Source organism: Sceloporus undulatus, chromosome 3 (genome assembly GCF_019175285.1).
Source record: "Sceloporus undulatus isolate JIND9_A2432 ecotype Alabama chromosome 3, SceUnd_v1.1, whole genome shotgun sequence".
NCBI classification, from domain to species: Eukaryota; Metazoa; Chordata; class Lepidosauria; order Squamata; family Phrynosomatidae; genus Sceloporus; species Sceloporus undulatus.
In genome coordinates, this window is record NC_056524.1 from 199,241,962 (window position 1) to 199,303,853 (window position 61,892).

Here is a 61,892-nt window from a genome sequence, read left to right on the forward strand (position 1 = left end):
TCCTGTCGTGTATCCCTCAGATCCAGACCACAGCCAAGGCTTGTAGATTCTTTTTGTACAATATTGCCAAAATCCGACCATATCTCTCCGCCTCTACTGCCAAGATCCTGGTCCATGCCCTAGTGGTCTCACGACTTGATTACTGTAATGTCCTCCTGGCTGGGCTTCCTCTTTCTCACCTCCGTCCTTTAATTTCTGTCCAGCATTCAGCTGCACGCATTATCACAGCCACCCACCGCTCTGACCACATCTCTCCTGTGTTGGCATCCCTTCACTGGCTCCCCCTCCCTTTCTGCATTCAGTATAAGCTCCTGCTGTCAACGTTTAAAGCCCTCCATGGGCTGGCCCCTCCTTACTTATCAGACCTTATTTCTCCTCAACTTCCCACTAGGGCCCTCCGTTCTGGTAGTCAAAGTCTACTGTCCCAGCCCAGGATTTCCCCTGCCCCATCTAGGATTTGCCCCTTTTCACTTGCTGCCCCTCACTCCTGGAACCTTCTTCCCCCGTGAACAAGAGCCATCACTTCTTTAACCAGCTTCAAAACGGAGTTGAAGACCATGCTGTTCAGAGAAGCATTCCCAGGCATTGCATAAATGTCACTTGCTATTTGATGTTTTGTTGTCTGTTTTATTGAATCATTTTCTGTATGTCTATGTATTTTATATGTATTATCCTACTAGAAAGGCCCCTTCCCCACCACCTTTCCCTTCTCCTTTTGTGTTGTGTCTTTTTAGATTGTAAGCCTGAGAGCAGGGAACTGTCCAATTAAAAAGATTGTATGTACAGCGCTGTGTAAATTTACAGCACTTTATAAAGGTTAATAATAATAATAATAATAATAATAATAATAATAATAATAATAGGTTAAGCACTTTTTCTCCTTTGAGGTCCAACTCTGCCAGCATCAGTAATAACACCATTAAAAGAACCTGCTTTTACAAAGATCTCTAGTGGTATCAACAAAGAAAAATATCATTTATTCTCCATCCTCAGAAATGGCAGAAATGTTAATGTTTCATGTGTGCTTCAGCAAGGTATAAGTTTCTGCCAAACCTTAGGGTAGACAGTTTTAAAACCACAAAATACTGATCTGGAAATAAAAAGAGAAATATTAGTATTCTTTTGAACAAATAAATATTTACAAATGTAAAGCTGATTTTATGAAAATAGAAAGTGTGTTTATCACACCATGCTGCTAAATTTTAGGCCTGCAGTTTGAACTGTATATAATTACTTTGTTTTAACAGACCTCTTTTGATCCTTTAACATTCACATTTAGTGCATAAATGAGTACTCTTTAGCCATAAATTCTTCAACCAATTGAAGATAATTTAGGAGCAAGACAAGATCACTGTACTATCACTGAAGAAGGTTAATCAGAATAGCCAGAATTTCTAGTCTAAATAATCATCCACTCAGAAGCCAGTGTGTATGACTTTCTGGCACATGATGCACATGTATTCTCCATGTTCCAGTGTAACAGAAATTTCAGGAAACTTAGATTTCTAGGTTTGGCAGATCAATAGGATTAGCATGAGGACCTAGTAATTGAAAATCCATAAGTTTATTTCCAGTTGTTGACAAAGGAAAACATTGAACTCAGTGGAATTCAAGTTCCAAAAGCTGAGAACCCCGAACAAGACAAAATGGCTCTTTTTATATTATTCAAGACAAAGGAGCTTCTTCAATACACCTGATTGGCTAATTACAATTTAAACATATAGAATTCTTACAATCAGAACAGAAATACATGCATACATTAAAACTGCATCATCACGCCTTACCCCTCCTTTAGGAATTCAGTGGCTTTTCCCCCTAACCTTGAATCTGAATGTCTTTATCTCAGTAGTTTATGTTATGTCTTTCTTACTGGTGCCAGCTTCCATTCAGGTCAAGATGCACTCACTATTCCTTTGCTCTAGTTTTCCTAAACTCCAAGCCTTTATTTAAAAACTATCTCTCTGGCTGACAAAGGTGACTCCATCTTTCTATAGTTTTTATATTTCAACAAGGAATTTCCACCACACCAGTGGCAGCTCGTGTCTTCAATGTCATTGGGTCAGTGAATCTGCTCCAGGCTTTAATCTGAAATGTAAAGGAGCTATCCCAGGTGCTTAAACCCACTGCACTGAAAGTTCAGAACCTTGCCCTCCATGTGCATTGAGATCTTATGACACCAGTCTCCTGACCCTTGGCTGTGCAGCTCCTCATGCTGGAATCCCCTCCCCACACAATTAAAATCTATTACTTCCTTGGTTAATTTTAAGACCAAATTGAAAACACTCTTGTTCAGGGAGGCATTCCAAATTACTGGTTGTTAATCTGCTGTTTACTCTGTCTTTATTGTATACCAGTTAGTATTATTGTAGAGATATTTTAATCATGTAATGTTGTTTTCGATTGTACACCACTTGGCAGGTTTTTTATTCGATCCTTACTATGTAAAGCACTGTTCAAACTTTACAGTGCTCTATAAATAAATGTTAATAATAACAAAAACATGAATACTTACTTATTTCCATTTTTTCCATATACAATAGTGATATCATGTGCTCCTATGTGGCCACTTCTTTGCCAATCTGAGTGTTTTTCCCACTGAAATTCAACTGCTGCAATCTCTCCAGGAACAGCTACGTCAACAAATCTTGTGTAAGTATACCTCGGGTAAAAAAATCCACTGTAAAGGAAAAAACAATATAAAAGGCACACCTTTTCATGAGGCATCCCATTTTAAAATGAAAATAAAAACAATACATCTAATTTCCTGCAGTCAGATAATACAGTTCAAATCAATAATCTGTAAGAAAAAGTACTGTGGAAGAAATATAATCTGAATGGAGATAAGTGACATACATGCATAAACATCATGTTCAGCCATAGGTTCTCACTGGCTCTCTCTTCCTCTGTGAACTGCCATTTCTCACAGTTCTCACTCTCACAAATTAATTACTTATTTAAGGGAACCATCTACAACACTGAACACCTGCTTCTTTTGTTAGATATTGAACTCTAATCCAAGATAATACCTACAGTTGCCTGTCCTCTTCTGCAGCCTTGCCATCAGTGGAATAGAGCATCCAAAGATGACCCCATCCTGTTCTCCTCAGTGGTGGTGCACACACATGCCAGTGCTAATGTGGATGCATGCACATCATGCCGGCACTGGAAACAATGGGACTTGAGGTCCTGCAGATTTTGCTATTTGAAGGAGAGTCCCGAATGGAATCCCCATGGATAAGAAGAGCTGATTGTACTGATTTAATCCATTACTAGCACAAGTGTATTTTGTATACAGCACAAATGCCTTATTGTGCACTGGATAGTTAGGCACTAAACTGTACCAGCTGGGGCCCATTGACATTACACAATTTTGTGCTACATTCCACTTTAATTGCCATGGTTTCATTTCATGGAATCCTGAGATTTGCAGTGTAGGCAGGAGTATTTAGAATTCTAAACCAGAGAGCTCATCTAGTGCCTCACCTGACTATGAACCATAGGATTCCTCAAAGTGGAACTGTGGAAATGAATGTAGAATTATAGCATTATAAGTGTAAATGATCCCAGTTCTCCACAAACACCACCAACTTTGAGCTCACAGATCTCAGAATTCTAAACCAGACAGCTCCTCTAGTGCCTCACCTGACTACAAACCCTGGAATCCCTCTGGATGGAACTACAGAAATTAATGTAAGTATATTGGGAGAGAGCCAGTGTGATGTCATGGTTTGAATGTTGGACTATGACTCTGGAGGCCAGCATTCAACTCCCCACTCAGCCATGGATACCCACTGGGTGATCTTGGGCAAATCACACTCTCTCAACCTGAGAGGGAGGCAAAAGCAAACCCCTCTGAACAAATCTTGCCAAGAAAATTCTGTGATAGGTTTCTCTTAGGGTAGCCATAAGTCAGAAATGACATGAAGGCACACAACAACAACAACAACAACAACAACAACATCCTAAAAAAGGACTGTTCCTTTACAGTGTGGGATTCCCCAAGAATTCTCATCATCATAGACACTGGTCATTGGCCAGAGGGTTCTCTGAGTTTTAATAAAAAAGAAAACCTTTCTCAAACTCTGCTTTTGGGTGTCACTGTTTCACTTCCAGACTGCTAGGCATAGGATCACTCATGTTTGGTATCACAGAAAATAATAAACATTATCCCCAAGCTGTAAAGTCATGTTTTTAATCCTGAAGCTACAATTAGAAAGGCAATTAAATTTACAGTTTTCAAAGAGATTACTGGATTAATTCAATTCAACTAAAAAGAGCCATAGCATGTGGAAACAGTTTTAGATATTGATGTCTAATTGCTTTTACGCTTATAATGCTAATCTCACAAGGTGAGCAAACTCTTAAAAATAAACTCCATGCATTTGTGCAAACACATTTCATCTACTGGTACTGCAATTCTTGCTCAGTATAAAAAGTTGTTTTGTAACCAACTACTATATTTGTTACACATAAGTAAATCCATCTAAAAGAATTGGAGTTAGTCTGCAATCCTATTCAATCTTTCATGGCTTCTCCATTGGAGTCAATGGGACATTGCTGTGTGGGCATACACACAATTGCACTATAACACTGCTATAATATTATCCTATATATCTGCCATCCCCATCCCTCACTCCAAATGTCTTTACCATGCAGCAACACAGGCTTGGAAGGGTCATGCTGTCACTGCCATATGATAGTTAACATTTAGTTTGGTTCTTAACTAATTGCAACAATGATCCCTGACTGAGTAAAATATTTTGTTTGTGCGCTTGGATTAGAGTTCCATTCTTTTTTATCATAGTCTAATCTCATTGAAATAACGTGGCAGTAGAATTTTTCTTTATTAGTTGAATAAATTAGTTGAAAAAGCTATGAGAAGTACCCTTTATAGTCCTCAAAGAAAGAGCTTATATTTCATGGTGATATTAAACCTACGTGGAAATTAGATATTCCTTTCTGAGCTCGTTCGCTCCAATCAAGGCTACAGTTATATTCCCTTTTACTCTTTGAGGTCCAAACAGTTTTACAGATACACGTTGTCGCCAACCTATGAAAGCGGGGAAAAAAACCAGATTAAGTACTCTGTACTTTGTGGGAATCTGAAATAACATATTCTCAGTACAGTATATTCAGTATACTTCTCTCCCTGAATGGGCCCATTGTCATGAATGCTCATTTGCTGCTTTGACTCCAGTCCACATCACTGCCCAGAAAGTGGAAGCAGGGAAAATGGAGGATGATTTTCCATCACCTTGTTCTTATCATTGAGGTATACTTAATAGGGCACATGAATAGGGAGAAACAGAAGAATTAGGTCCAGGACTGAAATCCCTTGCTTGCATGGCATGAAAAGATTTTTAGCTTTGGAATGTGTCCAGTGATATTGACCATTGTTCCTGTCCTGAGCAGGAGACTTTTCCTCCCCTTTCTGATGTGTGTTTCAGCTATCACATGCCAAATCCATCACATCAAATGTGTAAAAAATCACTCCTTTTTTTCCTATAAACTAAAATAGGCCCATTTGAAAGTAAAATGACCACGTTTTCATTTTACTGTCTGTGTTGATTGACCTTGCATATCAGTTCTCTGGTGGACACATGGCATCATCACCATTGGCTTATTGGTAAACCACTTTTCAAGCTATGGTCAGAACAGCTCACAACATGAGAAGAGGTTACATAATAAAATATAACATTTCAATAAAATCAAGCAGTCAATCAATAATGCTAGATCAGAATATTACAATACAATCGTAAGCCCGTATGGTGTAGTTGTCTGAATGCTGGGCTAGGATTTTAAGAGATCAGGTTTCAAATCCCTGCTCAACCATGGATAACCAGAGGATGACTTTGATTAAGTCACATTCTCTCAGCCTCAAAGGAAGGTACTGTAATACCAAAACTTATCTGAATAAATATTGCCAAGAACAATCTATGAAAAAGATCACCATAAAACACAGTTGACGTGAAGGCACATATCAAGGAAAATAAAAAGATTTAAATTTTAAAAAAGTTAACACTTACAAGCAAATGGTGGGATAGCTTCGGTGATTAGATAAAACACTTGGTGTACCTCCTCAGTTTTATTTGGAAATTGATCAGCATAGTGACCCATCATAGGACAGCCTTTTGGGGGACATGGAAAGCATTTTCCCTAAACAAAACCAGTGTTGTTTATTAGTTCTTAGTTTTCATTTATATGATGTCATAGGAACTGAATCGTCTCATGTTGGATTCACTCTCTGCATAATCAGGATTGTGTTTTATTTTATTTTATGCTTTATACCTTATCCTTTAGTGTGCATATCATCACCTTCTCAGTTAATAACCTGGATCTATTTACTTTGTGAACTTGCAAAATTTGTCTGGATTGGATACTTACCGATAGAAAGGCGTCAAATGTTTTGCACTGATATCCAAGAAATCCATCAGGTATAAAAATACTGTCAGAATAATATGGTAAGCTTCGCTTATGTGAGCATCCAGCTGACTTAGAAGCTGCAATTTCTGGAACAAATGTCCAATATGTATTTTAGCTTGGATAGTAAACCAATTAAATCCATTGTTGGACTCCATTGTTGGAATCCAGTATAACCAAAATGAGCATAATCTCCTTTTCCCAATGCAGCTCTCCAGAGAAGATTTCCTGGTGACTTCAGGGGTCTGCAGGGAGGGAGGGGAGGGCAAAGAAGTTCTGTATGCCGGCACTAAAATGCCACCATGATAATGGATTTAGATTTAAATGTTTAAGTTAATTCAATAATTTGCCTGAATGTGGTATTGACAATGAAATGTGGTGTTGGTGATAATGATGAAATGTATGCTACCATGATCTTCAGTTGAAAAAGAGTCTTCCAGGTTTAACTTATCAAGATCAGTAGGATAGTCCTTACCCTTCGGTGTACAAGTTCAAAAAAGGGGTGTCTGGGAGGAAGGAGGGGGAATCAAACTCAGGCCAGTTCTCATGAAAGCTTGAAAGTAACACATTAGCAATGGCAGCTCATGACTTGCAGGAGCTACTGTGGGTTTTAGTTTGAACTTTAAAGGAGTTATTTAGGATACGAAACCTATGCGGGGGGGAGGGCTAGAGTTCAGCACCTTTTACAGCTGCTTTAAAGTCTCCCACAGTGGATTCACTGCTTCTCTAGCACAGAATCCAGTGGACGCCACCACATGTTATAATGTCATGCATTGTCATTAGTTACTCTGTGTAACAATGATCATTAAACAATACTCCAGTATCCATTAACAAAATGAGACCTCTTTTCCTGTTGACTTGAAATTATAATGGGGGCATTACTTGTTGAGGGGTGTGTCTCTGTCCTCCACAAATGGACTTGACCTGTCATTCTTTCTTTCTCTCCAAAGATTCCATACAGAATATTCCAGGAAGTTACAACATTACTTACAAGAGGATTTGTACGGTAATATTGTAGACCTGGCCGAGATTAAGAAGCAGAGCCCTCCCTCCAGTTCATCTGGTACCATCTGATACATGGAAGGAGAGATGCAGGCCCAGCTCCATTGGGCTTGGCCTAGATTAAAAAGCAGAGCCTTCCCTCCAGTCCATCTGCTTTGGTCCAGGCCTCAGTGGGAGAGAAGAATTGCTGGACCTGATTCCCTTTCCCACTACCATTCCCTTCTCCTTTTGTGTCATGTCTTTTTAGATTGTAAGCCTGAGGGCAGGAACCATCTAATTAAAAATAATAATAATTGTAAGCCACTCTAAGAGCCTTTAGGGCTGAAGGGCGGTATATAAATACTGTAAATAAATATAAATAAATAATATTAACCTTATTAGCCTTTTGGAGAAGCTGCACATCCTGTTTGATCTGAATGTAAAGGAAAACATAGATCAAAAGGTGGGGGGTGGGAGTATCAGGTTACCTACAGGATCATCTTCTTCCATATAATCTACCCTGTACACTCAGGTTTTCTGGGGGACATTTACTCCAGTTAGCCAAGACAAGGCTAGCAACTGTTACCCAGAGGATTTTTGATTCAGCTGCCCCAAATTGTGGAATGACCGACTGGAAGAGATTCGCCTGTGGTCTGGAACAGATGGGCAGGAAAAAGGAGCTCCAAATGCTGTTCCCTGCACGGCCTACTTCCAAGGCAGGACGAATATGCATGGCCCGACCACACAGCACAGCATCTGCTGGGTAATTTGTTTCATCACCTCCTCCATTGCACAAACACATGACCTGCAACCTCTGAGTACTTCCCAAGTCTGCCTAGATGCCATCTCATTGCATGGCCACCCTTTGATCAGCCACATAGTCGCATGTGCAATATACTGACAGTGCAGGGCATTGTTGCATTGATGTACAACTGATAGATAGACAAAGTACAATCATGACAGCCCCTTTTACATGCTCTTCACCCTCCTTTACCCCCTTCTGGAGAGTCTGGTTTGTGTATATTGTAATTACATACATTGGAGTTGTCACACTTTCATTTCTTTGCTTTCCCTCAGCCCCAAACTTGCGTTGGGCCTCAACCCCGCACTTGCGTTATATGCAGATGTGAAGATGCGCATTTTTTAAGCTAAGCCAGAATATGCCAGCTTCTTTTTGCTCCAGTTTTTAGGCCTGGAGTGCCGTTTTAGTCTGGTTTCCAGCTGCTTTGGAGGTGTGCATCATCTAAACTCCCTGCCTTCAAAGCAGCTGGAAACTGCTTTATTTTGCCCATCTGTTTCACCACATTCTGAGTTTAAAACAGCATTAAAGACCAATCTCTTCCAGCAGCTCTATCTAGAGGGTTTTATATTAATATATAGTTTTTAAATTATGAATTGATTGCTTTTAATATGCATGATTTTTAACTAAAGTTAATGCCCTTTTACCTGATTATGTATTTTAATTGGTGTTCATGTTTTTAACTACATTAGGTGTCTGTTGCCGTATTTTAATCTGTTGTTCCCCAACTCAGTCCTTAGGGAGAGGCGAGTAAGAAAGAAATATCACTATCAGTATCACCAGCACCACCACACCAATCATTTACAGGTCCCATTCTAACTTCAAGAAAAAGTAGCAAAACACAAACATTAAAGCATTTTCAAAAATGATAACACATCTTACAACCCAGCTAACAGAAATGGCAACAACCTTTGTATGGCCAAATATAATATATATGGAAATAAGTTCATTTTTCATAGTAATGTTTCAAGCTTTGGTCCTTAAAGTATTCTTTCTGGCTGGGAGCAAGAACACAAGTTCCCTGTAGCTCTTCCTTCTTTGGTCAAAAGAAAGTGCCATGGTGACCTTTTCTAGCCTCTCAGAGACCTTTGCTTCTTCAGTGGAAGTAAGATTTTTCATATTATCCAAATGTTAAAATAATAGGTGATATTCTGAAGGGACAAAAATTAAACTGGTAAAAAGTTTTCAGATTGAGAAACATCATTAATTATAAATACTGTGAATAATCTAATCACTCTGTTTTCCTATAGTATTTATTTTTAGCATGTATTTTATGCAGTTCCTTAATTTATCTTGGAAGATGGGTGGGGTTTTAAAGTTTTGAAATGCAGGGAATATCTTTTACACACACACATACACACACACACACACACACATTAAGACAGCAAAGATTCCAGGGCTACTTTAGAAACGAACAAGTCTCATTTATCATAAGCTTTTGTGGACAGCAGTTCTCTTCATCAGATACATCTGATAATCTTTAAGATAATTTTTAACCCTAGTTTTTTGTGGGTTTTTCGGGCTATGTGGCCATGTTCCAGAAAAGTTTCTTCAGATGCCAGCCACAGATGCTGGCGAAACATCAGGAAGAAACTTTTCTGGAACATGGCCACATAGCCGAAAAACCCACAAAAAACTAATTTTTAACCCTCTTTAAGACTGTATGCAGCTCCCAATCCCTCTCTCACACCACCAAAATTTCTCAGGCCTCCAGTCCTTCCTCAAAATAGTTTTTCTGGCAAAAATATATCACCCACAAAGTGACCCAAAATGTCACCTCTAAGTGGCATTATGCACAGAAGCCATCCTCCCCCTTCAGACCCCAAAAGCTTGTTTTCAATTAATAAAATTAGTCAAAAACAGTCTGAAAACTCTGGGAAGAATAAACTAGATGTGATTTTAAGTCATTCCTGGGTTACATTTTTAGCTGATTTTCACTTGAAAACGTTCAGCTGCAAGAGGCGGGGGGGGGGGGGGGGGGAAGCAGTGGGTTGGATTTGGTACATGAATGATTCTCCAAGGATCTTTTCACACTACACCATTATAGCACTATCATTCCATTTTAACTGCCATGGGTTTATGCTGTGGAATCTTGGGATTTACAGTTTAGGGAGGGATAGCTAGAATTTTAAACCATAATGCTCTAATACTTCAACAAACTACAAACACCAGGGTTCCTGAGTATGCAGCCAAGACAGCTCAGATTTTATAACTGTATATTGTGAAAGGGTCCCATGTAAGCAAGGATGGTAGAAAATAAACAAGCATAAGCCTCTCTAGATATGTCATTTTCTGTGAAGAAAGATGATGGAGGGTTAGGTGCTCCCCTCTTTAAACTTTGGTTGCAATCTAGTCATAGTAAGTAATGCCTGAAATAAGCTTTTCTAATCCAAATATTTTAATACAGTCAATATGTTGAACGTGTTAAAGATATGAGGTATTATTTTTACCTCTCATAACACCATCAATACCCCACTGTTTAGGTACCAGGCGTTCTTTTTGGCATCCAGGCATTATTTCACCCCCGTTTGGATAAAAATCAAGATGTCCACATGGTTCAATTATTCCACTGGCTGAAATACAGATGAAATAACGGTAAATATTCAAATCTCTACAGTCATGGTCAAGATGGCTTTCCTAGGACACTCACCAAGTTCAAAGAAGAGACGGCCTATATTGGTATGAATAACATCAACAAATTTGGCATCTGACGGATCTAATCTGACTTGAGGAGGTGTGTGATGGAATAAAGGCCCAGCTGGATCCAACCCTAAATAAACCAAAACAATTCTTCTAAATATTTACATTTTGTAATGAAATATTCAGAACACCAATTTTATGTAGAATACAAACGGCCTTGTTCATTAAGCAAAAAGAAAAATATGTGAAGAAGGACAAAATGGACAGTTTTTGGAAGTCTTTAGTCTCACAAGTGATGGATTTGTTTGTCTGTCTAGTTGTAGGTTAATTGCTTTAAAATCTGTATACTGCACGCACAATATAGACCTCTGGGAAGTTGATAACATTTTTAAAATACCACAATCTAACAGATTAAAAATCCTACCACTGTACAAACTAGCTGAATAAATAAAGCTAAAAACAAGGAAATAATATATACAGTGTGAACATAACCACTTCTGTTCTTACAGCCAGAAAACATATCTGGGGTAGCTATGTTTCCTCTTAAGAATTATAACTTAAAGTCATGTAGCAAAGTACAATAATATACAAAATCCAAAACAGTGATACCTTTATAGGACCAACCAAAGTGTATTTTGGTGGAGTTAATAAAGGTATCACTGTTTTGTGGATTTTGAATGTTATTGTACAGATGTTCTTAAACTGTCTCAAAACAATGGCTCAAAATGGCTGTTAGAAGCTCTTTAAATGCCCATGAAAATAAAAAGACATTCACCAGGCACCAGAAGGACCACAACAGAGCCACTGGGTGAGCCACTGACAGTTCAGATGGAAACTCTGGTGGCATGTGCTTTCTTAACACTAAAAAATCTTTCCCTTCAAAAATTCAGTATGCTATTTTAGTTCATTGCATAACTTGGAAAAATTATTTATGAACTGCAGCTCCCTAAATTTACCAGTCAGCATGGCCAATGGACATATTAGCTGAGTGATTCTGGAAAGTACAACCTGAAAATGTAGTTTTTCCAAACTGTTGCTCAATGGCTAGAAATGGTTAGAAAATTCTGGGTTTGGAATTCTGGAACTTGTACAAGAAAGAGCCTTAGTTCCAACCCTTGTTAGCTTAGCCCTGTGATATGTTCACCTCAGGGCTGCCATAAATTGGGAACCACTTGAATGCAGACGACACACAAACACACAGAGAGTCTCTCATCAGCAGTTTGCAGTAACTCCTATAAGATAAGCTTAAGCAGCAGGAGTTTTTCTTGTAACAATGGAATTTTTGCTTTTAAGCAGTACTTTTTTCAAGTCTATTGCTCATAATGCTTACATTCTGTCACATGGACTACAGCACCTGTTATTCTGCTTAGACCTGGTTTCCTTCTCCCAGCTTCTCCTCCAGCATGGGCTCCAAGACTATGTCCAATAATATGAACATTAGAAGGAGAATATCCACAGTTTCGCTACATGAAGGAAAAGAAAATATAGAAATATATCTTAGATCCTTAGCAAGGAAAAAATCATAGTCAAGAAACATTTTGCTGCCTGAAGCAAGTTACAAATGGTGCCTGCTCCTGAATCGGTTGGGGAGTAAGTACAGAAGCTGACTGGACACCTGGATACAATTTCAGCCCTGTTAATAGGATAGAATATTCTGCTACACCTAAACTAGCAAGCTAATTTAGAGGACATTTTATAAATTGTGCGAGATACACCTATTCAAGAGAAAGGAAAAAACAGAAGACAACAGGTAGAGGCCCTCAATACCTGCTTCCAGAAGAAGCCTTCTCACTTTGTCTAATGAATGGACCAACCCTAGATAACAGTAGCAGAAGTTGCTTTAGTTGTTTCAACCTATATATTCTTACTTGAACTCAGTGGAATTGTACAGAAGAATTCATCATAAAAAAGTAGATTTGCACCCCACTGTGGGAAGTGCCCATTAACTTGATCCACACTGACTGAATTTCTGAATCATAAAATCATAAGAGAAAGAAAATTATGAGCCTCTGGGAACTACAATGCTGTGCCCAATTTGCTATAACCTATTAAAAAAAACACCATGGAATCTCCAAACTCCATGCATGTAGCAAATAATGTTTATTTCCTCTCCCCTTTGTAAGGATCTACATACTCCAGTCCTTAGCACAAATTCTTAACATGCCATCTTTTAATAATGATTCCATATGTACTTTGAAAAACTGGAGAATCAGTTAGTGCATATGAAATTCTTTAAGTCTGAAGTTCCTTGTTTTTCTAGCTCTCAGATTGTTATCTGTAATCTTGAGTTATGGCATATATTTATAGTACTTTCGTATAGTAATCTCAGTGTTCTTGACTATTAGAGTGCTAGTCCATACCTCCTGGTGCCAGTCAGTTGTCACACATATTATCTCCTGCCATCATACACAGGAAATGACAGCAAAGAGTAAGACCCAGTGAGTTGTACTTGAAAGAGGGAAAATGCAACACACACAAAAAAAGGAATACTCCGCCCAAGTCCTAGAGTTTCCTCATCAAACATCCACTTTCTGTTCTAGAAGTGGTCCTGAGTCAGCAGTACATAATTCAGGCTTGCCTTTTCCTACCACTACTTTCTCTAGTTCCACACATCTCATGAGGCTGTAGACTATCTGAACACTCTGTACTGCATATAAAGAAATCAGTATGCAAGAATAGGCTTAATCATAATCTCCAAATTAGCCTCCATTTTTTTTGCTCACAGCAATAAATCTGTACACTAGGCCATTCATCACCTCCCACCTGGATCCTCAGATTCCTATGAAGTGCATGAATTCTATTCTTCTCGCAGTTGTACCTTACACTTGGTATACCATCTGATCTTGCAGGTTTCACTTAGGGTGTGAAATATGTTTCAATCACACTATAATATTCCTTAAGCATCTTTAAGTTATAATTCTTAAGAGGAAACTAATTTAAAATATCTAGCCCTCTATATTTAAGTGATTTGGTGTGGTGGTGTTGGGGAGAACATGCTTACCTCAAGGTACTCCAGTAAATAAGCCAGCTCAGCTCCAACAATACGGATATTTTGCACTGCTTGTGTATACAGGTTAGCAGCACCAGCTTTCCAGTTTACAACAATACAGTTTATATCTTCCTTTTGAAGGATAAACTGGAGGGTTAATTAAATATCAAATGAAATAAACAACAGAAAAATGATTTACATTATTGTTTTCCACAATAATCACTCAATGACAATGGATTGCCTATTTGTAGTACTGCCATAATTTATTACTTCTCAAGTGCATAGAGACATAAGGCCCAGCTTTCACATTTATGAGTTTATAACACAAAGCTAGTAAAGTGAAATTACAGTCGGACAATAGCATCTATGGCAGGTGCTTACTACACAACTTCATGTCTCTTCTGTTGCTGCTTTGCATTTCAGTTGGTGAAGTGAACATTTTCTTGGATATTTCACCCCATCAATGGAAAGGTGCACTCTGCCAACAAATGAGATGCAAAGAAGAAACAGGAGAGACACAACATCGTATGATAAGTACCTGCCAAAGACACAATTATCCTACTGTAATGGATTTCTATGACTCTTGTGTGATAAACAGGAAAGAGAAAGGGAAAGGGGGGGGGTAATAGTGGCATGTGAAGGACAAATAGACAAAATATACATTAAAAAAGGGAGAGAAACCAGTACAGATCCATTAATATATCATGTGAAATAAAAGATGCAGAATGATGTTAACTAAAGAAATGCAAAAACAAGGATAGCCATACTGGAGTTTATTGCAACTGGGGCTTTTCCCCATGGTTGGGGGGTAGGAGTAAGGAGTAAAAGGTTTTTACAGGAGTAGGAGTAGGAGTAACATTAAGAAAAAAAAATCTTACTCCAGAGTAGGATAAGGAGCAACCTCAAAATCACCACTGCTCCCCTGCCTTGGTTTATTGTGGCACCAAAACTCTCTGACAGAGAAGGCTAAAGTCTCACAAAACTATAGTCCCCAGAATTCCCTAGCATTGAACAGTTAAAGCAGTCTCAAACTGGATTATTCCTGCAATGTTATTTGGACCTTAAGCACTTTTAATCACACATATAAACACCATAAAATATCTATATATTTACCCTGCACATATCTACTATCTGTTCATAGTCGTCGCCAACAAAATAGCCATGTATAATGAAACGTGTTATCCGGTTTGTTCTGAAATTTGAAACTCTAATCGTTGATGGATTTACTGCAGATATTACCTAGATTAAGGAAGAAAAAATACATGTGTTAATAATATTTCTTGCTGTTTTGACTTATTTGGAAATAAGCTATGTGGGACCTGGATTTATGTCTACTTGAGTGTGTGCAGGGTCTTCTCTAGTCCAAAGGAGAAAAATGATATTATTTGGTGGAGCCTGTGAAAGCCATTGGGCACAAAGTGACCATGGGGTAGTTGAAAAATCTATGTTCATGGAAGCCTCCAGGCTTGTTATTATCATATACAGACTTTTCTTACAGCATCATATTAATGTAAGTGGATATATAAAGTGATAAAATATGAAGATGGCACTGTAATTTGGCTTGTGCACATGATCATTTCCACCATAAATTTGTTTCAGGAGGACTGTGGTTTCTTGGTTAAAGGCTTAGTTTTTGATGTGGGAAACCCAGGTCCAATATTTTAGTCAGAAGGGCTAGGCAATTCATTATGCCATAGCCTAATTTAGGTCATGAATTGTGACATTATTATGAGGGTAAAACAAATTTTGCCCGCTATGCTGGCACTAGCAGTAATGGAAAGGACAACAAGATATCTATTGTGATATTTCAGAGTGACAACAGATCAAGATTATTTTCATTTTTTCTTTTTCATTTTTTGGGGTTATGTTAGACTTCCACAGAGTTTAGACAGGGAGGCTTTTAAAACAAAAAATCTTTAAAGAATGGCTTGGGATGTTGTACTGTTTCAATTGTACTGTTTTTAAGTGCTTTTATCTTTTTCTAATTGCATTTTATTCTCTCAAAGAGCAATGTTTTAATACTATAATAGTTTAATTCCATTTTAATGGTAACTTTTGTATCTTTTCAGTTGTATTCTTTTAAACTGTAAGATGCTTTGTGTGCCAATGTTATAAAAATATAAATATGTTGTTGTTGTTGTTGTGTTTGAGACAGTGGAGGCAAGATTGTATCCAGTTATCCTCCTCTCAGCCTCCATGTACCAATTGTTCTTCTGCAGAAGAGCAACATTGCTCACATAATCAGTACCTCTGCTGCCAGTAGCAGCTCATGGATTCATGTCAGAGATGCAGCGAATCCACTTTTTGAATTTTATAGCAGATTTTAAAGGCACTATCTCAGGTGAGGCTCCTTGGATAGTTCTTTTAAAGTGTGGAAGAAAACCTAGAATGGATTCACTGCACCCCAGCCACAGAAGACAACTCCTGCCACTGTTTGCTACCACCATACTGATCCCCTTCTTCATTTCACCGTACTTAAAACTTAGTTTTTCTGAATGAACTGGTGTGTTATTTGAGCAGAGCTTGGGAATGTTGGCCTTCATGCTAGCCTGTGAACATTAAATCAGTAAAAAACAGCATTACTCAGTTTAAAGTATAAAAGTAATTATTTAATAACATGTTAGTAAAGTATAAAATTAATTCCTTAATAACATGTTAATACCCTAAATGTGCTTGATCCTGTCTGATCTTGAAAAGTAAGCAGGGTCAGTCCTTGTTAGTACTTGAATGGGAGACCACTAATGAATACCAGGCTACATTTCAGAAGAAGGAACTGACAAAACCATCTCTGAGTATTCCTTGCTTGAGAAAACCCTCTGAAATTCATGGGGTCACCATAAGTCAAAAGATAACACGAATGCACGCACACATGTACACACACACACACACACACACACACTAGTAATATAGTAATCTTTTTAAAAATTATTAAAATGACCAAACATAGCCAAAGTGCCACCAAAATCCTCCAACTTACTTCCCAAGTGTAATGAATTAAAGAGTATTAAAATAACTTCTGAAATCATTGTTAAAATTTTTAATGAATTAAATCTGGTTGTTAATTCTAATCAGAGTATACCAGTCAATTAGTGACACTAATGATGTGATGACTAGTAATGATTAAACAAATTCCCATTGACTGAATGTATCTTCTATAGTTGTGATTAGCAATAAGGATGATGCTATTGTCTCTGGGGCTGTACTTGGACAAGTTACTTTGTGACTACAAGTCCCAGAATCACTCAGCTAACTTGGCCATGTGGGGATTCTATGAGTTTTTGTCCAAAAGAACATCTTTGTTTAGGGATAATTAGTTTATTTTCTAATAATAAATTCTTTCCAAGATCTCTCACTTAACAAGAATTTGGTTTACTCAATCTTGAGACAGATTACACTGGCAGAATAATATCGGATTGACAAATTTAGTCAGTTTGCAATTCTAATTATTCCTGCATCTAAGCAAGTAATTTAATGAAACTTTCTCCAAAATAAGTGTGTACAAGGTTGCAGACTGAGTGTGATTTTATTTCAATCACTTAACCTTTTAATATATAATCATCTAGAAAGAAAATTGTATTTTAATGGATGTAAAAGGTCTACAAGTGCATTGGAGAAATTAGATTAGACTATGTGGTCCTCTAGATGTTGTTGGATTTCAAAGCCAGTAACTCTAGCCAGTATAATCAATGGTAAAGAATGGTGGAACCTACAGTCCAACAGTATCTGGAGCAATATATGATTCTTGCTCCTGTCTTAAATAGAGAATGGACTAATCTTCAGACTGAGAGAAAGCAGAGTTGTTCCACCAATGGAAAGGCTGTCATTACTGGAACTAGAAATATGTTGGGTGTGTGTGTGTGTGTCAGTGATTCCTATCACTATGAAGTCTCAACTGCACTCTCAAAACTAAATGTTGTAAAATCACACTGAACATATTTTCAGGCAGTTTACAAGACTGCAATGGGAAGAAAGGAGAATAAAGTACCATTGCTCTAGTAGATATCCACTAGCTGAATTTAGATCTATTTTAATGGCTGTTTAGGCATCCTGCAATGGAAAAACTCCTCTGAAGAAATTTGCCAAGAAAACCCTATGATAGGGTTCCCTTAGGATCAGCATAAGTAAAAACTTACTTGGAGACACACAGCAGTAGCAGCAACAGAAGCAACAACAACAACTGGAGGCAAATGAATTTACAAAGAGAGGAGCTTGTTAGCTCCAAAGCCATGTGCGTAGGGGCTGAACTTTCAAAAGGTGAGGGCCTTCCTCCACGTGTGAAATATTTCCTCACTATTCAAAACACCACTATTCCAGCATTCTGTACCATGTGAGGATGGCAGAGTGGGTTCTCTATTCAACATCTTTATCAATGACTTGGATGACAGAATTGGGGGCATATTTATCAAATTTGCAGATGACACCAAACTAGGAGGTGTAGCTAATACCCGAGAGGACAGGATCAAACTTCAAAATGACCTGAATAGATTAGAAAGCTGGGCCAAAGCTAACAAAATGAATTTCAACATGGAGAAATGTAAGGTACTGCACTTAGGGTGGAAAAATGAAATGCAGAGATATAGGATGGGTGAGACCTGGCTGAATGAGACTATGATGTTTATCACACTATGCTCTTAAAGAGCTACTATTCCAGTGTGACTCCTCTAGCAGCCTCCTGTTGCATGCTGGGATTGGCAATTTTAAGGAGCTGAACTTCTCTGCCTGAGAATTCTAAATACCCCTCCTTAAAACTGCCAATCCCAGCATGCAACAGGAGGCTGCTAGAGGAGTCACACTGGAATAGTAGCTCTTTAAGAGCTCGTCTGATAAACACCCAAGTGTGAAAGGGATCTTGGAGTCCAAGTAGACCACAAGTTGAACATGAGTCAACAGTGCGAAGCGGCAGCTAACAAGGCCAATGCAATTTTAGGCTGCATCAATAGAAGTATAGTGTCTAGATCAAGGGAAGTAATAGCGCCACTCTATTCTACTCTGGTCAGGCCCCACCTGGAATATTGTGTCCAGTTCTGGGCACCACAATTTTAAAAGGATGTTGAGAAACTGAAGCATGTCCAAAAGAAGGTGACTAAAATGGTGAAGGGTCTGGAAACCATGCCCTATGAGGAACACCTTAGGGAGCTGGTTAAGTTTAGCCTGGAGAAGAGAAAGTTAAGAGGTGATATGATAGCCCTGTTAAAATACTTGAAGGGATGTCACATTGAGGAGGGAGCTAGCTTGTTTTCTGCTGCTCCAGAGAACAGGACCCGGAGCAATGGATGCAAGCTGCAGGAAAAGAGATTCCACCTCAACATTAGGAGGAACTTCCTGACAGTAAGGGCTGTTCTACAGTGGAACACACTCCCTCAGAGTGTAGTGGAGTCTCCTTCCTTGGAGGTCTTTAAACAGAGGCTGGATGGCCTTCTGTCAGGGTTACTTTGATGGAGGATTCCTGCATGGCAGGGGGTTGGACTGGATGGCCCCTGTGGTCTCTTCCATTTCTATGATTCTATGATTCTATGGTTCTCCTTTTTTGAAACCTGTCTTTCCTATTGTATTGGTTTTAGGGTGCAGTACAAGATGTTGGTCATTACCTTTAAAGCTCTATATGGCCTGGGTCCAACCTACCTAAGGGATTGCCTACTTCCGTATATTCGACTCTGTAAACTTAGGTCCTCTGGGAGGAATCTATTGCAACCTATTAAATCCAGAATGACTGCAAACTCCCAGCGGACCTTTTCAGCAACTGCTCCCAAACTGTGGAATAACCTGCCAGATGAGATCTATCAAATTACGAGCCTAGACAGCTTTAAAAAAAAAAAAAATGTCAGGACGGATCTCTTCCACCAGGCCTTTCCTGAATAGAACGACTCAGCCAAAAATGAACCCCCTCCCTCATTAATAATAATAATAATAATAATAATTTGTATACCGCCCTGTGGCGAACCAATCCGGGCGGTTGACAACAGTGATTATAACAGAGTTAAATATAAAATTAAAAACATTATAATCCCTCCCCTCCTTATAAAAGTATTAAAAAATATGACAGATTAAAAACACAATATCAAAACATAAAATATAGTTAAAACAAACTAAAAACCCTGGTGTCCCTCTGGAGATCCTCAACCATCACTGAAGATGGGGCCACGAGAGGAAAGAGGGGATCAGGGAGCCCAGGCCGGGATGGTTAATCTGGAAAGGCCTGCCGGAAGAGATCCGTCTTGACAGCTTTTTTAAAGCTGTCTAATGATGTCAACTGACGGATCTCATTCGGCAGGTCGTTCCAGAGTTTGGGGGCGACAGCAGAAAATGCCCTCTGGGAGGTCGCCGCAAGCCTAGATTTTAGAGGCTGCAGTAAGTTCCTCCCAGAGGACCGGAGAGCGCGGGGAGGATTATACGGGAGGAGGCGGTCCCTGAGATAGCTTGGACCCAAGCCATTTAGGGCTTTAAAGGTAATAACCAACACCTTACTGTTCACCATGTAATGTCTATCACTCAAACCATTTTGATTATTTTATTATCAATTGTTTATTTTAATAGACTACTTTTAATTGTAATATGTTTAATTCTTTTTAAGGGGAGATGGGGATATTATATGCGCTATGTACTGTATATTGGATTGATTTTTACATGTAAGCCGCTTTTATTGTTTGACAACAGAAAAGTGGGATATAAATAAAGTACTGCATTATTATTATTATTACTACTTTCCTTTGTGGAAGAGAATGGAAATACCAATGAAAAGGGGCAGGGCTACCTCAATCCCCCTCTTTGTGCATTTATTCTACTTCACTACAGAATGTCTAAGCAGGGTTTTATTAAGCCTGTATTCATTAATTTTTAATTTTATCATTTATTTATTGGATTTCTCCTTTTCTCTCAGGATGGATTTATTAGAACACATTCTTACCTGGAAATATACAGGACTTTCTCTGGTATACAAGTGAAAAGCAGTATTAACAATATCTGGAGGTTCTGGGAAGTCCAAGACTGGCCGTTGTAGAGTTCCGCCCCAAGGGGGGGCCATTTTCAAAGCATCCAACTCTGTTATAACAAATTTCTGAACCTGTGGCATGAGGATGAATAGCACTTTGAATGTAATAGTACCAAAATGATAACTGAAGTACTCAGCACTTATAAGGAGGGTATCTCCCTCCATAACTGCCATCCTCCGGCCTGCGAGGGAGTTGACCAGGCAGACCCAGCTCCATCAGGGCTAGCCTGAAGAAAAAGAGCTCTCCCTCCAGTACATCTGCCTTGGTCCAGGCCTCAGAGGGAGAGAAGATTGCTGAACCTGATCCCCTCCCCTCAACCCACCATTCCCTTCTCCTTTTATGTCATGTCTTTTTAGATTGTAAGCCTGAGGGCAGGGAACCGTCTATTATCCCTTCTGTTGCAAGCCGCCTGGATTCCCAGTGATTGGGTGGCATATAAATAAATCCTATTATTATTATTATTATTATTATTATTATTATTATTATTAAGAGCCACCACACCTTTAAAACAAGTGTCTTTATTGCAGCTGCACAAGTGCCCTTCTTTAATAATAAGTTTTTAATAATAAGTTTTATTTATGTTGTCCTGCTCCTCCCGACGAATCGAAACAGGATTACAGTGAAATTATGCAAATCGATAATAATTCTAATAACAGTTATTTAAAATCACAATATAAAACCATCTGCTATCTAAAAACAATTAATACAATATAAAATCTCATTGACCTCCTGAGGTAGACTCCTGTTTGAGACCTTTATCTCAGGTCTATAAAGATCAGGGGGGTATGCTTGGTGGAAGAGGTAAGTTTTCAACACCTTTTTGAAGGCATCCAAGGTAGAAATGAGTTGGAGCTCTTCCAGAAGATTATTCCAAAGTGTTGGGGCCATAGCCGACAATGCTCTTTGGTGAGCAGTTGTTAACCTAACCTTGGGATGCTTTAGGCTATTCCTTACTCTATTTGATTCTAAATAGGCTATAAAAATCTGAATTCATTGGGATCCCAGAAAACAACAATGTTCAATTGTGGAATTGTCAGATCCAAAATAGTCATCAGATCTTTCAAACACCATATCTTTCATTTGTCATAAAGAGCAATCTTGGACAGATTTACAATTACATTAAATAAATAAGCAACACAATTACAATAAAACAATAGAATGAAACAAATATAACATGGTTATAAAAATTTTAAAGTTCATTTTTGAAATGGAGAGTAGAAGGAAAGAAGATCTGCAGTACTAAATCAGTTAGACAAGAAGAATAAAAACCCACAAAACTACAACAGTGTGAATACTTTCAAGACCTGTATTATTGTCCATAATCCTGTAATCTCACCTCTTACTATTGCATGCAGAAGTAGTGCAGTGAACCAAACACCAAACATCTAGAGGGAAAATAAATACACAGGTTAGCTGCAAGCCTGGGATCCAGCTGAGATTATATTGGTATGTTGCATTTTTAATGTTGTCTGTTCTATTACAACTGTCTGTATCTGTAAAGAAAGCTGCTGCAATCAGGGATGGACAAAGCATGGTAAAAAACTATCTTGATTCTTATGTCATGCTGGTTCTCTCACTTCTATATTATTATCTATATCAGTAATTCTCAAACTTCAGTCCCAGATGTTGCTGGATTACAGCTCCTATAATCAAGAGCTAGCTTTGCAAATGTTCAGAAATTCAATGGTTAATAAGTTCTGAGGACCAAGCTTTGGGAAACACTGGTTAATGTATGAGGCCTTTAGAATAGGAACCCATAAATCCATGGCTATAATAGTGCCATTTCCAAACTATGCAATATTCTTAGTCTTACCTGTAGTTATTCGTTTCTTCTCCACTCTCGCTCTGGCTCATGGGTGTACAGTTTCACTGCTCTTGTCAAATCATATTTCACAGTGTTGTGATCTGTTTACATGCAACAGGTCCAGACCAGTTTTCATGAGAGTCCACCCACATAATTACTGGTGAACATAACTTAAATGTTAAGGTTAATTGTTACACTTTTAAAAAGTCATTACAAAGAGTTATGAAGTAGAGGTTTTTTCTCTCCTAGTTCTTATGACAGATGTAAACCATCACCAGTTATTTTTGATATAAAGTTTCCCCAGTTGTTGGGACTCTGCAGAATGTGGACCTAGGTAAAGAGGAGATCATTCACTACTTCTTTTAGGGTAGATCCACTACTTCTTTACCAGTGGCCAGAACTGTGATGCTCTCCGATTGGTTTGAAGTCATGCTCAAATTGCTGGGGAAAAGATTGGGACCCTTAAAAAAACTGCAAGCATCACCCCTTGTTTCCACCTAGTATGAGCCAAACTGTGGTGAGCACCTTAAAAATTTCTGTAAGAGGAATCTTCTAAAAATGTAAAGGGTGTGGCTCACTTTTCTCTAACCTGAACAGCATTTTCAAGGTGCTGCCTAATACTCACTTCATTCTACTTTTTGGAAGCAAGACCACAAGACTTTTACAAGATACACTTATGACATGGATTACAACTAGCTTGTTATAATCAAGTACTGATTTATATCTTCAAAGGGCAGGTTCATGCAAGCTTTAGGGAACAAAGTATCTTATACTGCAATTAGTAAAAGGTAGCAAACACAGAACAAGAATGCTGGTAATTCATAATTGTGCCAAAGCAGTGTCCTCTCTTTTTTTAACCAAGTTGCACAACTCAACAAACCTTGAGATAGGGGACATCATTTGGCATACCTTTTATTTTATGGCCTTAGGATGTCAATTGGGATCAAAGGCTCTGGTGTCAGTGGTTCATGCATGCAGACAGGGTTTACATGTGTATCCCTACACATAAGACTGGAAAACTGCATTGAGGCTTGCACAATGACTTTGTTTTTCATGGAGTGAGTGAATTCAAGACAGTCAGAAAATGAAGAAAGTTGCCTCTGTATCAGATGCATTTTCATATGTTTCTTTTAAATGGGCAGATAATAATGATATATATGTTATCGTTGTGTGCCTTCAAGTTGTTTCCAACTTCTGATGACCCTAAGGGGACCCTATCATGGGGTTTTCTTGGCAAGATTTTATTATTATTATTATTATTAGTAGTAGTAGTAGTAGTAGTATCCTTTATTTGTATAGGGCCATAAAGTTGCATGGCCCTTTATAGAAACAATCAATTCAAAATATTAAATCCTGCCAGAGGCATATAATCTAAGGATAAAATAATTATAAACAAATTATGCAAGTAAAATACAGTACTATAGAACCAACTGACACATAATCAAATATAAAATTATAAAACAAAGTTAATGTAAAATTCCAAATGCTTTAGCAAACAGGAATGTCACCAGTTTAGATTTAAAACTAGCCAAGGAGGAGGCAGTCAATAATATTCAGGGACGCTATTCCTGGAGTACAATGGAGCGTGTGAAAAAGGACAAAGCCAAGCCAAGGAAGAGGAAACCCTTAGTTGGGTAAGAAGCCCAAAGTTCCTGAAATGGAGATTTTGAGCAGGCTGATAAAAGAAATAAGGGCTGACAGATTGGGAGGGGGGGAGGTTGTGCAACATCTTAAACATTGAAAGAAGAAGCTTATATCAAATCCTGTATGAAAGGGGTAGCCAGTGAAGAGATACCAAAAGTGGGATAACATGATCAAAAGGACAAGCCAAAATGATAATCTTAGCAGCAGAATGTTGAATGGAGGCCAGAGGGCTAAGATGAGACAGTGGAAACCCCGATTTGTTCAGAGGAAGTTTGCCTTTGCTCTCCTATGAGACCAAGAGAGTGTGAGTTGCCCTAGATCACCCAGCAGATTCTGTATTTGTCTGCCAACAAATATCTTGTTCAATAATATTACATACCCTCACAGATGAAAACCAGGACGCATGTGGCCAAGCAACATCAGAGTGTGGTCAAGATGTTAAAGGCTATTAATGAGAAAGAACACGCGAACTAGGAGATGATGCAGCAGTTTGATTTTGCCAGAACCTATTGGGAAGGTAAGATTCCACCTCTCCTCTCCTCTCTCCACACAGTAAATTGAGTGCTAATTACTATTGCACTTTTAATCCAGTATGCAGCAGTTGAAGTAAGCTAATGACAAAGGGGGAAGTGGAAGGCAAAGAGAGAAACCAGGACATTTTAAAAGCAGCTGAAAAAGGAGGATGACAGAGGATTAATTGGAATGTCCCTGCTATACTGAAAAAGCTGGAGGGTATGATAGTGTAATCTACTCATTGCTGTACTGAGGTTTGTAAACACACACATATAGTTGGAAGAAAGAATTTCCACAAATCCAAGAATCAGTAAGCGATCAAAGTAAAAATCCCTGCATACTAATAGAACACCTGTCAACCCTGAGTGCAACCATCTTTTTTACCTGATTATTCTTGGGAGTGAGGTTTAGTTCATCCAAGCAGTCGGAATGGAAAGAGATAGGTCTCTAACCCCATCTGCTTTCCTTTCTCACTTCCAAAGACTATACATGTAACCTTTATAGATATGCAGCAGAGATGAACGAAGGTATTGCCACAAAAGCCGCTGCAAGTGGGTGGGTAGCTGAGTGGCTCCAGATTATAATGTCTTCATCTGGAACAAATTCAGGGGAGAAAGTGGAAAACAGAGGCAGCACCAATACAGGCTAAACTTATGTAGGAGGAGACTGAAGATGGAGGCAGGAATAATCAGGAAATGAATAATTATGAATATTCTTTCTGTGGCTACAATAGCCTCAGGTCATACCTTCTTGCCCACTGAGCAAATAGACTTGATTTTTTCACATACAAACTCAAGTAAATTGTTGAATCAGAACAGACTGAAAAGGGGAAATACAGACTGGCAGTTTCCGCTGTCCTCCATGCGCGGTAAGGCTGAAGAAGGACTGGGCATCCACATGCGCCCAGCCTTTCTTCCCTGATGGGATGCCATCTTGGCATGCACCCGTTTACACAGGGCGTGCCACGATGACATCCCTCATGCACAGCACGGAAACAGTGCTGCACATGAAAGGTGTCATAAGGCCATGCTGTGGCCCTTATGGTGCCCCTTTTAGAGTGCAAATAGGAGCTGCCACGTCCCCAACCCAGCACTTCCAAGGGCGGCACAGAGCCGCCTCTGAATGCACTATCTGTCTAGCCCCACAGTCTTTTTCCTCCCCTCAAATTTCATCTTCCAGCTATCCCAATTTGCCTCTCGCTGGCCTCAACTGTCATGAAATTCCCTTGCAGGTGAGACTGTCACCTGTATTCAGAGGGCCTTTTCCATGGCTGCTCCCCAGTTCTGAAATTCCCTCCCAAGCAACCGTGCCTGATATTGCTGTTGCTAGGGCACAAGACTGATACTGTTGTTGCGAGGACACTCCTCCTTATTTGTACTTTTGGTGACTTAATCATTTATTACCATCATTTGGTTTACTTCACTATGCTTTTCTGCCTAGGTAGATCTGTAGGAGTTTATTGGGTGCTTAATTAGTGAAGTGATAATTTTATCTATTATTGTTGTGTAATAGCTTGTCTTTTATTCTGATGCCTTTTATATTATATTGTTTTATGTTTCAATGGAATTTTACTAGGAGTTCCTGTGTGGCATTGATCAGACAAGGGGCACAGAAACATTTGGAATTAAGCCAGCATGGCATAGTGGTTTGAGCATCTGGACTACGACTCTGGAGACCAGGGTTTGAATTCCTGCTTGGACATAGAAACTCACTGAGTGATCTTGGGCAAGTCATACTCGTTCAGCCTCAGAAGATGGCAGAAGCCCAAGACCTAGTATCCCAAGGTCAACCTAGAGAATAAATACAGATTCACAACATCAAAAGGCATTGTGTCAGCACGTCATGTGAAACATCAGAGAGCAACACACACATCCCTGAAGAAATTTGACAAGAAAACTCTGTCATAGGTCACCATAAATCGGAAATGACTTGAAGGCACACAACAACAACAGCAACAATGTTAGAAAGATTTGGGGTTTTGTGAAGGGAACCATAGGAAAAATTAATTAATAGTAATGGGAAGGGGAGAAGGAAGGGGTGTAAACTCCTACTTGATTCCCTTGCCTACTTAAAAAAACAGACACAGAGAACTTAACGCGTTGCTATCTGATGTTGCAAATGAAGTGCTGACACAATGCTTTCTGATGTTGTGAATCTCCCTATGATGGATTTCCTCTCTAAGTTGCCCTTAGGGTTCTAACCCTTGGGCTCTAGTTGTTACTCACTTTGCTTTTTTACCCTTTGGATCTCTCCCTGGATCTGGTACTTGGACCTCAAAGTCACCCCTATCCTGGACAAGAGGCTGTGTTGGTCAGTGGATTCAGTGTAGTGATGCTTGACCAGTCTTCCTTGTAAATTACTTAATTAAAACACCCCAAAAATAAAAACACTGAAAAGTTATTGTGATAGATAAAATAAACAGTATAATAGTTCCACCTGTACTACATGGTAATATATATCAGTTTCAAACAAAATAACACTTCTCCTTGAACAACTTCTCCTTTTTCAGATCCCCAAATCCTATTCAGGTCATAAATTCCTCTCTTCCTAACTGCCTCTGTCTTTCTGATGACCCTAACTACTGTTTAACAGACAAGCCTCTAGGATTACAGCCTTTCCACTTTGCCTGGCTTTGTGTTTTACACTCCCATTTTTCCTTGTAGAATTCAATTTTGAAGAAACTACAAGTTTCCTCTTCAAATTGATATACTCCCCTTTTGATGGATTCTGTATTTGTCTGCCAAGTATTCTGCCAAGGAATATCTTGTTCTTCCTCTGTGGTTCTAACAGTTAACATTAATTGACTGTTTCCTGGCTTCAGCTATATAGTCCTTCCCATAATGCCATTTAATTACAGCTTCTTATGTCTTTGAATAATATCTGAGAATCCAACACCTTCTCTCTCATAACTTAATCTCCTCCCTTGGCAATTTTTGGGTGGTATCGCCATCACTTCAACTGATTCTCTTCAACCATCTTCAAAAATGTGTTAATCTATTTATTTTATTAAAATATTTATATCTTGCCCCCCAAAAGATCTCATGGTGGCGTACAAACTATTTGGGAGGATCAAAAGGTTCTCACCCCCAGTCTGTGACAACAAATGTGAACTGTGAAAACTGATAAGTTGAAAGACTATTATATCACCCCATCAAATTACATAACAGTTGGACCATCCTCCCAACTAGGAATTTGCAAAGCTCTTAAAATTTGCAACATTAACACAGAAAGAGCACTTTAGAATACATGTTTATACTACCACCTAGTGGTGACCCATGTCACATTGCAGTTTATATTATCTCTAATAAATGTCTATCATTAAAAATACTGGCAAACCACATTTATGGAAAAGAGAGAAAAATACTGAAGAGCCCAGTTCATGGATTCTCTCTCCCTTTCCCAGTATTTCAGTATTCACTCTGGTTATTATTCAGAACTATATACACTCTTGCTTATAACATCAAATCTGCTGTTTTGCTGTTTTTGTATATGTGATTCAATAGTGTTACTGGTATTTAAACAAGAACATATCAAAGAGGAATGTGGTGGCATAAATAAATAAATAAATAAATAAATAAATAAATAAATTTTGTTTGTTTGTAGTTTAATCCTGAATGAATCCAAGACCAAGTCGCTGAATCTTTGGATTCTATTTTGGGAGAAAGGCATGATATAAGTGCAATAAATGAATTAATGTTCTAGTGAACTTTACTCTCACTTGTACTTGCATATGCTAAAATTTCTGCTCCCTTTACTTACCATAGGATAAAAACATTGTTCCTGCTGAAAAACAATTTTTCCCCACAGACCTTTTTTTAAAATGCATCTTTGGTCCAAAACACATGGGCTAAATAGGGTGGCTTCTGGCCACTTTGGGGGCATGGCATTTAAATGATGCATGCCCCCAAAGTGGCCAGAAGCTGTGTCAAGGCCGTGCCAAGCTGGGAAAAGTTTGCCTAAAAAGAGTTGATTTAGGAGTGACTTGAGACTGGATTATTTCATCATTTTATGGCCTTCAGTTGTTGAACAACAGCAAAAACTCTCACCCCACACTTCCCTCCATTGTTAAACTTGTAGGGAAACTAAGAATAGCACTTTTGTATGAAAAGCCTGCTTGCTCAGCTCTGATACTGAAACTAGATTCCCAAGCTGAGATGTCCTCAGTCAGAAGTATCCTGTTCCTTTCTGCTAGATGTGTGTTCTTCTTTCTGAAGCACTATTTTGCCTAGTGCTCCAATTGATGAATCACTAGCTTCAAGAAGGAAAAACCACAAATTAGATCCTAAAAGGTTGAAATATGAAGAAATATGAAGAGGTCATCATTCTACCACTGCTCAGTTGTGGTGGATGACATTGGTATATCATTAGATTCATTCTTCTTTAAAATGACATTCAGAGCTCTGCAAGGCTATTATTTTCCTACTGCCTTCTACCTATACCAAGCATCGTTGCCTTTTCTAGTGCGTCATGTTTTCTCATGATACTTCCAATGCATAACGATCTCAGTTTAGGCATCTTGTTTTCTAGGGAGAGTTCAGACTTGATTTGCTCTAGGATGCATTGATTTGTCTTTTTAGCAGTCAGTATCATATTTCAAATGAGTTGATTTTCTTCCTATCAACTTTCTTTACTGTCCAGCTTTTACAACCATGGTATAGACAATTCTAACTTTAGTATTCAATGACATATCTTTACACTTCAGAATCTTGTCTAATTTCTTCATAGCTGCCAGGGTGACAAGACGGTCATCCTGGGGAAAAACTATGCTTTTTATTGGGTGACCGTAATATGTAACTTTTAAAACTGTTAAATTCTATGCTTGCATGCATGTAAAATATTTGTATAATGGTTGTTTGCTATTTACAATAAAATTTTGACTGACTGACAGGCTGGCTGGCTGGCTGGATTTCATACCTGCCCTTTTAAATCCTAGTCTTCTGATTTCGTGACTGCAGTCTCCATTCCGATTAACAACAGAGCCAAAATATGGGAAATCTTGAACTATTTCAATGTCTTCATGGTTTATTTTAAAGTTATGTAAATAATCTGTGGTCATTATTTTTGCTTTCTTAAGGTTCAGCTATAAACCTGTCTTTGCCCTTTCTTCCTTTCTTCAGTAATCATTCAAAACCTTTACTATTTCCTCCTAGTAGTATGGTGTCCTCTGCATACAGTATCTTAGATGGTTGATGTTCTTTCCTTAAATTGTAATGCCTCCTTCCTCCGAGTCTGATCCTGCTTTAAATGTGATATGTTCAGTGCACAAATGAAACAGATAGGGTGATAAAATGCAGCCTTGCCTGACCCACTTGTCAGTTATGGAATACAATATCATTATACAGTATAATTATAATTATAAATTATGAATCATAAATACATAATTATATTATAATAAAATAGCATAAAGTGGTTTATTTACTTACTGGTAAATATATATAACTCGGGCATGTGTCCTTAGAAGCATCTCAAGGAGGGTCTTGATTATTCTCAGGCAAGTTGTTTTCTAAATGGTTCATGACAAGCTCAGAGGATTGGGGAAGGGAGGGGTACAAATGCTGCAAAAAACAAAACAAAAAACCAGACTCACACATCCCATCCCATCCCCAGTCCTGATGTTAAGTTTAAAATATTCCACTTGGAATTCCAGGATTAAAGAACAGTAAGGAGAGAGTGTCTACAACTACTTTGCCTATGCAGGATTCATCATGGTACTGTTTGCTCAACAAGTGTGTATGCTTGCCACAGATATGAAAACTGGCAACCTTCTAAGCGTTTGAGTCAGCACAACCATGTTTCCAATTAAAAAGTCTGACTTACGCATGCATGAAATGTGCAGAAGGAATCCAGTTTCGAATTCAGATTTCCTGTCCACAACCAGTAGATTTATGTAGGAAATCCACCAACAAATTAAATTTTAGTCAATGTTGCTTGTCTTTTTGTTCTTCCAGATCATGATCGCTGTTGGGATATCTTAGTATAAGAAACATCATCTGTAGGTGTTATTATATTGGTGTGTGTGTGTGTGTGTGCATGTTGTGTGGCTTCTAGTCGTTTCTGACTTATGGAGACCCTAAGGCACACTTATCATGAAGTTTCTTGGCAAGTTTCTTCAGAGAGGGTTTGCCATGACCATCCTCTGAGGCTGAGAATGTGTGACTTGGCCAAGGAAACCTAGTGGGTTTCCATGGCTGAGTGGGACTCAAACACTGGTCTCTAGAGTCATAATCCAACACTTAAACCACTACGCCACACTCACTGATATAAGTTCCACTAAAAAGTATACTTCAAATATATATTTGAAAAAATATTAGAGCTGCATTGCTTTGTTGTTCTTTCCCTCCAAGTCATATACGGCAATACAAGATTTCCTACAGTCTGAGAAATATTGAATTTCATGCATTTATGAGAAGAGGGACATACACTAAAGTCATCTGGATAAAGATGGAAAAGCACCAAACAAACTGCAACCAAGTTGCATCATTTTAACCATTTTTAAAGTTGTATAAATACTTTGTTGTTCTTTCCTCCAAAGTTTTATCTGATAATGGTTGATTTGGTGAACCTACAGGAGAGAATCTAGTACAGTGGTACCTCGGGATACGAAATACCCAGGTTACGAAATTTCCGGGATACGAAAAAATCCCATAGGAAATAATTGTTCCGGGTTACGAATGTTTTTTCGGGTTACGAAAAAAATTTTGGTGCTTTTCGGCGCTATTTCACACGGAATCGCGGCTTTTCCCCATTAGCGCCTATGGCATTTCGGCTTACGAAGGCTTTTCGGGTTACGAAAGCGGCCGCGGAACGAATTAATTTCGTAACCCGAGGAAGCACTGTAGTCTAGTAATCTAAGTAAGTAGTAGTAGTAATAATCTAGTAATCTAAAACAATAGGAATTAGTGCTTGGACATAACATATTACTCATAATACAGTGGGCCCTCTCCTTATGTGGGGGATCCGTTCCGGATCCTCCCGCATAAGGGAAAATCTGCCTATGCTCGAGCCCCATAGGAGACAATGGGCCATATATGCACCATTGTTTACCTCCCTGTGCGGCTTCACATAAACTGGAAGCCAAGTAAAACGTGTCAGCGCATGGTGCCGGCACATTGTAATACTAATTATGAAAATATTAATTTTTTAATGTAATAAAGCACAAGGACTGTACTTTTGCAAACTGGGAATACTGTTACTTGTTTGTGCAACAATTAATGTTTACTTGCTGTTTTTAAAAAGGGGGGTCATTCTGGGGGATTTTTGGTCTTGGGCCAATTTTTCTATTGTCTTTTCTACTGTATTTTATTGCAAAATAGAATAATATGTTTAATAATAATTTAAATGAACTAAATAACTTAAAAAGGTGATACTTGAAGGGGTGAGGATTCAGCAATTGTTGGATTGCAACTCATAGTAGACCTACGGAGTTTAGCCATCACCTCCATGTTTTTTTCTCCATTACCATCTATAACATTAACAATGTACCTATTGTGCTCTCACTGTCTTATCTATTTCCTTGCTCAACTTATGTTGTGAAATACAGTACCAAAATAAATGGATGTTTATAAATTGCCCTAGATCAATACTACTCAAAGTGGTGGTCCATGGACCACTGCAGCCTACAAGCCATTGGCTACCACTCCCTGACAAATTTCTGGGAAAGGAGACACTTGTAGTCAATGGGCACAAATATGTGACTGTTCCTTGGCAGATTGGAGGGGGGGAGAATGCCAGTCTGCACATCAGAGAGCGTCAGAAGCACTACTTTAGATAATACTGGTGGTTGCTTGTTTGGCAACATCCTTACATTTAAGTTGAAATGTATCTTCTGGTTTAAGTGAATCTCTCACAAACAACAGTTACTATGGTGGCATATCGTGCTTGAAAATCTGGGACTAGCTAGAGCACAGAGCAAAGCATGAATGCAAAAGTACACACCTCTAATATACAGAGGGATATGGTGAGCAAGTAAGTGTTATATATTCCAGAGAAAGTGTGACTGACTGTCATTCTACCCTTTCAAATAAATAAAAACCCTCTGTGCCAAGACCCTTGTGCCAAGGCTGGGGAATCCATGGTGCTCCAGAGGTTGTTGGACTTCAGTTCCCATCAGCCTCAGTGACTAGGTATAATGGGAGTTAGAATCCAGCAACATCTGGACAGGTTCACATTCCCTATATTTGCCACTGGGAAAATTTAAAATGCTCAAACTCAAAGTAATCATTAACTAAAGGATTCTAAGTCTGGTGAATAACAAGGCCAAACCAAGACAGCTGCAACAAGCATGCTTTCTGTCAGAGGACATTAATTTCAGTTTAAATAGCAAAGTCAAGTTCCTTGTCCACTTCCATCACAGACTCTAGGCAGTACACCTGTATTTATTTTTATACTAAATGCAATCTGTCATTAAGGAGAGTGAGGCATTTCATTTAGGATGCAGAATGTGCTGGAGTTGAAGTTCACTCAATATCCTGAATGCTATGATAAATGTATATCCTTTTAGATGGAGATTACACTAACAGCATTGTGTTGCTGCTTATCTTGAAGTATGTGGCATCTATCTTGACTGATTACCAGGACAGTATATTGATGACACCTTAAGATGGTAATGTTCTGTAAACTGACAGTCAAATGTTATCTCTTAGCTTCTCTATCTTGTACTCCTACCTCAGTTTGAAAAATATTGCACTTTATACATAATTGACAGAGTGATACAAACTAAGGTCATTTGGATAAAGCTAAAAAAAAATCCAACAAATTAGAATAGTGAGATCCTTATGAAATTTTGGGGGCAGTTAAGTGTTAATTTAAAAAAATGCCATGCACTAATAAAAGGGGCTTCCCAAATTATTTCCATGGTGTTCTTCAGAGACTCAATACCATGGCTAAAAATTCAATCCTGTATGTATCTATCCCATTGACTTTACTGGGGCTAGCTGTTAGGAATGGATATAAATCATGTAGTCCTCTAGATGACATTGGGGCTGCTGAGACCTGCAGTCCAGCATGATTTCCATCCTGGCATGAAGTTGTAGCCTCAGGTTGCAATCCTGTACACATTTACCTGTGTGTATATTCCCCACTGGACAGACATAAGATCACATTGTCAGTCTCTCAGGCTGCAATTCTGTTCCATGGAATAAGTGATATTTCACTCAATGGGATTTCTTTCTTTGTAGACATGTAGAGGATTACTCTCTGAGCACTACATGAGAATTCAGTCTGGTTCATATATTGCTTCTTCCGTGATATGATAGATAGATGGATAGATAGATAGATAGATAGATAGATAGATAGATAGATAGATAGATTGATAGATAGGCAGGCAGGCAGCCTTAAACCAAGTTAATCCTTTATATATCAACTTGTAGTCCAACATCTGGAGAGCAGAATAGTTCCCATCCTGGCATAAAGTTATAGCCTCGGGCTGCAATACTGTACACAGACCAGATTGACTGCAACCACCCAGAGGACCTTTTCATCCGCCACTGCCAGACTGTGGGACGGCTTGCTGGAGGAGATCCGTCATATTACAAGCTTAGACAGCTTTAAAAAGGCTGTCAAGACAGATCTCTTCCGGCAGGTCTTTCCTGAATAGCAAACCTGGCCGCCAACTGAATACTACTACCTCATCGAATACTCTGTACCCCAATCGCTCATTGCCTATTTTAATTGGATTATTTTTAATATTCAATTATTTAATTGTTGTTTTAGAGGAGGGAGAGAAACTGGGATATTGGGATTCTGTATGGATGTTTTAATTGTAATTGTTTCTGACAGAGAGGCGGGGTATAAATAAAGTTTTATTACTGGTATTTATTTTATTATATGATCTCTCTACGGATCTCTAGGTCCTCCAGTGCAATCCTACTGGAAGTTGACCATAGAGTTGTGCTGGATAACCTAGAAGGTCCTAGAGAAAACACTTGTCTGGGCATTTGTAGGTCCTCCAGCATGATTCTATTATCAACTTCTGGCAGATGTTGACCATAGAGTTGTATTGGGGAACCTGGAGATTCCTAGAGAGGTGTTCTCTTCAGTAAAAATAGTGTTTTTTGTTTGCAATTTTTCCACATTCCTTCATCCCTGATCCTTACCCCAGCAAATGTATAGGGAGCACTGTAATCAGCTCCTCATCTACTGGATGAAAATGGACAGGAACACTTTAAACACCCTATGTGCATATCATTGTTTCACTTTTACATTACTGCCCTTACCATCTATCTATCCTTCACAGTAAGCCAGCCTTCTCCAGCCTATCACCCTTCAGCCTATCACCCTCATTATCCCTGTCCAGCATAGCCAAGGACAAAACTAAATGGCTACTTTGCTGTGTTTGTTTTAAATAGCAGTTAGTATCACAGAGACATAGAGGGGAAATTTAGCCTTGTCCTCTCTTCCTGAGAGCCTGCCAGAAGTCATTATTTGAAATTATTTCTTATGGAGATTAGATTTCCACCTAGCCCCTAGTACCAGTGGCAGCAATCCTCACCAGTGGTAGCATTCTTCAATAGCATCTTCAGGTGAGTGATTTTCTTAGAGACCACAATAATGGAGTCAGGGACATAGCCAAGGGGGGGTCGTGGGGTACTGACCCCCTCCTTCTGTTAGATAAAATGAATGGTGTGTGCCGCTGCGCCACTGCGCCCAAGCCCCATTATAATGGTGGCACTTAATCTGGACCCCCCCTTCCCAAAATCCTGGCTACATCCCTGATGGATTAAAGACTCTTTCCACCTGCTGAGATTCTATTAATTGTCACCATCACCTTACAACCTGCAACATGTATTTTAAAAATATAGACATTGAGTACATAACAATAGTGCTGATGCAGGAATGACTTCAGGTGAGTATGCTGAATTGATATTACAGCAAATTAAGGAATTGTGTTGGCTTAGGCAGAGTTGCAATTGATCCCTTTCTCCCAACTCACCCAAAATGCATAGCACCAAAGCCAGTCAAGTTGACACACACAAAACATCTCCCTATGCTGGCAAGAATATAACAAATTAAATAATTAACCATTTGCTTCTCTTTTGTGACACCCCAAACTGGCTGCTGAGGCAGATGTCTTTCTCTGCCAAATGGTAGGGCCAGCCCTGGATGAAAAAAATGTCTCTGCTAAGAGCTTCTGCTCTCAGCTATGGCGGGATACAAACCGCCATATAGTACGTATTGTATACGTACTAGGGTTAGGAAGGGGCGGTGCTTCCGCACCCCCCTAACCCTAGTACGTATACAATACGTACAAGATGGTGGCGCCCCTTCCACATGGGCGCCGCCATCTTTACGTACTGGACGCATAGTGTCCAGACGTGTCGCGGTGCCTATGACGTCGCGAATGCGCCAGCGGCGCCTCGCGACATCATCAGTGCGCTGCGGAAAGAAGCTCCGAAATGGAGCTTCTTTTTTGCTCCGCGCGGGAGCCGCGCGGTTTGGCTGCTGCGGCTCCCGCACGGAGCAAATGGCGCTGGCGGGGGACCGCCGCAAAGCGGCAGTTTGTATCCCGCCTATGTCTTTGAAAATGATCTCCTGTCAGAATTGCCTTTGAGAACCATATATATACTAAGCGCAATTTTCTTTGTTGTTGTTCTTTTCCAGGAAACGTAGGCACGTTACAGACCGCCCAAAACAGGCAGTCTCGCACCGCTGCGTGGATATGAAGCCACAAGGCGCCAATGGTGCACTCGCAGTGTCATATGCGCTGCGCAACGTATGGACGCAGCGCGTCTGCTACATAAAGATGGTGGCCCCCGTGTGGAACGAGTGCCGCCATTTTGTACTGACTCGATCCGTATTAGGGTTAGGGGCGTCCAGAAGGGACGCCCCTTTCTAACCCTAATACGGACCCAGTCCGTACTATTACGCCCGTTTGTAACGTGCCAAAGAGAACATAATATAGACTATTACATACTTACATTGGGCTAAAACTAGGAAGATACTTGATTTTCATTTGCAAATCTGTGTTGACAAAATGGTCCAATTGTGTTTACTGAGTAGTTTTACATTGTGCAATGCTGAATATAGCCCTTGAATATAATAATAACAACTTTATGTTGTATAGAATATAATTCTGGTTTAGAATTCATCCTTTGCTTCTGTCAGTTTCCTAGGTGCTTTGGATTTCTGCTGTCTGGTTTATTATTGTTCCGCCTATTGCCTTTTGCTATAGCAGTAAGCTTTCATGGATAAGTGGATTTTCGAAGGAGGGGTGTAAACAATGAAACTTTGACTTTCTTCCATCTCTTCAGGGATAGTTTGTTGCACAATTCATTCTCAGAAGGATATTGGCCTACTTTAAGGAAAGCTTTAAAAAATTTAATCAGCGGGAGGTACAATCTCTGTAGAACCAAAGTCAGTTAAAAACTTCATTAGTAATCTTTCCAGTTTATGAGAAGAAAGACCACAGTTGACAGAGAAACTATCTGAAGTGTATTTGGACATTGTTTTCCTTGTCCCTAACCCTTTACATGGACTACAAAGTTCTGACAGAAAAACTATAGACTCCACTAAAGAGGTAACATTAGAAGCTACCTTTTATAAAGTCTGTGCCCTGTCATTGGTATAATGGAAATGTCTCTATTCCTTGGTGTTCTTACTGTACACCTTCTCCAAAATGAAAAATTTCATCTTCAAGGAAGCTCTTATGCTATATCTTTGGGAGCAGACTTTCATCCAATGGTTGATTTATTATTTTACCTCCCAGACTTTCCAACTGCTTCTCAAATCTGCTCTTCAAATATATCAGAGATAACACACCATTCACTGACAGAAGCACACAAAGATATTTGTTATGCTATTTGTGGTGTTCAACTGTTCTTAGAGATCCACCTAACATCTTAAGTGATGTAACAGGACATCTGTTTTGAAACCAAATATTGCTTATCTCTAAGTTTGCCCAAAGCAGCTTTTTGGTAGCTTTAAGCTGATGCATTAGCTCCACCTTTTCCTAAACAAAAATGCCTTGTCTTTATCCATGTCCTAGGAACATCTAGACTTCATTACTCTATGGTTGGGCTGCTTTTAAAGAAGGCTGAGAAAGATTAGCTGGTTCAGGACTGGTTTCAGCTGGCTGACCTGAGAAACCATAGGCATCAAAATGGGATCAAACCCTTGGTTCACAAGCTGTACAGGAAATTCACACGAAGACAGTTGTACATCATGATTGCTCCTTCATGCAGTATGTATAAGACCTTCAGCTCTGGGCAGGTCTCTCAAAATTGAGATGAAATCTGTTTCCAGGCATAAGAAAAAGAGTTTGAGGGAGCGTGTTTCTCTATCTCAAGCTTCTTCAAACTCTGCAGCTGAGGTTTCTACGATGGCTGAGTCCTCTGTTCCTCTACAAATGACCACTTCTGAACTCACATTCTGTGAGTGCCCCATCTCTCCATTGCTGGAGTCTTCCAAGCATTCCTCTGCAGTTGTTGAGGTGGTCATTATTGAAGACCAATGAAGGAAGGAACAGGTATCTAAAGGAAAGAGTCTTAAGCCTTCCTGTCATCTGCACCCCACCTCAAAACCCTTACCAGCCTTGCTTTCTTCTTCTCATCAACAGCAAAGTTGATTCCAGTTCCATTCGGGTTCAGTGTTGAGGTCAGATTTGGAATCAATTTCTTTGTATAAGCACAGGGCTTGTAGACACCACTGATGTTGACACTTGCATCATAGAGATGTTAATGGCTGTAGCTATCATGGCCACCACAAAGCCAGGCACTCCTGGTCAGTTTCTTCTGAGTCTTCCTATTTGGGGAAATTTTTCAGCCTGTGACAGTCATCGTTGGCAATATACTTATTACTATAGGAACTGTTTGCCTTGGAAACATTAAGGGCTGAATCTTACCAGACTTGGCTGGTGGGCTTTTCAGGAGGTAAGAGTTAATACAAGTTGATGGTTGCCACAATCCTGCATGCCATAGGTATGTCACCTGAAGCTCTACTGAAGTTCTTTTCATATTGTATTCCTTTAGTAAACTTCAAGAATGGTACTAGAGTTAGTTTTCCATGCCATTATCTTTGCATGCAGTAATCATTTTATTTGGTATAATTGTGTACTCATTTTCTTAAGCATTTCTAATGTAACATGTTTCATCTTTAATAATTTAAAATGCATGGACTGTTTCTACTGTTTAGAATTTTAAAATAATGATCCATCTATGGATACTCTTGAGTCCTCTCTGGTCATAAATTCTTGCCCATTGGTGTAAAAAAACAACAACTCATTTTCATTCATTTCCAAGCAAAACTGAGAAAGCTGCTACCTTTAAACCTCTAAATAGCTTAAGACCACCTCTTTCTTAATAAACTTACTGATTCTTTAAGGTATTTTGCTGCCAAGGACATTTTGTAGTGATGCTTCTTCTTTGGAACAATGTCTCCAGACAGATTCATTTTTCTTTGTTAAGCATCAAATTAAGATATTTGTATTTACCAAGGTTTCTGACTTACTTTCACTTGCTGACTTCTGCATCACTCTTATGACAGGAAGGTTTAAGTGGCCCTAGCATTTGGTTCTGCTACTACTACTACGTCAGATCAGTGGTTCCCAAAATTTTCTGTGCCCCACCCCACAGGAAATATTTGGTTGATGTTCACAACCCCTACAATATTTAATACCCCATTCAAAGGCGAAGAAGTCTAATTTCTAATTTTAAACTGACTAAACCACATGCAATACTGTGGGTGAACAAATTGAATATTTTAAAAATGGGCTTTTAACTCAGTGCACAGAATACCAATCTAAATTGAGCAATTAGATTATAATTTATTTAGAAAAAATTGTGAACTATTATAAATTATAAAATTATCTCCTCTTGAATAAATATACAATGAGACTTATTATCTATGCAACACAAGCACCTACTACTGCTCCTCAAGGCACATTGGCAGCTGGCTCATGATGACTCGTGACTCATCACTCAAGGATGCAAACCTCTTTTTGTCGCAACCCCCTGATATTCCATCTCACAACCCCTGGGGGTGTGGGCACCATAGGTTGGGAACCCCTGTTTTACTTGTATTGCAATGGATGGGCAGATCATCTTATAATTACATGTATTTATTGTGCATTTTATGTGTTGCATCTCAAGAGCTTTTAGTAAAAAGGTAACTGATTCAATTATTTGAACAACAGAAGAGGAAAAGCTTGATATTTTTGACATGTAGACAAACTGACCTGATCCAAAGGGTCTGCCTTTTCTGATCCTGTTTTCAAGTACTATGTAAATATACTGTACTATATTTGGAATTTATGGTTTACTTAGCACTTCAAACCACTAGATGGTGCAGAAGCCTTCCTTTCTCTTTTGACAGAGAAACAGGTTTGTTGAAATATTTCTAGTGTGAGATGGAGCTTAATTTCTTGGATAGTTCCTTGACCTGTGGACAGTATGTAACTACGGGAGTATTCTCAAGGGATCAAGGTATGGTGATGGAGTAGTCCTCAGATGGAGATAAATATAGTATGGCTGAATACAATTTTGCAGTCCACAGCACAGGAAGAGCTTGGATGTAAATGGAGGCATCAGAACAGGCAAATTATGCTAATCAGAGCCAAACCAGATAGCTTGGAAGGAACAAACTCTCCAAACAACAAGCCCCAGTGTGGGATGATATAAAGTCTGTTTTCTCCAGTGCAGGATTCCCCCTCCTGAGCAGCTAAGTTCTGCATCATCAAGTCATACAAATGCAGGTGGTCGTATTAACCATAAAGCAAAATCCCAATACTGTATTGTGGTGATACCTTTATCAGGCTGATCAAAAAGGCACAATTTGTTCTGCTAGCTTTTGAAATCCAGATGTTTCTTGATTAGGCTAAGGTGATTAAATAGCGTACTCCAAAGTTTAAATTCATCTCCAGACCTGACAAAAGACTCTCTGCCTACAAACGGGGTCTTAAACCTTGCATTGGATAGAAATAATTCTAATTTTCCAGGGAGCTACTTTTCATTTTTGATTGGAAAAGTAAATTCTACTGCCTCTTGTCTTTGCTTCTCATTGAGTCATGGTCATTTGGGTGTGTGGCCTAACTTTACCCCTCTACCACCATGACTCTAACACTGTCACTTTCCTCCCCCTGCATGTACTCTTACCATCTTGGCTAGATGAAGAAATCTATGCACTTCAAAGGTTAGCACAATGCATTTTGTGCCTTTTTGGTTGGTCTAAGAAAAGATAACACCATAATCACTTTGGATTTCATTTATATAGCTACCACTGTCTCTGTAGCATAGAAAGACTGAGGGTTTGCACAACAAAACAGGAATTTAAAAGCTGCACTTTTATTATTATTCAAAACATATGTTGGCAGGGGCATATCTACCAGATGCTTATTTTGACAAATGAACAGGGTATTATTTGCCTCATTAGACTTTGCTCCTGTTGGCCATGTTGGAGCAAATTTTGCTCCTTAGTAGAGCAAGTTCATATGGGAGGAAATGATCTTGATTGGGGCTTATAGAGGATAATCTCAAACTGGGGCTAGAAACTAGGAATGTGCTTGTATAAATTATCTCCCTCAAAAGGAGAATAAGTACTTGAAATAATTTCCTCTGTGCTGGAAGAAGTATTTGAAAACTAGCCAATTTTCCACATGTTCATACATGAGGGGGGAGTATTTCCCAAACTCACTTTTTCATCCCCCAAATATAATATACTGGCCAGTGGGAGGAGGCAAGGGGGCAATTGAGTGAAGATTGCCCATTGCTGGTTGTCGTAATCAGTGACAGAAGAGCCATGTTTGCACTGTCATTTTCTACCAGGAGAAGGCCTCCTCTGATGAGAAAATGGAAGATGTGATCCCAGATAACAGACTCCAATCAGAGCAAGAACAGACAGGCATCCCTGCTTTGAAAGCAGAGCCCAGGCCATCACATATAGTCCTTCAAGAGAGGGAACAGGACACTGAGCTACTTCATCCTACTTCGTCCAAGATTACGGTGATAGCAATGAAAGGACAAGCAAAAGCATGTTCTTCCTTGAAAGAGAAATGATGGGATAAATGAGCCGGCTGTGTTGGTACAGCCAAGGCTACTTCTGTGCCCCAAAACAATACCTCCACTATTTTTAATATGTGACATTCTTTGCTGCCTAGTTTCCCAAACATCAACTTGGATTTGAGAAAATTCTATTGGGTAACTTCATAATTGATTTGGTACTTAGATACCAGTGTGCTTTAACCACTTCCTTGCTCTTATGGGCTCTCTGTGTATGGAACATTGAATTGGTTTCTCCATGGTTTCCTTGAACTAAAGGTGCACTCACCTGGGCACGTCCCACCCTGAAACAGGACAGGTAGGGCTAGGTAGCAGCTGCTGGAGGTGAGCTGCTGAGCAAGGAGGATCACCCATCACCAGTTACGATAGTCAGTGACAGATAAGCCTCACTTGGCTGCCCCCCATTCTTTTTCTCAGGGGCACAGCCAGTATCAATCCTTGCTTTGCTGGCCTCTGCTTTCCTGCCAAAGGGATCAAAGGAGTGAAACAGACAGACAAAACAAAATGGTTTCCAGCTGATTTGCAGGCAGGGTGCTTAGCCTCTGCTTAAAGACCTCCAAGGAAAGAGACTCCACCACTCCAAGGGAGTGTGTTCCACTGTCAAACAGCCCTTACTGTCAGGAAGTTCTACCTAATGTTGAGGTGGAATCTCTTTTCCTGTAGCTTGCATCCATTGTTCTGGGCCCTAGTCTCTGGAGCAGCTGAAAACAAGTCAGCTCCCTCCTCGGTATGATCCTCTTTTTTCCCCTTTTTGAAGATGGGGACAACATTTGCCCTCCTCCAGTCTGCTGGCACGTCTCCTGTTCTCCAGGAGTTCTCAAAGATTATTGCCAATGGCTCCGATATTACTTTTGCCAGTTCTTTTAATACCCTTCGATGTAGTTCATAAAGCATAAAGTCACATAGTGGGTTTTTCTATGGCCAAGCAGGGATTTGAACCCTGCTCTCCAGAGTCATAGCTGAATGTTCAAACCACAAAAACCACACTGGCACTCTCTTCATAATATATTTCCTTATTCTCTAAACCAGGCATGGGCAACTGTGAGAGAGTCGGGCACTGCATTACCTCTGCTAGGAGACCTTGGGAGGCTGCAGCCCCTACACCACAAAAATCCCCCAACCCCCCCCCTCAAATGCCACCAACACCTTCTAAGGGCTATGGGTAGTATTTTCACCATAGTTTTAACGGGCACAGACCATTTTGGACCCAGGGAGGCTTTAAAAAAAAGTTATCAGAATTTTGGGGGCAAAAACAATTTTAATTTTTTTGACTTTGGGAAGGTCTTGAGGGCCACAAAAATGTCCCTTGGAGTTGAATGTGGCCTGCCTGTTGCCCACCCCTGGTATAACCAGATCAGATCCCCACCACATCATGCAATGTGGACAAGATGACATCAGAGGGCATGACTACAGTCCTGATATCATGGGCAAGTATTCCCAGGTTTCATCGGCATGTGCCAATATTGCAGCTGTGCAGCCATCTTTATTCCATTCTTGCCTTATGCTGTGAAAAGCAAGAAAGGACCAATGCTCTTTCCAGACCTAGATGGTAGCTTCAGGAGTGTTCCTGCAAATTGCACCTAGGTCTGGAAAGTTGTGCTGCCCCCACATTCCACACCTTGTGTAGTCTGCAGTGCAGAAGCTAACTACTAGACCCAAGCACCACTTTCAGGTCCATTTCTGCAATAAGCACTTAGGAGTCGGAAACTTTGGCTATCCTTTATACCCTCCCACCAAGAAGGACATGACATACGGGCTGGAGCATTCCTGTAACCGATGGTTGGGTCTGGGAAGCTTTGCCTAGTTGTATGTGGGATGGACTAGAGATCAGAGGTAAAAGCAGGGACTTTCTGCATAGTGTTGGCATTCTCCATTGAGGGAGCAACTGGTGTAGGCATTATAATCCCCAGTGCCTAATTTAGGCCTCTTTCTGTTATACTCCAACCCAGTGGCATGACAGATTGGAGTGGAGTGATGGGGCTTGGGGAAAGGGACATAGTTTGGAAAGGGTGTTCCTAGACTTTTCATGGGCAGAATTTAATCTTTAATTTTAAGTCCTGTCCCCAAACTAAATTTACACTAAACTGAAATTTTTAATATTTATTCAAAGACAGATCCATACTTATGCTTATCTTTGAATGTGCAAGAAAGGACACCAGGACAGTAGGTATATTCCATAATGTGTGATACAGCTAGCATATGTATACATCCAGTTACTTGCACTTCACTTCTCTCTTTGAGGATGAAGAATTACACAAAAAGAACCGGTACCTGTTTGGTACTTCTAACATGTATGATCTCAGTGCTTCATCAGGGGTTAAGATTCCTTCTTAGGTACATACGTGGGCTCACCCAGCCCAGAAAAAAAAATATTTGGAGTCATCTTACAAATCCAGTAAAATAAAGTGAAAGTTTGACACTGACACTGAACATAACAATGTAATTATACATCTAAAAGCTTCTGAAGGTCATTCAGTGTAACCTACACTGTCCCCATTTTCAAACAGCAGGCTTATCAATTGGTGTCCAATGGAATGAATCATATAGCATGCTATAAAGAGCCAGAGACACAGAAAGGATTGTGTGGGGAGACAGGAGAATGAAGTAAAAGTAGACATCAAAATAAGACAGCACTAATCCATTATTTGTTTTACTTTGATACAAATAATACCCATTTTGCCTGTCATTCCTTGCCAAAGTAAACTTTTTCAACATCATCTTCATTTGCAAAGATGTTTAGAAGATTGATGTTCTTAATCTCTTTTTTAAAATCAAATCTACTGACTTCCATTTATAAACATTTTACTTTGCTCAGGATATCTGGTGCATTGCTAATAATCCCATGTTTTCATAGCAATTTGGAAATGTTCTGTTCTCCAGCATTCTAATTAAAAATGACGTAAGATCCATATTTTCTTTCCTCATTATTTCAAGAATTACTCAGTGTTGATTTAAAAATTGCATACACATACACACTTTATGCATGAATAGATTAAACCAGCTTTTGACTTTTGTATGGATAAGACAATGGTGACTAATTTGAACATTTTCATAAAGAATAAGCCATTACAAACTAAACTCATTCTTCATAAATGCTTTAAACATTGTACATTTTTGGCCACTGAGTTTGTTAAGCTCGATATGATTTATATGATCATGGTTTTATGTAGCTGGGAAAGCTATATTCTGTTTTGTGGTTACACTGATTTCGAATGATCTTTTATTTTGTGAATGGTGATTATTCTACTTGCTTTTTAAATCTATGTTTCATGTTTAAAAAGCCATGTTATTTAGCTGATATGAAAATATGGAACTGCAGTGGATGGCATTTACAAATAGGAAAAGGGTAGTCTACTGTCTGTTGCTACTAGGAGTGCATTGTTGGTAGGATCAATAGTTGGACCAAGTGTTCTTTTGACACTTGCTCCAATGCAGGCCTGATTCATCTTAAACAAGCTATAGCACATGTTTATAGCATATGTTAAATATGCTATAACTATGTGTTGCTATCCCTTATCCTTTGGCATGACTATAATTAGTCAAAGCTTCACACAGGTGCCTAATCATGTTGGTAAAGACATCTGGGCCGGGCTGCTGAAGTATATCTAAAACCAGTGTATGTTATAATCTGTTAAAGGAGTATGGTAACCCAGGCATATTCAGAAGAGACAGCTGTGGCTTTCATGCTCTGCTTGTTGGCTTCTGTTTGGAAACAGAATGCTGAACTAAATGGACCTGGTGTTCTTTTCAGTTACTAAGGAATTGAACAGACTACCCCTTTCAGCGCCGGATTAGGGCTGCAGCAACCAAATGCTGTGGCCCCAATCTGGCATTTCCATGGTGCAAAAAGGAACCACAAAAATGGCTACTTTTTGCGCCATGGAAAGGGTGCCTTTGCCACCATGGCGGCACTTTCTGGCACTGTATTATGTGGACGCACCTCCAAAGGAGTACCATGACACCGCCCGCCATGTGGTCGGGCACAAGCAGTGACAGTGGCATTGGGGCAGGCATTGTGTGGATGCCATGCCCCCCCCCACTCTGCAGTATCTCCAGTCTGTTTCAGGCCCTAAGTTCTCTTTTATGTGACATAGCAATAGCATTTTTTAATTCCATTGTAACTGCCATGGTATTATCTATGGAACCTTGGGATTTGTAGCTTGGAGCAGTGTTTAGAATTCTCTGCCAGAGAGTTCTATTACCTCATGAAACTACAAATTCTAGGATTCCATATGACACAGCTGTGGTAATTTAAGGTGGAACAAAAGTTATTTAATTGTACACTGTGAAAGAAAGACTGAGGTCCCATATCATTCAGCCAATAAACTACCATGTCATTAAACCAGGTGGACAATGGTGGGCAACTTCACAGGGGCTGGGGACCACTTTTTACCCTTATATCCCCCGGGACTTCCACCAGTATGTACACCATGTCACATCATTTGTGGTTTCATTTTTGTCCCATGTAAGGTTTTGTGGGGTTCTTGGATTCTGGGGGCCAAGTGGTTGTGTTTTGCAGCACTTTAAAGTCTGGGGTCTTTTGTGGTGTGACAAAATTGGGCTACATGCAGGCCTGCAGGCCACACTTTCCCCAACTTTTCATAGGGCCTGGAAATGAAGTGATGCCCTTAAATCAGCCTGTCTGCTTTGGGCCATAATTTCTTCAATACTGATGGAAAATCAAACTTTAGGAACCAAAATTTTACCTGTGTATTCCCATTACATTGCCCTTAGTAAGGCAGCTTTTTTCCTGATGGCTACATTTTCCAACTGGAAATCATATGTAAACTCATGAAAAGATGTTTAAAGCATGAAAAATCAATAGGAAAAATGAAGTGAATAATTTGTGAAACAATGCACATTTATATAAAATAAATGACAGACACCCAGGTTGAAAAAAAAACCAGTTTTAATAATAGTAATTACTATGTAACATGTACATTTAATATTTGTATATGACAGGTCAAATCTTGACTGACCACTGCAGATCTAATGAAAGTTAGAGGATTTTTACATAAATAATATAATTAACCAAAAAAAGTAATGATCCAAACTTCAGCATTATCCAGAGTTTATAAAAGGGGACTACAAGCATTTCCTAGCCATTATAGCTAATGGCCAATACTGGCTAAGTTATTCTGGACATTAGGGTACAGAAAAGTAACTTTTTCAAGCTCTGGCTGGAACTTAATAATGGAAGGATCTTAGTAAAAAATTTAAACCACATTAAGCACTTAAAGCCTCAACGACTTTGTCCAGATACAGTATCATCAGGAAGTTCTCAGGCTGGCTGCACTGCTAGGTCCTTTGGGCAACAAAGCCTCAAAGGGAACATCATCAGTTACCTTTCCTAGTTTAAAAAATGGGATGGTGAATCTCGTAAAACAGGGAGATTGCACAGACACAAAGAAAACAAAGATAATGGCAAGGTCTGTGTTGTGTTGTGTTGAATTGTGCATCTGTGTAAGACAGACCTAGTGAAGGTTCTAGGCAGGCTAGGCAGGCTTTCACTATTGGATATGAAAATAGGAAAACTGCCAAAAAAAAATCTCTCTACAAAAGGAAAAATTATTTGTTTACAGATGCTAGACACTCATGCTAATGAAACAGCCAAAAGAAAAGATACAAAATTTGTGGTGAAAAACAGACTCCTTGTTTGACTAGCAGGAAAAGTACAGGGTGATAAATTTAACAACAAAGACTTAAAAAGCAGCGTTTTCCCTAAATACCATGAAGACTTGTTTCTGTGACATTTGAATCAATCCACCATATGTTACTTATTTGTGGGAAGATTTTTTTGGTAATAATTTCTGCAACAACACAAAAGTGGAAATCAGTTAATTGTCAGAGTGCTCCTTGTTCTTCATTATAAATAAAAACAACTGGAGATTAAAAACAACTAAGTGTGGTATTTGGTAACATATGTGGACACATGCAAAATTTATGGAGTGGTGAGCAAGTGGCATGCAAGGCCAAGGGAAAAACATGGGGCATAGTGCTATTTTTATTCCTTTGCCATCCATCCTGCTTAACCCACTATGAGCTGATTCTTCGAGTCCTTCATCCTCAACCACCTACAATCTTGCCTAAAGCAGGATCTCTAAATAGATATAAGGATTTGGGCATAGAGTCAGCACAAAAGTGAGTCTACTTTTTCCTTCATCACCATACACTGAGATCCATCAGATGGGAAGAAGGGATTCATCCTCCCTTTGACCATGAAACAACATTCCCCAACAGATATGCATATGCTGCAAATTTTTATATACTTTTATATACTCTTTAATTTTACCAATTTTGTACAGCGCTGTGTATAATTACAGCGCTTTAGAAATGAAGTTTAATAATAATAATAATAATAATAATAATAAATGGTTGGTACATCTAGGTGAGAAATAGTTCATACCCCAAATATTTTCCTGCAAAGATAAAGGATATTTTCCCCTCTATCCTCCATTGTGAGGCAACAGTGCAAGAAATAATTATATAATTATAATGGTTATATAATAAAGAAACAATTTCTTTTCAGAGCAGTGGTGGGAATCATTTTGCCATACAGCTGTAATTGGATTGCTATTATTATTATTATTATTATTATTATTATTATTAATTTCCCACCTACCTCTCAGTACAGGGACACAAGGAGGCTAACAAAATTTAAAATTTGAAAGTCCCAGGAATCATAATTAGCATAAGCAATGGTGAAGAGAGCTGAGGCGTGCAATTCAACATTGCTGAGAATGATGCATAATTTCCCATTTCAGTTTAGATAAAGAGTAATGTGCCACTTCCAAGTGACTTTACTGCCAAAGGGTTATGCTGCATATTACAGACCCTGAAGAGGGGCAGTCATGATACTGAGTCTATTTCATTCATATGACAGATGAATTATACAGAACAACAATATGTTGTCTCCGGTTATCTTCTGGAATGTCCAAGAGGAGAGGAATTTCCAACCAACTATCTAGTGTGCATGCAAAAATTGCCATTTGCCCAACTTTACTGTATCTTAGAAGGTATGCTTTAAAGCAAGGGAGTTTCCTTTTTAACTGGAGATGAAGTGCAGGCACATTTGTTTGGAATACTTAAAGATGGGGAAAGAAAGTGGGAAATGCAGGTCACATATCTTCACTGTTTTCAAATGTTTAAATGGCCATCCTTCTCCAGTTTACAGATTGGCAAGGTAAGTTTTAAATCTTGAGACTTAGGCATTTTAATTCTGGCATGATATGGATATCACACCTGACTTCCTATTGCCTATGGTGGATGTGAAGATCTGTTTCTCTTCACTGCTTGGTGTCTGTCCTTTTCATAGATTGCTGTCCTTTCATCTTTCAGCTTTGTATTCCCTGAAACATACTTTAACAAAGAGGAACTGAGGGTGTGGAATCACCTGCCTCCTGTCTCAGCAATGTCCTCCACAGAACTACAAACTGCATGAAAGTCACAGAACCTTAAGGGAGTGGCATGTGTATAATGTGAACCAGGGATCACTCTCTGAAGGGCAAAGTAGTTCCACCTGTCTGCTAGTATATTGTTTGTGCAGCAGTATTGTATGTGCAGAATAATAGAATCTTCCCAACTAAAATGATCAAACATGATAAATGTTAAGTTAAAAGGGCATACCATCTGCAGAAATTCAATTTCCATTTGAAGAGCCGCACAGACATTTTCCATTTCATTTTCTTTGTAAGTTTCCAATTCCTTTTTAAGCCTGTGCCAACATTTTAAAAGAAAACAAAACACCTGATATAGTGAGGCTGTTGGCTGCACTGTCCTCTTCACAGCACCTCTAGTTTTTAATTTAACCTTGATCGTGTTAGCCGAGTTCCAGCAAACTCATATAAACTCCCCAGTACTGTGTGGATCTCATGTCAATATCTAGTTATAAATCATGACCAAAATTTGCTCCACTGCTTGCTGTGATGTGAACTATACTATCCAACACTGTGTAAATCACTGGATAGTGCCAGAAATTGTTTAGTGAAGTGAAGAAATTAGATAATCTCTATGGAAAATAATACACAGCTCTGCAAGACAAGCTTGAGTTACAAGACTATAATTTTCCTCTATGGATTGTGTGGATATTATAATCTATGGTAGAATTAAATCCAAATCACAAAGTTTTTCTTTAACCTGCACATTTGAGTCTTGTTTCCAGAGCTGGTAATGTTCTCTGCCCATTGATTACTTTCTTTCTCAGAGGTTTCCATGCCTCTGTTTCCAACTGCCAGTAAATTAGGTCATGCTCTAGCATTTTATGGCATTTTATGGCACATATAATAAGTAATGGGTCAAAATATGCCAGTAGTATGGAAGCATTTACTTTAATGAAATCTAGGACACAAATTCATTCATAGTCATTTTCCCTAACTATTTGACTGCTCTAACCAACAAGCATCTGCAGTGTGTGATCTCCTATTAGTGTCAGTAATCTATCTACATCTATCCTGGGTAGCATCTTGAAGATGTGTCCAGTAACATAGGCGGGATACAGACCGCCCAAAAAGGACGGTCTCCCACCGCCCTGGTTTGCTCTGCAGGGAAGCTGCGGCCTCCAGACTGTGGGGCTTCCCCACGGAGCAAAAAGAACCCTTAAAAAGCGGGTTCTTCTTGCGGCACGTTTGTGATGCCGCAGTGCGCCAATGGCACACTTGTGGTGTCACAAACGTGCCGGGACGTGCGGACACTAAGCGTCCATCATGTCAAAATGGCAGCGCCCATGTGTACAGGGCGCTACCATTTTGACGCCCCCGTCACATGCTAGGGGTGAGGCCAATATGGACGGTGCACCCTCAGCCAACCCCTAGCATGTGATGGGGCGCCCTATCCGCCAATATGTATAGCACCATAGTTTCTCATCAATGACTGGACTTTTGTGCCTCTGCCTAGTGTGTTAGCATCACAGTCCAAGCAGAGGGTATGCCTTACTGTTGTCACAGTAGCAAGAACAGGCACAAGTATGTATTATGTATTAAGTATTAAACAGAAGCCAAATATGTAGAGTTAATCTGTATCTGTCATGCCAGAAGACAATCTATGCTATTTAATGTGTATCACTGATGATAATGCTAAACACACACACATTCAGAAATATCAGTGGAAATGCTAAAATAAACTTTGAGGGATAATCCTTTCCTTGCAATGATTCTCTCTCTCTCTCTCTCTCTCTCTTAATTCTTACATGACTATCATAGGGCCTAAATGATTCAGCATTTAGGATTTTCTAGGGCCTCAATCCAGGTGCTGATCCCAATTATAGAAAACATATTGACTCATATGCTAAATGGTAGGGATCACTAACAATAAACAGAATTTACAGACAATGTGAGAAACAGATTTGCACTATTAAGCATAACGGACCAAGAACCAGATGAACTATGGTCAGAAGCCAAGGACAGAATTCAGGAAGACATTATCGGTGACCAAAATGAAAGAGAAGAAACAATGGATAACAGATTAAACACTTCAAGGGGCTAAGGAAAGAAGAGAAGCAAAAGAAAAGGGAGACAGGAACAAAGCCAGAACCATTAATTCAACTGTTCTATAACTAATGCACAAAGATTAAGAGGACTACTATAATAAACAATGCAGAGAAATAGAAGCAAGTAATAAAAAAAGAAGAACAGGAGACCTCTTCCACAAGAGCTAGGAATTCAAAGGGAAGTTCAAACCAAGGTCCAGGATAATCTATCAGAAGAAGAGGAACATACTACGAGATCAAGAAGAAAGAAAAGACGTTGGGTGTAATACACAGAACAGCTGTATAAAAGAGATGAAAAATGAATGGCTCATGGAAGGAAAACCACACAAAGATGAATCCCAAATTCTAGAAATCGAGGTAAAAGCTGCAATAAAAGAAATTGGGAATGAAAGACCATAAACAGATGATATTCAAATTATGCCAACAATATGGAAAACAAAATGGTGGCCAATATTCTGGAAATGATCAATATATATCTCAATCCATTAATTTCCCATGCAAGCAAAATTAAGTTCAAAATTCTGCAACATAGATTTCAATCATATATATAGAGAAATCCCAGCGGTGCAAGCAGGGTTCAAGAAAGGAAGAGGCACAGGAACCATATTGCAAACATATTATGGTTAATGAAACACACCAGGGGTTCCCTACAGACAGTGGATTGCTAATTAAAAGACACACATCCACCACGCATATCCTGCCACTCTGAGGCCATGCCATTCAACAACAGACCAACACAGAGATTAACATGTAAATCACTTCCTCCCAACTAAGGGTCACACAAATATATATACACCATATACTTCCATGCCACCAAGCTCTGAAGATGCAAGCCACATATGCAGGCGAAACATCAGGAATAAATTCTTCCAGAATGCAGCCACATAGCCTGGGAAACCCATAGAAAACTATGGACACTGGCTGTGAAAGCCTTTGGCTTCACATCAAACAAAAAATGACTATGAAGGATCTACATAAATTCAGCTTAGACAATGAAGAAATCAAAATAGTTAAAGATTTTCCATAACTTGGATCAAACCTTGATCAGAACAGAGACTGTAGCTGAGAAATAGGAATGGAAAGGGCAGCTATGAAAGAACTAGACAAGATCCTAAAGAGTAAAGATATACAACTAAGCAATAGTTAGACTTCTCCAATCCACTGTATTATCCATCACTATGTATAGACATGAGATCTGCTCAGTGAAGAAAGTGGATAAGAAGAAAATCAACTCATTTGCGATGTGGTGCTGGAGAAGAGTACTGGGGATGCTGGGGATAGCCAAAAAGATAAACAAATGGGTCCTTGAACAGATCAAGCCTGAGTTCTCCTTGGAAGCCAAGATGAATAAATTGAGACTGTCATTCTTTGACCACATTATGAGAAGTCATAACTCATTAGAAAAGACAATAATGCTAGGAAAAGTAGACAGTAGTAGAAAGAGAGGAAGCCCATACATCAGATGGGTGGGCTTAATTAGGGAGGACATGGGCCTCAATCAACAAGACCTAAGCAGAGCAATGGAGGACATGGGGTCTTGGAGATGTCTCATACACAGGGTCAGCATGAGTTGGGGTCAACTCGAGAGCAGTTAGCAATAACAATGATCACTAAGGCAAATGCTGCAGTTTTAATGAGTGTGCTCCAGTTGGGTCTAGTAAGTAGATTAAGGCCTACAATAGTATTTCAGTTCATCTAAAATAGATTAATTATACTGTCTAAATATATGATTTTGCTCCATACTGTATCATACCACTGGTCCATCTACTACTTTAACACTGACTGTGAGTAGTTCTCAAGAATTTGAGGCAGAAGTCTTTCCCTTCCTATCTAAAAATGCCAAGAACTGAACCTAGGCACTCTGCATGCAAAGTATGTGCTAACCACTGAGCTGTGGCCCTTCCTTGAAACTGCGTGTTGCAATTGAATATTGCTGGTAGCAGGAAAATGTCATTCAGGGAAAATTGCCTGCCATTACTGATCTTTTCCAGGAATCCCTGATAAATGTCTGAAGAATGCTGGAGTTCTCTGAGAATCGCTGTTCCATAAAACATCATCCACAAGTAGAAAACAGTGTCCTTTAATTTATGATTGTATTACATTGTTATAGAAACGTTAGTAAGGGTTTTCCATGGAGGATAAGAATTGAAGTAATTCAAAAGAGCAAGAACCCATATATATTGCAACCCATTCCATTTTTGACTAACAGAAATGTTCTGCAGATCAATAGAGGCTGCATGCTAGACAGGTTTTAACTACATCTGCTTGAAAAAGCCAGAAAGAATTTCTAATGTTTTGAATTCAGCAGTAGGTGTCCAATATCTAGATATATAGAAAAATACAGATGTATAGAATATATGGGAATAGATGGGAATAATGTGATATGCTATTTAAAAAGATGCATATGTAAAGTGTAGAAAAGAGACATGTTTTAAAAAGTAAGCTTTCCATAAATGTGAATAATTCCATTACATGCAATGAAAGATTTAATACAGGAACTTACAATAAGCAGGGTAATTTTAATGGTAGTATGATAAAGAAAGCCTACTAAACTTTAGGGATTATGTTCATTTTATTCTAGCTTGTTCAATACAGCCTCTGAACTTGTCTCCAAGTTCAGGATCGAACAGTAACCAGACAGCTCATTAAAAAGTCTGGCCAGTAAATAATGAAAAAGGAGCAGAAATGGTGAATGATACTCAAGTACAAGTGTCTTTATATGGAACATGTTCTACAAGGGAATAAAGGAGTTCTGAAAAGTAGGAGTCTACATACTGGATACTACCCATTATATTTGCTTAAGTGGATACTTGCTGGACCAAGAAAAAAACTATTTCAGATCTTTTAATGGCCCACAGTATGTGCAGCAATAAAGTTATACTGCAGTCCTTGTCATACCTGCCAAGAGACTGTAAAATAGAAGATAAGTGTAAAGTTGTGTTAAATCCATTCATGGTAATAGTGGAGCAATTTCTGGGGTCATCATAGATACTTTGAGATTGTAAAATTAGCCCATACAGGAAAGGGTGACCAAGTTGTTGCAATACTGGATCTGGGCTGAGAATTTCTATAAATTGGATCTTAAGGGGATTCAGAAGTATGCCTTGTATATAAACAATATTTTACTGCTTGAGTGTGACATGGTCATATCTCTTCCGCACATAATGGTTATATTGAACAGAATGCTGGCATATAGCCTTGAATTACCAGAAGTAACTTATTCAGCTGAAGAGTTCACTAAAAACTAGCTTCATACGTGCATTTCAATCTGTATTTATTGGTGTATGACACCTCTATTTACACAATATGGCATTGTCATTATTTTTTTACCACCACACATTTGGGTTACTGTGCCAGCAAAAAGCAGGCATATGTGTACCTTTTGTTGGTTAAAAAAAGAGTAAAAATACGTTACACATTGTAGCCACAGTGGAATGTCTGTGGGGACTCACTGGGCAGCAGCAGCAAGGATGAACTGACCAGTTGCATGCTGCTGGAAGTGGTGGCACTCAGGGAAGAAGAAAATGTGAGATGCTGCTCATCCTGGCTACAGTATGGGAGAAGGATCTTACAGGGCTGAGGAGGCAAAATGAAGAGAAGAGACAGGAGGGAGGGGGAGTGAACAAGATTGGGTGAAGGATGAGCTGCAGGGACAATGATGAGAAGGAAGCAGGAATGGCAAGGTGGAGGAAAAAGAAGAGCTTGAGCAACACAAGGGCTACTTGGGAAAGCCAGATTCTTTTTCCCTTGACTGCAGCAGAAAACAAAGAGGAGAAGGTGTGGAAACTCTCACAGTGTTGCTAGAGGCTGAAGGGCTGGGTGAGGGAGAAGGAAATGCTGACCCCAGTCTGCAGGGAAGGGGAAGGAACCAGAACAGCAAAAAGGCAGCAGTTGATATAGGGAATGAAGGCAGCCAACAGCAAATTTGAAACAAAACAAAAAGCATTTTAAAAGTATAAATAAAAAAGTTTAAAAGCAATTAAACAATTTAAAGTTTAAAACATTACACATTAAACATATTAAAATATATTAGTGTTGGTGACAATCATTGACTGAATTATCTACAGAGTTTTCAGGCTGAATTCTTTCCAAGGCCTACCTATAAATGCCAAGGGTTCAACCTGAAACCTTATGCTTGCTGACCATGTGGCCTTACCAGTGAGTTGCAGCCCACAAACCTGTTGTTTGATGTAATTTTGCATCTTATTTATTCAGGCTGCATCTGCACTGCAGAATTAATTCAGTTTGACACTGTTTTAACTGCTGTGGCTCAGTGCCATGGAATTCTGGGAATTGTAATTTGTTGTGGCATTAGAGCTCTCTGACAGAGATGACTGAAAGTCTCACAAAACTACATCTCCAAGAATTCCATAGCATTGAGCCATGGCACTTAAAGTAGTGTCCAACTGGATTATTTCTGCAGTATGGATGCAGCCTCCATCAGAAATGGCTACAGCAGGATAGCCAGAAGAATGCAGCACCTGTGTGCAGCTGTCTCATTACTGTAGCCAAGCCCAAGACCCCTCATGTACCAGTTACAGAATGTAAAAGCAGCCCTGCTATATCAGACCAAGGCTTCACCAAGTCCAGTCCTTGGTTTCTACATGCTTCCCCCCTGCCCTGAACGTTGTTTCCCAGACTCAGAAAAGTGACCAATTTTATCATCTTGAATCATTTGTGACACCTATGAGCCACCTATGGAAGAATATGATCCATATTCCAGCAATCTGAAACTGTAAGGATTTAGACTACTAATTATATATCAGACAGAAATTATGCTTTTCTCTCTGAGTTTGCAGAAAGTAAGAAACACTGTTACTTGTTGTTAGTCTCCTCCAATAACTCAATTCATGTTTATACAAAAACAAAAACCTGATAATTTCAATATGGTGGGCCTATTATACTCAGAGAAGAGGGAATGGCTGTGTGGTTGCATGCTATGCAATGAAAATGCTTAAGTAATGAAAAAAAGAATGCAGATTTATCATTAAGCCTCTAGAAGCAAGGAAATATTTAGAATTGTGTTTAAACTGAAATTGGATAGTACTTTAATATTCTAGTAAACTGCTCCTTTCCATGCACAGGCTTTGAATCTGAAGAAAATCTACTCTGGCTAGTTCACTGACATTTAACAACTTGCATCAACAAAGAAAATGCACATTTCAGCAAAGATACTAATTGCCAAAGACCATACATAGTGAGTTAATGTGTACATATTTCAGTAGTACAATTAAGATTAGACCTTAGACTTCAAAGAGTAGTGTACATAGAACAGTGCTGAAAAAAGCAAGTAGGAGCCTTAAATCCAATAAATTTTCTCCTGATGCAGGAGAAAATAAATATTCCAGAAAGTTTCCACCCAGTATTCACACATCTTGAAATGTTCCAGGAATTATTTACACAACCCCTCCCCCCTTGCAATTTTTGTACAAAAAGTCCATGTGCTGTTATGAAAACATTTTTGTGAAAAATTGTATAAAGAACATTGTTGACATAAACAAACTTTTTATGCAAAACAACAACAACAACATGTTACCAGAAACAGTTTTAGGAGTGAAAAGCATACACTTTTCCCCTCACAACACCATTTTTGTACATAAAACCCCACATATATTTCTAGCATTATTTCCACAAATATTTTAGGATGTGAAAACTGCAGAAAATTCCCTGCATTATTCCTCCTGAACAAGTTAGCCAATTTTTCAACTAGAAAATCAATAGTAGTTAACTGTTTCCATCCCATTGAGGGAAATCTTGAAATTGGTATGATGTGTTCAACCCTATTAATGAATAAGATTTAATATTCATATTTGAATCAGTTGATCTCTTATCTACCCAGAAGTTCTTTTGGACTACATTAAGTGGTCTTCTGAACTTCCGTGGATGCAGACTACAGTATAGTACGGGTAGGTAGCTAAACCAGGAACACCCTCAAATGTTTCTGAGCATTAACATTTAGGAAAATTGACAGTACTTCAGAACAGCTTGATCTTAATACTCCTTTCTTTCTTTCTTTCTTTCTATAGAATGAGTTGATATGTTTCTTTATACCTACACTTATTCTTAAGGGACATAATGTCTTTCTAGAGATACCATCCATTGCATCAGAATACCATATCATATTATATTATATTATTCTATTTGTTCACATGAACAGCAAAATGCTGATATATCACACAGGTATAAAGTTTTCCTATTTCACTACATTCCAGTTCTCTCTATTTTTTGACCAGCAAAAAAACCCCAGGAAAACAAACTTAAGCTCATCTATCCATAGCTTATCATTAGACATTGTTGACCTACTGCCTCTTTAGTAAACTGGCCCAGATATCCAGGCTGTGGGCAGTTTATATTCTTACTTATCAGATGACTCTGCATATATATATATATATATATATATATGCACCTTTCTGCTGATTCTCACCACAGATTCCTTTTCCAACAGGAAAACAAACTTATTGTTCGTATGTTGATTTCATTTCCTTGGACACCTGTTTGTTTCTCCTTCTTTAGCTAACTGTTCAGAACTGGTCTTGACAGCAAGACTTATTTAAAATCCACAACTTCAGCAAGTAAAACCTATCAGTTTAACAAATAACAAGTTTAAACATACAAATTAGAAAAAATAATAATTTAAATTTCAGTTGTTCATTTTTCTCAACGAACTATTTGTTTCAGCAATTAGTTATGTTCAACAAGATTTATTTTATTTTTGCTATACAAATTTATGCATCCTGGCATGCTGAAAGTTTGACATTTGCTGATCCAATATAAGATACAATTACTCATACCATATGCATCTCATTACTTTGAATCTGCTATGAATGTTATTATTATTATTCTTTATTTATATAGCGCTGTAGATTTGCACAGCGCTGTACATAAAACAATAAATATATAAGAGTAAACCTGCCTATGGCGTACAATCTAAGAAATAATAGGATAATACATATAAAATACATAGCAATATGTCACTTAGTCTGAAATGTTTCCACACCAAGAGTGGAGCTGAACATGCAGGCCCAGAAAAAAAAAAAGCAGTACAGTAGTCTGGATCTGCAGTTGTGAAAAAGGGTTACATGGCCTCTGATCTCGTCACCTAATCTTCAGAATCTATTTGCATTTTACCAACACTACTGAAAAGTGTCCAATGAATTTAATACAGTCTACACCTACATGTACAGTGTGCCCGCATCATACATGGGCATGCCTTATACGGCTTACAGCATACACTGGAAGTCACGCCGGAAAAAACCCTGGTGCGGCCCAGAAGAAGTAATGGAACGTGCACCCACGGCCAACTGTATGTGTGTAAGGAGGCAACCTAAAAGACATGATAAAGGGAGGAACCTGTTTATATGAAAACATAGCTTTAATGACTTGTGAGTATTCCTGGTTTTTCTTCAGAGTTGGTACTATACCTAACCAGTCTGATTTCACTATGTAACAAAACCTTTTAACTGATTATTTTTTAAAAAGGAAAAGAACATTAACAGAATGGATAAAGACAAAAGTATCTGACTTCATAGTTGATATATGTAACTATCTAGAGACTAATATCACTTGTGCTTATACCTATTGAAATCTACAGGGAATGATGGATGCACCAATAACTCTTCCAAAGTAAGTTTCCTCTGCATGCATTTATGGAAGTTGAATTACTCCCAAGCAAATTTCCAATGCAGACTTTACCCTAGAGCAAATTTTTATTGCTGGATTACCAACCTTGAAATTGGGGTTCATAATCGAAACCCTGACACAATTCTAACTTTAATAGCCCCAATGGGCATTGATATAAAAAGTTTTAGGAAATCAATGAGCAGATTGTCATTATAGAAATTCATTCTATATTTCAGAGATTATTCCAGAGATGGATATTTGCTGCTTATAAAATTTAACATAAAATTAAATGGAAAATATTTGTTCAAAACCAACAAAAGCATAGCCTTAGGCAATCTATTGTTAATATGAAGGATTTGTAAGCTCTAGTAGACATATTTCCTGAATGATTTATGTGAATGCAGTGTCACTTTTTCTTTCATGGTTTTAATAATGAGCTTTCTTTTGCTATAATACAAAATGTAAGAAGCAAACCCAGTTCTTTCAGATTAGTTAACGAAACAAAACCTTCAAATATTAAAGCATAAACCAACTACATACTATTTCAATGTGATTTCCAGACATCTGAAAACAAAGATTCATGCTCCAGAAGGAGCAATTCCACCTTCAAAATTTCTCTTTAAAATGGACTGACAGAAGAAAAATGGTAAAAAAACCAGAGTGCACTAAAAAAAGCTAGCTGAAAACAAGCACAGTCACTTCAGATTATGATTTGCTGAAAATCAGGATTTAACCTGTTAGATCAGGATTTAACCAGAGCAGAGAAGATGAAAACTCTGGGCTGTTATAAAAGACAAAATAATTCAAACATCTGCCTAATTATGGTTTCCGACTAATCTGCAATAAAATAAATTTGCATATCTTGATTATCCAAGCTGTGTTTGTATCATTTTTTCCAACTATTATAATAATTATATTTCAGTCTTCTAAAATAGTTAAGTACTATGTACCGGCAAATACATTTCCTCTGCAGGGGAATATACTTAAGGGCTTTAAAGAAGCAGTGGACAAAAATTCTTTTATTGAGGACAGTGGTTCTCCAGGGGTAGCCTTTTGAGAGCCACAGGATGTTGTTGTTGTTGTTGTTATTATTATTATCCTTTATTTATAAAGCACTGTAAATTTACACAGCGCTGTACATACAATCTTTTAGTCAGACGGTTCCCTGCCCTCAGGCTTACCATCTAAAAAGACACGACACAAAAGGAGAAGGGAGTGGTGGTGGGGAATAGGATTAGGTCCAGCAGATCTTCTCCACCTTTAGATACAGCTAAAGCTAAAAAGTGGACAAAGTAAAACCTCTCTCTCCTTCCATCTCTGCTACCCACACTTCACCTCACTTTCTCTCTTTTCCTATGTTTTTACTCCATACCCAATGTGCAATTGAACAGATTGCTCCTGTCAAAGATCTGAAGTCATCACTAACAGTAAACTTCTGAAATGAGGCAGAGGGTGGGACAGAACTGGCATGCAGATGCTGTACATGATAAGCATATTCTCAGTATCACATTTGACACATATAGCACAAATCTGTTTAGTGGCTTTTTTCTACTGCCCAAAAGTGCGAAAATTGTTCTTGATTCCAAGATGTCAATATGATTCAAAGACATAAATTTCACTATGTGAAGCAGTTCTAGCACTAAAGCCATATGAGGAAAGTAATGTAAATCAAAATGCCCAGCTCAGCATCCAATATCTGGAAGGCTTCTCAAGAGCAGATCTTTCTTCCTCTCGTTTGGTGGGAGACAAATTGTGAGTGGACTTGCACGGTCCTTATGTTACTTCAACAATTGACTGTAACAAAGAGACTGCTCAAAATAGCCTAGCTTTAAACGTATGAGACTAAATTCAATTGTTAATCCCAACTAGAGTAGACACACTGAAGCAATGGAATTTACAAAAGTTTTGACAAATGTCTCATTCATTCAATGGGTATGGTTTAGAAAAGACTAACATCTGGATTTCACCCATGAAATGATTAAAAAAAAACAGACAGAAAAAAAATCTATGCCCCTTACAGGAGAGATATGACAAATCAGATCATACTAGAGGCACTGTAGCTGGTACTAGCAAATGAAATTGACTGGTTCAGACTTGTGAATCTAAAGTAAAGTTTATTCTCTGAAGAAAAGTACAGTAATTGGTATCACAATAGCACCAAAAGCTTTAGAAACAGGTAACTAGAATTGATGATCAAAATATTCCTATTTACTTGAAAACTTTTAAGATCCATCAGATAAACTTTCTTTAGAAGAAAACTATGCTTTATGACACATTTTCCTTTGACTTTTATACTTAACACCTTGAAGCTATGTAAGTTGTTAAAGCTGTTTTGAAGCTGGTGACTAGCATGCTGAGAATACAGCGAGATTCTGCAAATGATTTTTCAGGCCAGGAAATAAGGCAGTATTTTGTCCTGGCACATGATCATATAATCCAGTAGGATAATGGCCTTTCTTCAAAGCATACTACATTCTAGTTTTAAGGCTTTGTGGATCTGTGCTGTCAGTGGAGTGCATTTTGTTACTATAATATTGCTTTCTCACAAGCAGGACACTTCAAAGCCCCTGATCCTTCATAGTGACACCTTGCCCGCCAAAGCTGTTGTGAAACTGTAAGCATTTTAGCAAAATATGAGCTAACATTGAAGCTTTTTTTTAACTGTTGTTAAGGATTCCTCAACGAACAGATATTTTTAAAAGGACTTGCTTCTCTTTCATACTTAATAAATCCTTTTGCCCCTATTAATATGACTAGGGAAAGGGCAAAATACATTCAGACACTGTATGGCTTTTTTATTAATATAAAATGTAGGTTAGGTCTGTCTTGTACAAAGTCATGTACTGTTAAGTCACTCTTTCTAAGAGAACTTATGCACAGAAACAGAATGTAAACATTTCCATGAAAGTTTTTTGTGGGTTTTTCGGGCAATGTGGCCATGTTCTACAAGAGATTCTTCCTGACGTTTCGCCAGCATCTGTGGCTGGCATGTTCAGAGAATGCTTGCCTGGAAAGGAGTTG

General features: G+C 38.8%; 2 protein-coding genes across 2 annotated transcripts in view; both read right to left on the reverse strand.

Moving 5' to 3' along the window:
* Positions 1-2,545: 2,545 nt before the first annotated feature.
* On the reverse strand, positions 2,546-22,672 carry LOC121925924 (pancreatic lipase-related protein 2-like). The gene is given in 13 exon segments (XM_042458489.1): positions 2,546-2,677; positions 4,939-5,050; positions 6,027-6,156; positions 6,385-6,509; positions 7,796-7,834; positions 10,651-10,769; positions 10,847-10,970; positions 12,195-12,303; positions 13,842-13,976; positions 14,943-15,068; positions 20,734-20,847; positions 20,849-20,912; positions 22,632-22,672. Coding segments are annotated over 9 exon segments (867 nt in total). The 3' UTR covers positions 2,546-2,677; positions 4,939-5,050; positions 6,027-6,156; positions 6,385-6,509; positions 7,796-7,799.
* Positions 22,673-46,676: 24,004 nt separating this feature from the next.
* Positions 46,677-61,892, reverse strand: part of CCDC172 (coiled-coil domain containing 172) — a 53,550-nt gene continuing 38,334 nt past the window's right edge. The window contains exons 8-9 of the mRNA XM_042456203.1: positions 49,394-49,481; positions 46,677-47,577 (exon numbers count right to left, since the gene is read on the reverse strand). Coding sequence (XP_042312137.1) covers positions 47,545-47,577; positions 49,394-49,481 — 121 coding nt within the window. The 3' untranslated portion in view covers positions 46,677-47,544. The remainder of the gene's footprint in view (positions 47,578-49,393; positions 49,482-61,892) is intronic.